We start from the raw sequence: 72,089 nt of genomic DNA, 5'->3' as shown, positions 1-72,089 counted from the left end.
GAAACCACCCGATGAGCAAAAATTAAAAAGAAAAGTAAAACCACCCAAAAAAAAAAAGGGGCATCAAAAGCATATTTAAACCTAAAAATAAAATACATCACGTCTCACACAGTTCTAACCCCATTAGAGCACTCTCATATTCAAACCTAAACTATATATATAGTCCTTGTAGAACTCTGTCTGGGCAGAAAATTTAGTTAGACCCAGAAATTCATTCGTTCAAAATTCTGAGAAGTTAATAGGATCATAGAATTTCTTTGACGGCTAAAAAACAAAGTACTAGTGTGAGTGTCTCGCTGATCAGCTAGGCCACTAACTAAGAAATATCCGGAGTATTATTTAGTCACAAATATTCTTGTTTTAACTTCAAATATCAGTTCGTTTAACAACAACCTTATCCTTTATTAGCTTCCTTGAGATAACAAAAAGCCATCTAATTAAACTAATCCATTGAGTGGATAGAATTGATGGAAATTAAAATTTGGTAGACTTCGTAGTTTTAATCCAATTAAACTAACCATGAATTAATATTCTCTGCATTCGTTTTTTCTCATATTAAAAAGTTAAACAATCAAATAGAGAGATGTCAAGTGTATGGGGAACGGTTTTCCTGAAGATGTATTAATGGACATCTTTGCAAGATTACCAGTCAAGTCACTCTTGCAATTCAAGTGTGTTTGCAAATCCTGGTGTAATCTTATCAAAGATCCTATCTTCGTCACCAAGCATGTTAACCAAGTTGCTCTTAGCAACAATGGTAAGGCATCTCTCAGAATTGTAGGTTGAAATAATGGTGTCATGTGTTTGAATAATTCTACACTAGGTGACACGAATTTTTTATTTAATCCTGCCGCTAGTGAATTCAAGAAGCTCCCAAAACCTGATGATCTGGNAATGAATCAATTGGATTTTTTTTTTTTACATTTGACCCAACCTATTCTAGAAAGAATCTCTTTCATCGGCTGGCAGAATGAATAGACTATAGAGATATGTGATTATATGGAGTGCTTGATTCAATATACAAACTTTAGTTTATTCTTATTCTTAACTTTGCTGTGTTCTTTTTCTTTGAATTGTTTTGCAAAATATTTGGTTTCTTTCTATACTTTCCCTCTGTTCTTCTATATAATTTTCTATTATGGGATAGTGGGAGAAATTAATAAAATCGTTCCAAAGGGAAGCATTGTGAATCCTTTGTACTACGATTGTTTTCTCTAGCACATTTTTTTTTTCTATTTTTGCATCTCATAGATTTGGAAATTTCGTGAATATTCCTAATTCCCTACAATTATCACTTATCCCAAGGTTTAAACTTATGAGTTAGGTTTTAAATCCGGATCAGACCAGCCAGTCAGACCACGGTAACCGGAAACTGCCAATCATTCCGGTTTTTTAAACTACCAAAACCGGAAATTTTAAATTTTCATTGAATTTTTTTTTAAAATAACAATAAATATTAAAATATTTAGTTATTGTCACGTTGCAAAGAAAATTGAAACTAGCATCTCGAGTATCTAAAACTCGAGTTCCAGATAAAAATCAAGTTTTAAGGCTTGATCTGTAAAAAAATCCAAGTAAAAATCGAGTTTTAAAAACTCGAGTTCGGAAAACGCCGCTATAGGGCTTAAAAACGTACTATAGGGCTTAAAAATGGAGTTATTAAAAAATTTAGCAGGAAAACGCCGCTATAAGGCTTTAAAACGTCAGTATAGGGTATAAAACGCCACTATAGGGCTTCTTGAACCTGGTATTGAACACTTATGAAAAATTTTGCAGAAAACGCCGCTATAGGGATTTAAAACGTCACTATAGGACTTAAAAACGCCACTATAGGGGCGATAAAACTAAAATTTTTTTTGCATGGAACTCGAGTTTCTAAAACTCGAGATTTATGTAAATGGATCTCGATTTTTTTAAACTCGAGATGTCTACTTTCCTTATAGTTTCAAGTGTTGCTAACTAACTATATACAAATCATTTTCAAAGCTATTCTGCACATTCCCAATTTTCATTGAACCCTTTCGAACTGCGGTCAAACTGCCCGATTTTCAAAACTGGACTTAGACAAACATATAGAAGGAATTTTTGCATTAACTGGTCTTGGATTTGGTTATGATCCTGAAAGTAATGACTACAAATTGGTCAGATTTTCTTACTCAAAAGAGTTGAAAGATCAAATTTATTCTGAAGTTGATGCGTACTCATTGAGTACTAATTCTTGGAGAAGAAAGGATATGCTTGTGCCTGGAGTTGTTTTTGAGAATTCATTTTCGAAGGCAGTCATTAACGTAGCTCTACATTGGAGGGGTGTAGCAAAGAAAAGGGGATTCTATAGTTTTCTTATCTTATCATTTGGTATAAAAAAATGAGGTGACTCAATACATAAAAGTACCTGAAATTGACTTGGATGGAGATGGAAAAGAATGGTATCCTTTTGATATGAATGGATCACTCGCTATAGTTATTAGCTCAACAAATTATCAAGAGTACAGGAATACATTTAACATATGGGAGTATAGGAATACATTTGACATATGGGCGATGAATGAATATCGGGTTGAGGAGTCTTGGACAAAACAATGAACTGTGGGACCTTTAAGTGTTCATAGTTTGGTGGGATTTGGCAAGAATGAAGAGCTCCTCTTTGCATCTCACTCAATGATGTTACTTTATGATCTACAACGGGTAAAAACTCCTCATGATGATATTTCATGGGCTAATATTACTGGTGATAATTTTGTACACTGCATAGAGGCAGCTAATCACATTGAGAGCCTAGTTACAATTGAAGGAACAAAAGTAAGTGCTTAAAGAGTGTGTAAAAACTCTTGGTTTGTGAAGGATTTCATTTTCTTTGCTCTTCTTATTGTGCAACTAGTCTTTGCAAATTTTTTCTGATAAGTACAACTAGTATTTACATAAAGAAGTTGATGGTTGCTGCTTTAGATCAAGTTACCTTCTGTTCTTCTTATTGTGCAACTAGTCTTTACATAAAGAAGCTGATGGTTGCTGCTTTAGATCAAGTTACCTTCTCGTTCTCTCTGACATTATGTTTTTACATGAATGCTTTATCATTCAAAAGAATGAATCAATTGGATTTTTTTTTTTTACATTTGACCCAACCTATTCTAGAAAGAATCTCTTTCATCGGCTGGCAGAATGAATAGACTATAGAGATATGTGATTATATGGAGTGCTTGATTCAATATACAAACTTTAGTTTATTCTTATTCTTAACTTTGCTGTGTTCTTTTTCTTTGAATTGTTTTGCAAAATATTTGGTTTCTTTCTATACTTTCCCTCTGTTCTTCTATATAATTTTCTATTATGGGATAGTGGGAGAAATTAATAAAATCGTTCCAAAGGGAAGCATTGTGAATCCTTTGTACTACGATTGTTTTCTCTAGCACATTTTTTTTTTCTATTTTTGCATCTCATAGATTTGGAAATTTCGTGAATATTCCTAATTCCCTACAATTATCACTTATCCCAAGGTTTAAACTTATGAGTTAGGTTTTAAAATCCGGATCAGACCAGCCAGTCAGACCACGGTAACCGGGAACTGCCAATCATTCCGGTTTTTTAAACTACCAAAACCGGAAATTTTAAATTTTCATTGAACCTTTCGAACCGCAGTCAAACTGCCCGATTTTCAAAACCGGACTTATGAGAAAGGGTGAATGTTCTTAACAATTACTTAATGCATCTGAAAGTAGCTGGTTTGTCTTGCCCATATCCAGAAAGAAGGCATCCCAGGTGTTTTCTTTTGTTCTTTCTTCCAAAGAAGCCAGTCTTACTCTTTTGAAGAAGTGCAGAATCGTCATTGTGGTGCAAGATGAAGGGTTATTGGAGGTTTCTAACATGAATTAGGATCTGCCTTTCCCAATTGCATGAAGTTTAAATTACACATATTTGACAATGACAATTCATCTTGCACCAAGATCGGATCAAAGGATATATATATATATATATATCATACTTATTCTCAATATCAGTTTAAATTACACATATTTGACACTTTCACTTTATAGTATATACTTTTACCATTGCATATGACTAGTTGACTACTGTGTTAACACCTTTGTTGGCAATACCAATTTTTACCAGTAAGTAAACTGCTGCAGATTGTGGTTCTGGCATTGGGAAAGTCAAAAAATAAAAAAAAAAAAAAAAAAAACCTCTTCTCATATATTTCAATGAAGTAAAGTATTTTATCCCCCTAACCAGTAAAGCTTACAGCCCCCGGCACCTTATTCTCTCTCTTATTTCTAGAAAGGAAAGAAACTTGGATTTGTGTATCTTTTTTATTTTGTGTCCACCTGGTAATCTTCTTAACAGATTCATCTTAGGGTCCTTTCATTTATTCACTCTTAAATCAGCAAAAGTCAATGGAAAATAAAGCTTATCCTAGTTGAGGTAAGCTATGCACCCAGTATTGAAAATGGCTAATTCCTACCTTTTGTGTTCTTCCATGGTTTTTCTTTTATCTGACACAGGATTTTATTACTATATATAACATGGGCATTTCTATATTTCTAGTTTTTAGTGTTTGGATATCAACATCTCTACCCATGCATGCCAGTTGTTATCTTTACATTCACTTCACATTTGTGGAGGTTTCGACCAGAATCTGGAGATCCTGCTTTTGTCTGTCTGTCTTACATGACATCATGCTTATCAGTTTTATATAACTTTAAAAGAGATTATTACCTGATATATATAACCTGTACAAAATTTGGGTCATACGTCCTCAGTCCAGAGACCACAGTATCCCAAAGAGTAGTAAGCTGTGTATTAAATGCACCATCCCCAATGCCCGATTTGGGCAGCCATGAGAAATGGGTAAATTATACCATGTATTCTTGACAACGGCCTTCTAGCTCGCACCGACTTGTATCTAGGGTCTAAGAGCACTCATACCAGTAGTGTTATACTACTATATTACTAAATTTTAGCTCCTTAGACACTAAATTTATGCTCCAACAGTGGAGCTAAATCTATTTTTTTTTAGCTCCACTGCTATAGTGCACATCTATCTATATATGTGCACTATTCATGAGAGCTAAATAAAAAAATAAAAAAACATTATTTTATTCTATGTTGTTGATTAAAAAAACATTATTTCTCTCTCTCTCTCTCTCTCTCTCTCTCTCTCTCTCTCTCTCTCAACTCCGGTATATCTCTTAACCTCACTCTCTCAACTTCGGTCTCTCAAGCTCACGTTTACCGTTGCCAGCCCAACTCATCGTCAATGTTGCCACCACCGAAGCTCAACATCATCGACCAACCAGCCGTCCCAAGCCTTCGATCAGCCTCAGACCCACGCTGCCGACTCGGTGTGCATTGGTATCGAGATTGAGATCAGGGTGTGGTTTCGATGTTTGGGTAGCTAGATTTAGGTTTAGTGGCTTTCGACGTTTGGGTTGCTAGATTTCAAGGGTCACGGTGGAGATGGTGGTGGTGGGTCGTTTTGCTAGTGGTGGGTCGTATTGGCGTGGGTTCGATTTGTGATTTGTGGGTCCGATTTGTGATTTGTGGTTGTGGGTTTGTTTTGTGGTGTGCTATGGGTTGTTTCTGGTGGCTGTGGGTTTGTTGGTGATATTGTGTTGGTGGTGGTTGTGCAGCGTGTTTTTTTTTTTTTTTTTTTTTTTTTTTTTTTTTTTTTTTTTTTTTTTTTTTTTTTGTGATGGGTGATTTTGTTTAGTCTGGGTTGAGGAAAAAGATTGAAGATTTGGGTTGGTGGCTTTTTTTTTTCCCCTCCTACTATGGATTGGTGGTGGTGTTAGTGCTGGTGGTTGTGGCTATGGCTGATGGTAGAGGTGGTTGTGGTTGGTGCTGTTGATGTTTTTTGGTAGTGAGATATATTATTTTATTGTTGTAATTATATTATTTTATTGTTATGATTATATTATTTTATTTGTTGAAAGTTAAAATAGATCCACTGTTGTAGTATGTGAGTAAGTAAAATAAATAAAGTAACTTTTAATAGAGTTAAAAAGCTAAATTTTTAACTCTATTGCTGTAGATGCTCTAATACCACGTACTCGCAGTGGATGCTCTAATACCCACATACTAACTAAAAAAATATGTAATTTTTATCGTCAACATGATTTATGGCTTATCATATTGCTATAAAAGTACTCGGCTTGAGTTCAGGATTTGTTAGAATGATGACGTGGGTAAAGCTAAATTTTTAACTCTATTGCTGTAGATGCTCTAATACCACGTACTCGCAGTGGATGCTATATACCCACATACTAACTAAAAAAATATGTAATTTTTATCGTCAACATGATTTATGGCTTATCATATTGCTATAAAAGTACTCGGCTTGAGTTCAGGATTTGTTAGAATGATGACGTGGGTCATCATTGTAATAAGTCCAGTATAACTGGAGTTGACCCAATCTTCATCCCACCATAAAATAGTGTTTTTTTTTTAGAAGCTAAAATAGTGTTTTAGTACAAAGGTACAACCCATTAGCAACCCGTCTATCGCATGTGGCAGGGTGGGCTTTAGGCATGCTCCCAATAGTGGGCCTTAAACACATCATTCCTACACCTTAGTTCTGCGCTTTGGTCCTTTGGTAAGTATAAGAAAGGGGTGGTCAAGGCCCGCCGCATGCATTTTTTTTTTCTAAATAGAAGATAGAAACATGCATCTAATTTCTAACGCGAAATATATACACCTGCACCATTAGTACGACATTCTTCTTCACCTCCCATTACTTAACCCAATTTACAACATTAGTTTTAACCGTGTTTTGAAATAATTTAATTTCATGACTTCAAGATTCATTTGAAATGATTTAATTTCATAACTTCGAGATTCATATGAAATTGATCTATTTCATAGTTTCTATTAAATATATTAAATTTAAAGATGTATCAAACATGTTATAATGTGCCCTCTGAATTGTTCTTAGATCTAAGAAATGAAATCTTAATTATGAAATACTCTTTCCAATTTTAGTGAGCATAAATAAGTTTTCATTTTCTTCTCAAATATGTTGCCTAAATACTTAACACCAATATATTTTATGCAAATTGTAATTAAATATGACTTTTTCATTAATTCTAAGCGAAGAGCACACAATCTAATATAAGAATCCCAATAATTTCATACTAATATCCTCTCTCTGGGCTTCAGGGTGGTCAAGAGTCAAGACAACCTTGACTTGAAAAAAAAAAAAATATATATATATATATATATCTAAAAAAATGAATTTTAAATTAATATGAGTTGTTGATCACACTAAAAAAAAAAAAAAACTTGAACATCCAAAATGAAAATTTGAGGCCATTAAAAATAAAATTTTACCTCTCCAAAATTTTGGTTCATTGAGATTGAAACAAAAAATTGCAAGAAATTCACAACATTTTTACAATTTTCACAACAAATCCTAAGTGGCAAGTTATTATTAGTAAACAACAAAGTTTCAATGGTATATAAATTAGAACCAATAACAAATCGTCACCTAGGATTTGTTGCGAAAAATTTTGTGGATTTAACATTTCTTAAAAATTGCCCAAACAAACAAATTGGCCTAAAAGCCCAAATCAAATGTTGAATTGTGATATTTTAAATTGTTTTTTCAAAAGGCATATTTTAAAATTGCTATTTTTAAAAATCTATATATATATATAAATATATATTTATATTTTCAAAAAGTTAGTCAATTAGTGCTTGCTTTAGCCTTTAACTGAATTTATTGGATTTATGTGATACATCTTGTACATATGCATATGTAGTAAAAGAATACATCAATACTTTATTGAACATGATTAATGTAACAGTTTAATGCTTAAGTTGAATATATTGAATGAATTTACAGTTTACCCTTTATTCTTTTACTAGCACTGTGGGCAAATTTCTTATAAGGAAATCAATAGTATTGCAAGATTAATCTTCTAAGCAGATTTGTATTGACGTGAATAATCTTCTTTCAAATTCGAGGCCATGAGAAAATGTCTCATCTGTCCATCCTAATTATTAGGATGAAATAAAAAGAGCTTATTTACAAAAAGGTTATTTTCAACCCCTTGGCCATGATTTCCCTAAAAATAAATTAGTAGAGCATTGCATCAATTTAATCTTGATTAGTTTAAAGAATACAAAAATTGGTTAGAACCAATGGTGAAGCTAGATTATTTACGCCGGGGGGGGGGGGGGAATGTGTAAAAGTCAAGATTTGTTTTTTTTTCTTTATATATAAAAGTGGCTATGCCGCTACAGTGCTTCAGCATTGTGCATTCAATGTGTTTGCACTGTGCAAGAACTTTAGAGGGGGGGGAGAATGTGTAAAAGTCAAGATTTGTTTTTTTTTCTTTATATATAAAAGCGGCTATGCCGCTACGGTGCTTCGGCACTGTGCATTCAATGTGTTTGCACTGTGCAAGAACTGTAGTGGTAACAGTGTTTTGGTGAGACACTATTTTTTTTTTTTTTTTTAAGTCTTCCGTTTGTATTTTTTTTTTTCCTTTTATATATATTGTGGTACTGACACAACAAATTTCATAATTATTGAAGTGCCAATTTCTTATACGTCAAAATAAAATAATAAAATATCAAATTGTGACTAACCATAACTGAAAATAAATCTATATATATAAAAGCACGAATGCGCTAAATCACTATAGCTACAATGCTTTGGCTTCGAGAGCCACTTTTTTTTCCCAAGTTTTGAACAATAACTACAGTACCAAGTGGCACTGTAGCTACAGTTTTTTTTCTTTTCAGTAATCAGTTTTTTTTTTCTTTTAAATATTTATGTAAGTTGGTCTATATATTGTTATACTGACACAATAAATTTCACAATATTTTCACAATTATTGCCGTGTCAATTTCTTACAAGTCGAAATAAAATAATAAAATATGAGACTGACCAATCACAACTAAAAATAAATGTTTTAAGAAAATGTTACAACACTTATTGTGGAGTGCTTTTAGTTTATTCAACTGGCATGGTAGCTATAGTGCCTAAAGTTTTTTTTTTTTTTTTTTAGTAATCGGTTTGTGTTTTTCCTTTTTCTTTTAAATATTTATGTAAGCTGGTTTATATATTATTATACTGACACAACAAATTTCACAATATTTTCACAATTATTGACGTGTCAATTTCTTACAAGTCGAAATAAAATAATAAAATATAAGACTATGACCAACCACAACTAAAAATAAATGTTTTGAGAAAATGTTACAACTCTTATTGTTATCACAATGTTTTCATAATTGTTGATGTGGGGGGAAAAGCCCAACCTTACGTAGTGGGCCTAGGGCCCTATTATAGGATTACTGTGTATCCGAAGATAAGGAACCAGCTGAGATGGAGTCCATCTGGAAGAAGGATTCTTGGAAACGAAGGAGGAGTACAATCTGAAGAGGTCGTCAGCGGTCCGAAGAGGTCTTACTCCTCGGATACGAATAGTCTTGATTAATCAAACGTGTGGAAGGTCCGAACGATCTTCCTAGCAACCCCAATGATAAAGATAAGCTCTGAGTATGTCTGGAGACGATAAGAACGAAGAAATATCTAAAGGAAAAGCTGCTACCACCGTATTAAATGCACTGCAGCAACTTTTCTGGCCGCATTTATGTGAAGAAAACTCCTGAACGGTGTAACCTCAGTTACCGCCACTCACAAAAAGCTAAAGAAGATACATGACATGACATGCACTCAAGTAGGTACCCAGATGAAGAATAAGTGGACGATGGGGATAATGGGGAAGGATGCTATATAAAGAAGAAGGGCTCCTAATAAAATGGGGAGGAAGATAGACGATAGAGAAAGAAAGAAAGGTTTTACTGTAACCCTTAGAACTGTAATCATTATTCAATTTATCATAAACCTCTTCGGACTTCAACTTATTTCATCTTTACCTATATCTTTATGCTGGTTTATACTTGGACGTTGTGATCAACCGTTGTGAATTCCACAGTCAACCTAGCTCTATCATCCACATTCTACAAATTTATTGTTTTGGGCTTGGGCCACAAATCCTAACCCTACAATTGGCGCCGTCTGTGGGGAGAGTTTGAGCAGAAGTGGAAGCAACAGTTGATAATGGCTGAACCAGGGCAACAACCAGTAAAATCTGGGGTGTCCCAACACATAGACCTTTTTCTCAATTTGGAGCAGAGACAAGATCGTGAAGGCAGTGTGCATACTACACACCCTGAGCGAAGTCAACCACATGGAGGAAGTCACGTGTCTCATGTAGAGAAAAATAACAACATACAGCTGGAAATTGAGAGGTTAAAGAGGGAATTGCACCATGCAAAGAGAAAACGAATCTCTTCGCATTCTGATGAGGATTGGGGTGACAAGCAAGATGTCACTTACGAGTAGAGATCTCGGACACTAATCAGTGAATCATTTTCCTACGAAGAGGAGCACCGTTGCAAGAGGCAACCTCAAAGCCCATCACGTGGAGGAGTAGGAAACGATGCTATGAGCAAAGCCTTGAATCAAATCTCTAAGTCGCCCTTCACACACATGATCGAAGGAGCGAGACTTCCTCAGCGTTTTAACCAGCCAACCTTTACCATTTATGATGGTAAAACAGACCCTGTGGAGCATGTAAGCCACTTTAATCAAAGGATAGCTGTCTACTCCAAAGATGAAGCTGTAATATGTAAGGTCTTCCCCTCCAGTCTTAGACCAGTTGTAATAAGGTGGTTCAACAGCCTGAAAGCAAATTCCATCAATTCTTACAAAGAGCTCACTCAAGCATTTGGTTCACGTTTTGTCACATACTGAAGAGTGGCCAGGCCCTTGTCTTCTCTGCTATCCTTGAGCATGCAAGAGGGTGAGACCCTGAAGGCGTATTCAGATAGGTATTGGGAGATGTTTAATGATATGGAAGGCAACTTTGATGCAATGGCCCTCGACACGTTCAAGCTCGGCCTCCCTACTGACCACGGTTTAAGGATGTCCTTGTCTAGTAAACCCGTTACTAACATGTGTCAGCTCATAGACCGTATTGAAAAATATAAAAGAGTTGAAGAAGATCGAGAACAAGGGAGGGTAAGGACAAGGTTATCCCCCAGGAAATGAGGGATTTTAGGTCAGACCGTTACAATAACAACAAGCCATGGAGAGATTTCGTTGGGCAGTCAGGATCAGCAAATGCTTAAGCAGTCAATACTGTGTTCAATGAGCCAGTCCACCAAGTTTTGGAAAAGATCAAGAATGAACCATTCTTTAAGTGGCGAGTAAGATGGTGGGGAATCCTGAGAGGCGCAATCACAATCTCTATTGCCAATACCACCAAGACCATGGGCATACCACTGAGGATTGCAGAAGCTTGTGGGATCACTTGGACCAGTTAGTCCGCAAAGGTAAGTTGAGACACCTCTTGCATCACTCCAGCGGCCGAGGAGGTCAGATGAATTCTGAGCCCCAGAGGAACGATTCTTCGAAGCCTCTATTGGGAATTATCAACGTCATCTTCACCGCATCGGGGAGAACAAGGGCCTGGCTGTCCAAGATTATGTCGGTAGCCCGGTTACCAGTAGGGGACTTTGGTCAAGATCCGAAGAGACCTAAACAGGATATCCAACCAGTTATAGGGTTCTCGGATGATGACAAGATTAAAACCATCCAACCCCATGACGACGCTCTGGTAGTCACCCTCAGAATTGGAGAATATGATGTGAAGAGGGTACTGGTGGACCAGGGTAGCGCGGTGGAGATAATGTACCCTAACCTCTACAAGGGGCTGAACCTAAAACCTGATGACTTAACACCATACAGTTCTCCCCTGGTTAGCTTCGAGAGAAGAAGCGTCACCCTGAACGGCTAAATATGATTACCTGTGCAGACTGGCTTGAAAGTAGTGAAGGTGGATTTCATTGTTGTAAATGTGTATTCCCTTATACGACAATTGTAGCCAGACCTTAGCTACATACGCTAGGGGCTGTTTCCTCTACTTTGCATCAAAAAGTTAAATATCCATCCAAAGGGCAAGTTTGTGAAATTCGGGGAGATCAATCTTCGGCCAGACAATGCTTGGTGGCTGCCATCCAGCACAAGCCCAAAATTGAGTCCTCGATCAGGGCAGAGAGCAATTTATAGCAGTTAAAAAGTCGAGTATTGCCCGTCGAAGATCTAGATGAAGGCGTTAGATGTGAGGATTTAATAAAGGTTCTAATTGGAGACAATCCCGAAAGGTTCTTTCAAGTCGAATTTCAGATGCCTCTACCAAAAAAGGAAGAGCTAATAGAGTTCCTTAAGAGAAATCTTGACGTATTCGCCTGGAATGCTTACGAAGCCCCAGGAGTGGATCCGGAATTCATTTGCCACCATCTGAATGTCAACCCACTGATTGTCCCCAAGAAGCAGCCTCCTCGACGCTCATCCAAGGAACATACAGATGCGGTGAAAGAAGAGGTAATGAAGCTCAAACAGGCTGGAGCTATTAAACAAGTTTTTATCCCGAGTGGTTAGCAAATACTGTGGTGGTAAAGGTGGCAACCCACTGATTGTCCCCAAGAAGCAGCCTCCTCGGCGCTCATCCAAGGAACATACAGATGCGGTGATAGAAGAGGTAATGAAGCTCAAACAGGCTGGAGCTATTAAAGAAGTTTTTTATCCCCAGTGGTTAGCAAATACTGTGGTGGTAAAGAAGAAGAGCGGGAAGTGGCGAGTCTGTGTAAATTTCACCGACTTAAATAAGGCTTATCCTAAGGACTCATTCCCTATGCCGAAAACTGATCAACTAGTAGATGCCACTGTCGGCCATCTTCGGATGAGTTTCTTGGATGCTTTCCAAGGCTACCACCAAATACCGTTAGCCCCGAATGACCAGGAGAAGACCGCTTTTGTTACCCCTATTGGTAATTACCATTATAAAATGATGTCATTCAGTTTGAAAAATTTTTTTTTTTTTTTTTTAAATATTTATGTAAGCTGACATATATATTTTTATTTAACTATATAAAAAAAGTCAATGGCTCATAAATAGCACTTTTTTAGTTTATTCAATTAGCGAGGTGCCTTTTTTATTTTTCTTTTTCTTTTTTCTTTCAAATATGCGAGTTGGTTTGAGCTTTGTTTTTATTTTTTTTTTAAGATCTTTATATGTTTACTTTGTACTTACAATGCAAGTTTACATTGTAAATACACAAAAGTGGTTAATATTATACACATTTGCACTAAAAATGGTAAATATTGTACAAAGTTTGTAAATGTGTACAAAATTTGCCAATTTTTTTGCGTCTACAATATAAATTTACATTGTAATTAAGTACAATGTATACATAGAGATATTTTGAAAATGTTGTAATGCATGTGTCAATTCCTTATAAAATAAAATAATAAAATATTATACTGAGATCTAGCAAAACTAAAAATGTCGTGACATTTTGTTGTTATTACAATATATTCACAACTATTGAGGTGTAAGTTATAGGCCAAAATAAAATAATAAAATATTAGACTGAGATCTGTCACTGTCTTATACGATTGAGATTAACTTTTTATGACATAACTATCAAAATTCTTAAAATTAATGTATCTTTTGATTAATGTAAATCTCTATGTATTTTAAAAATCAAATGATTTATATTTTTATTTTGTGATACAAATAAAATATAAAATTGATCCTAATTACTACTTTTTTTTCCATGGCTAGCTCGTGCCTTGCACGTGCTGCCTTGACTAGTTTTCATAGAAATTGCAAAGAAGGGGAGACTTTTTCAAAACCCAGGGGGGCCATGGCCCCCTCCCCCCACTACCAATGATTAGAAAAAATTATAAAAAAATGATGATACATTTTGTTTATAGTGTTACTTCTTTAAGCAAGATGTTGGTGAGTGAATGGGAAATCAAATAGTTTAATGATTACTTGGTTGTATGCATTGAAAAAGATGTAGATGATAGCATTAATAATGTAGCTATTATATAACAATTTCAGAATATGAAAATCTCATAGAACAAAATTTTAAAACTTTATGTATATGCATTTTTTTTTTTTTGATGTCGACATATTCAAATTTTATTTTTATTAAATTTTGCTTAATTTAATCTTCTTAATGATCAACTAATTTCGTGTTAAGTGATAAAGATTCATCACCCAAGATACCATTTACAAAAGCATAAAAACGAAAATCAACATTCAGATATAGGGCACAAACTAGAAAATATGGACGAAGAACATCAAAAATCATTGCCGTAATCATCGTGGTTGTGGTCGTTGGCTTCAGCTTTCATTAAACTCGTTGCAAAGCAAATATAGGGCGCAATATTGAACGAAACTGGATGAGATCGGAGAGGCTTTGAGGTGAGAATCTTAAATTTTCGTCTTCGTCTTCTTCGGCAAAGAGACTGAGACCGAGAGGTTGAGAGAATGAGAGAGGCGCGGCTGACATTCAGTGGCCGGTGGCATGAGACATGAGAGGAGAGTGAGTGAGAGTGGGAGAGAAGAGTTAGTGAGAGTGGGAGGGGCAGCTAGGGGGCTGAGTGAAATGAGAAATGGATAAGTTAGGGTTTATAAGTTTATATATATACTAGGGTATTTTTGGTAATTTACTTTAAGCGAGTCGGGTCGGGTCCAGGTTCGGGCCGGGTTTTTGTAAAAACCCAGACCCGCTTCGGGTTTTTTTTTTTTTAAAACCCATACCCGACCCTATTTTTAATCGGGCCAGGTAAAATCCGACCCATTAGGGTCGGACCGGACCGGGTATCCGCAAGTCGGGCAAAAATTGCCATCCCTAGTTTCTTATACATCAAATATAAAAAAATGCTAAGTCCACAACATTTTAACATTAATTTATACAGTGCCTAATTTTTTTCTTTTAAATATTTATGTAAGCTAGCATATCTATTAACTATATAAAAAGTGCCAAAGGCTCATGAATAGTATTTTTTTGGTTTGTTCAATTAGTGAGGTGCACTTTCTCTTTTCTTTTTTCGTTTCTTTTTTTCCCCTTCAAGTATGCCAGTTAGTTTGAGCTTTGTTTTTGTTTTTGTTTTTTGTTTTTTTTTTTTTTTAAGATCTTTATATGTTTACTTTGTACTTACAATGCAAGTTTACATTGTAAATACACAAAAGTGGTTAATATTATACACATTTGCACTAAAAATGGTAAATATTGTACAAAGTTTGTAAATGTGTACAAAATTTGCCAATTTTTTTGCGTCTACAATATAAATTTACATTGTAATTAAGTACAATGTATACATAGAGATATTTTGAAAATGTTGTAATGCATGTGTCAATTCCTTATGGGTCAAAATAAAATAAAATAAAATAATAAAATATTATACTGAGATCTAGCAGAACTAAAAATGTCGTGACATTTTGTTGTTATTACAATATATTCACAACTATTGAGGTGTAAGTTATAGGTCAAAATAAAATAATAAAATATTAGACTGGGATTTGTCACTGTCTTATACGATTGAGATTAACTTTTTATGACATAACTATCAAAATTCTTAAAATTAATGTCTCTTTTGATTAATGTAAATCTCTATGTATTTTAAAAATCAAATGATTTATATTTTTATTTTGTGATACAAATAAAATATAAAATTGATCCTAATTACTACTTTTTTTTCCATGGCTAGCTCGTGCCTTGCACGTGCTGCCTTGACTAGTTTTCATAGAAATTGCAAAGAAGGGGAGACTTTTTCAAAACCCAGGGGGGCCATGGCCCCCTCCCCCCACTACCAATGATTAGAAAAAATTATAAAAAAATGATGATACATTTTGTTTATAGTGTTACTTCTTTAAGCAAGATGTTGGTGAGTGAATGGGAAATCAAATAGTTTAATGATTACTTGGTTGTATGCATTGAAAAAGATGTAGATGATAGCATTAATAATGTAGCTATTATATAACAATTTCAGAATATGAAAATCTCATAGAACAAAATTTTAAAACTTTATGTATATGCATTTTTTTTTTTTTGATGTCGACATATTCAAATTTTATTTTTATTAAATTTTGCTTAATTTAATCTTCTTAATGATCAACTAAAAAAATTCGGGTGCCGCCACAGCTCTCTCTCTCTCTCTCTCTCTCTCTCAAAATAAACCAGCTGTTGCTTGGTTCAATAGGAAAAATCAAACAATTATAAGTTTCATTGCCTTTTGTAGTGAACGCATGTGAGTTGTTTGCCACTTTTTCTAACATGAAAAACTGATATTGGTATTCATGGCCGAGCACTGGAGGATACTATACTGTAGAGGAGTATTGTAGGTTGCTTTCATGTAGGTTCTTTCCATGCTTTTGTGAAGAAATGGAACAACAAAATCATTCCGCTTTTGCTTGGTCTAAATATTGGTGCTCCAAGCTCCAATTGCAGGCTAAAGTTAAACTGCTTTCTTTTTGGTAAATAGGAGAAATGCATTAAACGTAAATGGTTAAATTGTTCTAGTAACAAATGAGACCAATTACAGGCCAAACTACTTTTGCTAACAAGAAGAAGTCAACCTAATCCTTTGAAAAGCTTTATTCCAATCATCTAAGAATATAATTTCAATGAAGTCATAAAGTAAATGGGACCGGTGCCCAAACAAATGCATAATCATAACAGTGTCAACTACTTTTCTTTTTAAAAGCAAGAAGAGTTTGCTTTTTTTCTCAAAAGCAAGTTTCGGATAGATTAGAAAGAAGATAGATTTGTCTACGTCATCAACTAACATTGCAAATGGCAACTGGTCCTACTATAAGCTATGCTCTGGATCAGAATACCCAAACATTAAATGACTAAACTTATTGGCTATTATTGCTATGTCCTTAATTTGAATTTGAGTTTGTATAATAAACAAATATTTATAAACTTTTTCTTTGAATGAGAGTCCTGGCAAACCAGTGACCATATAAAGTAAGATTCGATAAAGGTGGAACTCGACAATTATTGAAGTTTCAAACTCTCTTTAAAAAAAAAAAAAAAAAAAAATGAAAGACAAAACCTTTTTTTTACCTAGTAAAAGCAATGAAGTCTCTGCAGTGGTTTATGATTTTTACTAAGGCTATGTTTGATTCGGCTGTAAAGAAATTTGGGAAAATGTTTTACACCCTAGATGGTGTTTGGGTAAACATGAAAATTTGTTCAAACTGAAAGTAAATTTAGTTGACCAGAAAATATGGTGACGTGAAGTGTAATATGTTTTACACTTCAAATTACTTTCAAATCATTTTTCACTCTCTTTACATCACATATCTGCTAGCCAAAGGAAAGAGAGAGAGAGAGCTTACCCATGGCTCCACCGTAGCTTCATGCCTCCTATCACCGGACCGTCGTTGTCATCGTTCACCATTGCTCCACCGTGAGCCACCCACGAACTAATCAGACCACCCTGACCTACCCACAAATGAACAGATTGAACCACTGTGCCCACCCACCCATCCACTACCATGACTAGATCAAACCACCTTTGCTTTGACAAGTCATTTAGATCTCGCCATCAATCTCATCGTCATTGCTTCTCTCTCTCTCAAGCTCACCGTCGCTGCTTCTCTCTCTCAATCTCGCCACCACTGCCTCAACCCTCTATTATTTTCTCTCAAATCTCTCTCTCTATATTACAATCTAGTGTTGGGGTTGCAGAATTGAGATTTTCTTTTCTTTTCTTTTCTTTCTTTTTTTTTTTTTTTGTTTCTTTGGGTTTATATATTAAGATTTTTTTATTATAATATTTGTTTGGAAGCTGAAAAAAATGCGAGAAATTGGTAGAAAATGTATTTTCTACAACATTTTCAAGAACACAAACAAACACATGAAAATATTTTCCAAAAGATTTTTTGGAATGCAACCAAACACCTAAAAATATTTTCCTTTCTCAAAAACATTTTCAACTGAAATTATTTTACACTCTGAAAACATTTTACATTGAGCCAAACATAGCCTAAGGTTATCTCCATCTACCTCTAGGCTGCATGCTTCTAGCACAAAAAAAGCTTTTGTTGATTGGAGGAATAGGGTGAATGAGTCAGATTGTGGATAATTTTTGAATGGGGGCCAACTTTGCTTGGAAAGCCAGCCATATGTGAGGGAATCTCTGTCTTTGTTAGTAATTTCTACTAAGGTTATCTCCTAATCTCTCCAGGTTGCTTGTTTATGGCACAAATAAGTGTTCATTGATTGGAGAATCAGGTGAATGATGGACCACTTTACTTGGAAAGTCAGCCAATTGTGAGGATATTTGGCAACTTCACAGATTTGGCTGCTATAAAAATGACTGCAAAATTTAGCTGAAGTTTTAGAATGCATAAAGCCTAAAAAATAATTAGGCTGAAGTATGGCCTTCGCAACAAGTCCAGGCCCACAAAGATTAAAAATGAATTACAGACGTCTACAAAGCACTCATTTCAATTACAGATGAAATGTCTACAAACTACAAAGCACTCATTTGAATTACAAATGAAATTCATTATTTAAACTTGTTCCACCAGAGCATGTTATAACATGATGTTCTACAAATTACTAGTACCTCCGCCATAAAGAGGACTCTAGAGCCAGGGCCTTGACTGCAGCTTTGAGGTCCTTAAGGCTGTAAAGCCACTGTTTTGGTGCATTGGAAGAGGTCATGGACCTGTCCCCATAAAGAGAAGATTATCATTCCCTCCACTAGCCAATTGTTGGTCCGAGGAAAACCATTTCAGTCCACCCCTCCTGATTGTGTCCCTCCATAGGTTTCAACAATGTGGGATCTCACCCTCATATTCATTGTTGATAATTTTACCATCCATTCCTCCAGATGTAAGGACATGATTTTTCCAGAGGTATTCTGCGTTGTGTAGAGCAATGGCAAGGACATTGCATTTGCTGCTACCCCAGTCAAGTAAATTCAAACTCAAATCGTGAAAGTATTGAGAGCATCCAATATCCTCTCAGAACTCTGTCAGAATCAAATTGGAACAATTAGGAGTAGTATACAAACACACATCAGAAGAACGGAGACAAAGGCATCAAAATACAAAACAGATTAAGCCTTTTACTAATTTAGAAGCACACCCATGTTCCAATCAACAATCCAAAATACTAAAACCCATGTCTTAAAATAAATCCTCAATTCTTTCATTCAAACACATGTATCAATCAATCATCCATTCAATAAATTTGAGAAATGTTATGCAAATATACCTGAGGAATGTGTTTCCGGGGTTTGTCAGGTTTGGTGTGTGGAATAGATTATGATGATGATAAAAGCCATTCCCGTGGGATTGGGAAGGCCAAGATTCGAGTCCGAGTCCGGTTCATGTTGAAAGCCACGGAAAGTTTTTCTTGGAAGCAGCGAAGGGAACCAATGGATCCTGCAGAGAGAGAGAGCCAAAAATAATAATAAAAAAAAAAACAAAAAATGATTATAGATAGCAGAAACAGAAGATGAAAAAACAAGAGAGAGAAATAGAGTACTGTGTTGATCATTGCGAGAGCTTTGTTGTTTGCAGAGAATGAATGGGACAGATTTCAAATTTGATCGACATTTGAGAGAGAAGCGAACCATGTCTTGGTGTATGAGTATTGCGTAGCCGTAGAGTAGGACTATGGGTGTTTTTTGTTTTTTTGTTTTTGTTTTTGTTTATCAGAATGACTAGGAGTAGGCCTTTAAATTTATGACAAATTACATATTTTTAACTCTTTAAGTCTTTAACCTACTTCTCAAAAAAAAAAAAAAAAAAAAAAATTTTAAGTCTTTAACCTACTTCTAAAAAAAAAAAAAAAAAAAAAAAAAGTCTTTAACCTATCACCTCGATTATATTTCCCTCCAAAATATATCTGTTTTGGGTGTTCAATATGATGGAAATACTAGCATGTGCACGACAAGTTACTTCTGAACCCACTATGGGAGTTGAATTCTAACATCTAAAATTAAAACATGGAAATACCTTATGAAGAAAATTATATTCAAATTTCCCTCCCCCAAGAGCCTTGTGTTTGAAAGAAAATAATTTACTATTTGAGCAAATTAGGACCTACTATTTAATATTTATTACATGTATATGTGAAATAAAAGAACATATCACCATGTCATCCCCAACTGTGATGGGGCTATAAATAGTAAATTAATTATGAACACAAGGCTACGCAAATAGTAAATTATATTTTTATGAACATATGCTTAATTGTGTTAGTAACTTAGAACACGTTTGGTACACTGTAATGATTATTACATGAAAATAAGAATAAGTATTACAAGGAATACATCAAGTTGAAATGTAATAAGTATTACTATTCATTAGTTTGGTGGCCATTTAAGAATATGCATCCACAATTTAGAAAGTATAAAAAGAAGGAGTAATTAAATTATTTTTAAGTCAAAATTCCTAAAATACACTTATTTTAAGGGTGTTCAAAATAGAGTTAATAATTAACAAGAAGGAAAATTTATTTTCTTTCCTTTTGAAAATGTGGCAACTAATGGCTTTTTAGGAAATTTCTTTAAAAAGTTATTACATAAGGTGAAGGAATAGATATTCAATACTTTTGATAAGAAATAGTTATTCCTCATTTTGAAGAATAGTTATTCATAAGAAATAACTATTCATTGTAATAAAAATATAACCAAACAACCGAATAGTTATGCCATAAGAATATCTATTACATTACAGTGTCTATTACAGTCTACCAAACGTGCCCTTAGTGGTTTCTAATTGGGAATGATATGAATTGTAGAGAAATTGACTTAATTCAAGATAGTCACTCTCCATAGAGAAATATTAAGAGAGAGAGAGAGAGAGAGAGAGAGAGGAAATGCACTAAGCAATGAGTTGATTTATTCTTCAATGATAGAAATGTGATTACAAGTAGGTATTTATAGAATCATAAAACTTTATATTAGCCCTCATGGCCTTGTCCTAATGGTTATATTATTCCTCATATGTATTAATAATTCCAACATGTATTAAATGTAATTAACATGTTTTGAATCGTAACTAATTAACTAACTAACGAAATGCATTCTATACCCAAATGTGGGTTCCTAACAAATTGACACCACCTCTCCTAGTATTTCCAACGAAAACATACATGGTTCAAATCCCCCCCAACCTCACTTATCAATGTAAAAAAAATATAAAATAAATGAGTTAAACAGGGCAAAAAAAAAATGGTAAATTGCAAATTACACCCCTAAAGTTTGGGGATGTTTGGATTTTACACCATGATATTTCAAAATTTAAATTTTACCCTTGAAGTTTGGAAGTGTTTGAATTTTACACCCCCAAATTCTGAAATTTTAGAATGTAAAATCTAAACACCCTAAAATCCAAATTCTCCTAAAATTTAGGAGTGTAATTATGTTGAAACTTTCTTTAAAAAAAAATAGTTCAAAGTTTAAACTATATCCTCTATCCTACAAATACATCTTAATTTCTTTTATTTATGAAGAAAATCATTATTCAAATCTTCATTTTTATTATTGTAATTATCAAATTATTATTAAAAAGGAGAAAAGCTAACTGATTTATTCAAAGTATTGTTTTAGAAAATAGTTTTAAAAACTTTTTATCGAAGAAGAGAAAAATAACTGATTTTAAAAAAAATATATATATTTTTTATATTGCTCATAAAAATGGTATAAGATTTTTCTTAAATTGACAAACTAACAAATGCTCTAAGGAGTAAGGAGTGATGGCCAAGTTCTACAATTATTTTAAGTGCAAAAATGCATAGATTATCTAAATCTACTGAGTATCTATAATAATTGTAGGGGATACAAAGTACAAACTACTAGTTCTACATATATAGAACAGAAGGGGAAAGGTAATCCATGCAATCATTCATTCAATCAGAGTAATATTTGACTCAATCCTTCATCAATCTCCAATCATCAACCTTAATTTTATTTTCTTCCCAACAGCAAAAAAAAAGAAAAAAGAAAAACCATTTCACTAGGTAAATAAAATTCCATCATCAATTCAATTGAATTCACCATATTCCCCTATTTTCTTCGACCCCCACCCAAAAAACAAACCCAGAGTCCCAGGAAAAGAAAGTTTATGCTGTGATTAGTTGTAGGGCCCGACAAATCATCAGTCACCAGATCAAAACTACACACATCCCAACCAACTCCAAATCCATTTTCACTCATCCACAGCCGTCAATCTTTTTCTCTCTCTCTCTCTCTCCTCAAAATTTTCTCTGTTCCAAAATTATGGCTCTCTCTCTCTCTTTCTCTCTCTTCAACTCTATCACGAAAACCAAGAAAAAAATTAAGGAAGGCGAATAATAAAAGAGAGAAATCCAGTCAGTCCACGGGGAAAGAAACCAAAAAACAACAAAGGAAAAGAGAAAAATCTAGGGTTCCTAAAAAAATCCAAATCTCTCTCTCTCTCTTTCCTCGTTGATTTTTCTTTCCCTCCAAACAACATTTCCTTCTCCTTCTCAAAATTTTTTCCCTCTTTTTTTTTTTTCTTGGTTTTTTCCTAGAAACCGAGGGAAAATATTTACCCATTTTCCCCGGGTTTTTCGTTGCTAGGCCTCTTCCGGATCCGAATTTTCTGTGAGGAAGAAGATTTTATTTTCCCGGGAAAAAAAAAAAAAAATTCGCCTCCATTTTCATGGTTTTTTTAATATATTGTTTTTTTTTTTTTAGGTTTAGGAGTATTGCGTATTATTTTGTTGTTTGGATGAAAAATAGACGCTGGTAGTTGAGGTGAAGGATAGAGAGGGAAATTGGTGTTGGAAGATCTATATTCAAGAGGGAGGATTTGGGTGATCAAAGATAATATTTTTCTTTTGGATTTTGTTGGGTTTCTTTTCATTTGGGATTTAGCCGAGGATTGAATGCGAAGTGGTTTATGGATTCCGAAGCAATTCCATCTTCGAGCGATTTGGGTAAATGCTGTAATTGCGGATGTAGTTGTTCATTGATCAGTAGTTCTTCGGGGTCTTGGCTTCGGTCCGTAAAAAGAAAGTATGATGAGTTTGAGGATGCAAACCGATTCGTTATACCTGGGCTCAATTTACCCTCAATTGCTCGGGTCCAAATTGAGAATGAATGTGTTGCACTGCGTGAGATGGTTGGTAGCCAACAGCAATCCATACAGGATTTGTATACTGAATTGGAAGAGGAGAGGAATGCGTCTTCGTCAGCTGCAAATGAGGCCATGTCAATGATATTGAGGTTGCAAAGGGAGAAGGCAGAGATTCAAATGGAGGCCCGACAATTCAAGCGTTTTGCAGAGGAGAAGATGGCACATGACCAACAAGAGCTTTTGGCATTTGAAGATTTGTTGTATAAGAGAGAGCAAGCTATTCAGTCGCTTACTTGTGAAGTACAGGCATATAGGCATCGGATGATGAGTTATGGGCTCACGGAGGCTGAGGCGGATGGTGAGAGAGGTGGGCTTAGCCATGACCCAAGTATGGTGGAGTTTGATGCCCAATTTGAACTCCCCATTTATGACTACCCACCTTTGAAATGCAATCCAAATGAACCCCGTGGCCCTTTGGAGGATGATTATGATGTTGAAGATGTTGAGAAATATGCATTTGGTGAGACCCCACGTGCTAGAGATCATTTGAAGAATTTGGATAGTAGGATATCTCAGATGGAGAGTCCCAGCACCAGTAGGCTGGATGGAGATGTCTCAGGTTCCAAGAACATTTTAGAAAAGGTTGTAGTTGGTCACTCTCCTAGGCGAACACGACATTTTAGGAGGTTTTCCAATGATTCAAGTCCATCATTCAGGGGTTTGGCAAGAGAAACTGGTAGAGATTTCCCCACAGACTCTCCAATGACCGTTAAAAGTTACAAGAGGACGGAGTATGCCTCACAGACAGAGGACTATGCCAATTTTAGAAAGTTGGATAATGCATCTGAAGTTGAAGATGACATGAGTGACAGAGTTTATACCATTGATTCTGTCCATAATGGTGCACCAAATAGTGGTTTTACCGATCCAAAAGCCGGAGTTGGGATTGGTGAAGATTATGCAACCACTCCGAGGTCACTGAATCAAGTTGATTATGCGGATCCAGATATTAAGAAGCTCTACATGAGGCTTCATGCACTTGAGGCAGACAGGGAATCAATGAGGCAGGCAATTATATCGATGCGTACTGATAAAGCTCAAATGGTGTTATTGAAAGAAATAGCTCAACATTTGTGTCAGGAAATGTCACCAGAAAGAAGAATGACTGTTAAGAAGCCATCTCTTCTTAAAAGCTTTTCATTCATGTCAGTTTTTAAGGTAATTCTGATGTTTTTTTAGTGTTTAGCTGTTTATCAATGGGAATATACATTTTCTACAACTAGTATTTGTAGAATTTCTGTCAATTTTTTTAGTAATATATTTTTGTTTGGTGTTACCATTATTCTGTCACTATATGGATCTGAACAAGCCCTTCTTCCATTCATAACCTGGAGATCTTTCTATTTTTTATTTGAATCTGAAACTCATCATAATGGGTTTGCTGTTTAGTAGTTGAAAAGCATAATAAACAAACACATCGAATGATGTTGTAGCTATTATTTTTTTCCCATTAACTTAGCATTCTACAGCATGACTTTTTTTAGCTTTAGCACTTATGTTTTGTATTATTTTTCATGTTTTATGTTCAGTGGATCACATCATTCTTTTTCTGGAGAAAGAAAACCCGACGAAGCAAGTAAGTAGATTCTAGTACTTATTGGCTGGCTTTTTTCTTGAATAGATCACATTGTTCCTTTTTCTTTATCTTTTTTTTTTTTTTTTCCCTTTTTTCTTTTTCCCCTTTTATTAATATTCAATTAGCTACAAACTGCCTCCATACGTTATTTAATAGCCCTTAAGATTAATTCAGAGAAAAAAAAAGTCCTAACTTCAATTTTTTTATAAAAATTCCTGGAACCTTCAACACCATTGACCTCAAAAATGTAATACTCAACATAGATCCATTAGCAATGAGACCCACACCACATATGTCTTCAGAGATTTTTCATCTTTCTTTTACCAAAGTTACTTGCATAAATATTCTTTTATTGAATCTTAGAATAACATGAAAAGATAAATAAATAAAATATATATATATATATATATTAAGGGAGAAAACAATTTGTTTAATAAAACAGTGGCTTGTCTATTTTAGAATGCTTAAAAATTTGATGATTATCTCGGGAACCACATGCATTACTTAACCTGGAGAATGTTGTCCCCTTGGTGGCAGAATTTGTAGTGTGGATCCAGAGGTAACAAGGTGTTAATTGTTTGTCACATTTCAAATGTAATTGCAGGTACATGAGTGGGTTATCAGCCAGCAATGTGGGCTTGCTAATGCTTCTAGACAAGGGCCCTCATGTGAGGTCGTGGAGATGTCTTTCAAGCACGCAAGTTACATAACTTCACAAATTTACCATATCCATTTGGAGTCTATCCTCATATTTGTGAACAGCAAGTGGATTTTGGTCACACTACCACATTTAGATTTTGCATTCTTTTTCTGGATTTCTGGTTGCTGCAAAATTCTTTGAATTGTGAGGTTTTTTTACTTTCATATTATTGGGATTGAATGTATTTGGCTGGTTGAAACATGAATGCAGTATAGGCATGTTTGTTCTTATAGTTGGAGTTAAGCTCGAGGTCCTCTTCTGTATATTAAATCTTCCTGTATGACTTCCCAATCAAAATATGCAGTGCATTCTTTTTGCATTCAAGCACAAAACCCCCAATTCAGGCTTGTTCCATTACAAGGGTTGCCCTTGTCTTAATTCTGGATTTTGTTTTCCCATATTTCTTTATCCTGAAACTGACCTCAGTGTGAACCGTTTGCTGCTTCTCTCTGCCTGGTAAAGGTTGTGAACAGCTCCACAGTTTGTTGATTTTGCCATCAAAATAGCGTGTGGATTGGTTTTTGTCAACCCAGTAGGGGAAAAGAAAAGCTGAGCCTGCCAACTATTTTCTGCTGAGTGAGAGACTGCCAACTTGGTCTAATTAATATCAGTCATATTATTAAGGGGTCTTGAGGGCGTATGTTTATTCAACTATGAATTGTAATATATGTAAAGACAAAATGTTCCTATCAAAAAAAGGGTTAGAAAATATACCGTCATGAGTTCATTGGTTGGTGCATAGAAAATCAAGGTGGGTGTGTGATTTTCTTGTAATTTGTGTAAATTTTTTTATTTTATTTTCAAAGGAAAGTATTAAATGTATCTTAGAGCAACTACATCAACTTTTCTAAAAGAATCAATCTATTTTACACCAAAAAAATTTACTTTTTTTTTTATTTTACACCATCATTTTTACAAAACACCTATATCAATTCATCTATTATATATTATATTTTATATAAATAATATTTTTATGAGTTGAAGAGAGAGAGAGAGTCAGGGGAAGAAAGCATGTGAGAGGAGAGAAATAATACTAAAATAATATATAGAAGAGCTACAGTAACCGTGCATATATCGTGTACATATGCACGGTTATTGTAGCACTTTATGCACAACTTTACACCCACTGATGTGGTTTTTTTTTTTTTTGGTCAAAATGTGTAAAATAAGCTACTTTTTGTATTTTGCAAGACTTTACAACAGCTAATATGGTTGTTCTTAAGTGTGCGTTTAGGTTATGATGAAATATTAAAATTATTTTACTATTTAACTTATTTTTGCTATTATTTATGGGCCTTATTGCACTTTTTGGCATTATTTATGAACCTTACTATATTATTTTAACTAACTTTTACTTTTATCTACAATACGTTCAACAATAATTTTTTATTTTTAGCAAAATAAGTGATATCTAAACACATTCTACTTCTATAGAGGTAAAAGTGGATATATTTTACTGTGCACATTCGGTAAACTTTTGGTGGTTGTGATTTAATCCTTTTACTAAGGTTTTGCAGACTGCGTCTTTTGACCTTAACTTATCAGCTACAAGAGTGACAAAGGTAGAGGAATGGATGTAGAATCCAAATACTCAGATTCCTTCATGGTAGACCGTAGTTTGTTCTTTGTGCTCGTGACAAAGTGACTTCCGCTGACTTTTTAACTATCGATTGTTGGCATCGATCATGAGCCCATATTATCAATATTAGCCACTTGAGAAATACTGTTTTTTTACAATAATTTTACAATAATTTTACAAAAAATTCTAAGTATCAAGTTATTACCGGTTCTACTCTAAACCCAACTGAAATTACCTTTTTGCGCATGTCACCGGATCTAATTTGAACTCAATATTGAAATTATTTTTTTACTCGCCGATAATAACCTGCCATTTAAAATTAAACTTTGCTGCAAAGTTGTAATCAAACATTTCTCTTTGTAGTATTGTCAGTTTTCTTCCTAGCAATGGCAACAATTTGGATGAATAAAATAGCCCAGGATGTGCACTTCTATTTCTTGTATGATTTGTTGCGCTTTCCCTCACCAGCCAAAACTACGGAGTGAGGAAACTTCGTGTTGAAGTACTAATGTACAAACAATCTGAACAAGCAAGCACGAAATTTCCAAAATGCTAACACGTCTCTTTGGTTGAATGCATGCCTTTTGATCTACTTTGTCCTCTGTCAAAGAAGATGAAGACAGCTTTACCAAATCTATTTCAAAACCTTTCTCATGAGTATTGACTGAAATGGATTGCCTTTGTCCGAAACCAAATTTCACCAGCCAACCATTTTGTATTATTATTTGGCCTCAAGCACTCTTGAGCTGTAGAAGGCATGAGGCTGGGTGAAACTAACTGTCCTTTTCAATATTAAAACAGAAGACAATGGCTACAGGCCAGCCAGCAGCAAGAAATGGGCTATCAAACAAAGTAGAGCAGTTTTGGCTTTTGAGAACTTTCTACAGAAAATAATACTTGTCAACAGATAAGATGATAAATCACAGAAGTTCTCTTAAGCATATCTAAGAACCATAAGTTTGAACTTTGAATGAGAGAACCTTAAGAAAAGATTTATTTTCCAATAAGCCCAAATTCAAATGTTAGTTCCCTACTCTACTAATAATAGGATAGAGAGAAAGTTATAGATTCAAGATTCACTGGTGCATGTATAATTTTATCACTAAAAAAAATATTCATCTAGGAAATTAAAAACAAAAGAAAAAAAAAATACATGATTCATTTCATGATTACTGATTAACTATCTATTTAAACTTTCCAGCTCCGTCTATCATTTAAACTGTTTTCTAGTTTTTTGTAACATTGCATGTTCCTATATATGAGGAAAGAGAAATAAACAAATTTCATAATGTCGCCACAATTGCCTTTATAGATTACTTTGTGACCTATTTTCTGTGTTAAAGCGTTTTCATTAGTCGGTCTAAAATTTTTCATTTATTTTAGCATAAAAACCTAATTTTTTCTATTTTAAACAATCATTTTGCAAAAATACTTACATCAACACTCTATTTTCTTTAAATAATCATTTTTTATTCATTTTTAAAATTATTTTAGCCTACCTACGCATCAGAACACACACACACACTCTTACCCGCAACACCCCCGCCCCCGCGGCGAGCCTTGGCTCAAATCTGAAAACTCCCTCCACTCAAGTCTCTATGGACGAGCATTCAAATATGTTGTCACCAAAGGTCAATTTACAGTTTACTGTTTAACATTATGTTTTTTTTTTTTTTTCTTTAATTTTACTTCTTGTTATTTATTTAAAGCTTATATGGTGAATTTTAAGCGTTGGAATGGGTTGGGAACACAATGAGAGTCAACAAGAAGAATTAGGTAGTGCCTAGGAAAACCGGTGCTGGTTCCAAATGATGGCTAGTTTGCATTTGCCTAAGAAAACCAATGTTGTTTCCGAATGGGTTTTCCCTTGGGTTTGGGATGGGTTTCAGTTTATTTTGGTTTAATTTCCATTTATTTTAGTTCAATTTTGTGTTTGGAATATAATGATGTTGTAATGGGTCGTGATGGTGAAGTTTTATAATTAAATTTGAATTCTACCTCAAGTTTATTTTGATTTGATTTTCATTTACCTTCTGAAGTTCTTAAAGTTCTTTGTTGATTAGAATAAAGTTTTTTTTTTTTTTTTTTTTATTTACACATCGCAAGTCTGTAGAACACAGGATTTATTAGCCTCTCTTCCTTGAAATTATAGGTACACCGTACAAGTTCGGATGTTAGAATTGAATAAGCATTCAATAATTGTATTGAACCGATCACATCATTGTTAAGATGAAGGCCAAATTGGCCCAATACCATTAAATTTTGAACTATTTTGCACGAAGACACTGTTTCGGAAATAATCAGCAAAATACCATCTTTTTAAGTACTCGAGTTTACCAAACTCGAGTACTACATTTTCCACTTCCACCGTGGCACAATGACATGGCAATTTTAAATATTTTGCTTCGTACTCGAGCTTGGTGAGCTCGAGTACTTCAGTAATACAGTACTCGAGCTCATCAAGCTCGAGTACTATTCTGCCTGAACAAATTTTTTTAAAAAAACCCTGGGCCATCTCAGCGTTAGTGCCTAGGAAAACCGGTGCTGGTTCCAAATGATGGCTATTTTGCATTTGCCTAAGAAAACCAATGTTGTTTCCGAATGGGTTTTCCCTTGGGTTTGGGATGGGTTTCAGTTTATTTTGGTTTAATTTCCATTTATTTTAGTTCAATTTTGTGTTTGGAATATAATGATGTTGTAATGGGTCGTGATGGTGAAGTTTTATAATTAAATTTGAATTCTACCTCAAGTTTATTTTGATTTGATTTTCATTTACCTTCTGAAGTTCTTAAAGTTCTTTGTTGATTAGAATTAAGTTTTTTTTTTTTTTTTTTAATTTACACATCGCAAGTCTGGAGAACACAGGATTTATTAGCCTCTTCCTTGAAATTATACGTACACCGTACAAGTTCGGATATTAGAATTGAATAAGCATTCAATAATTGTATTGAACTGATCACATCATTGTTGAGATGAACCTCTAAAAGTTCATTACGGCCCACTCGCTTCATAAATATTAAGACTTGTATTGGTGGGGTGCGCCAGGCCCTTGCAGCAGTGCAACGCATGGGCGACGCTTAAGAGCCCCAATAGCAAGCTACTGTGGTGGGCTCTCCCCCTCAAGAAATAAATTTAATATCGTGTGGGCCGATGACCCACATATCAGATATTAAACTGATAAGAACAGATACTACACTTGATCTTAGCCAAAAGGCCGAGAAAGGTATGAATTTTACAGTGGCCTGACATGGTCTTTTATTTCCCTGTTTGACTTCCCTCTCCTGTTTCTTATACGATGTGGGTCTAATCGATTAAAGTTTTGTCTTTTAATTAAGACCAAGAACCTGATAAATAAATAAATAAAAATTAAGACCAAGAACGGCAGGGATGCAAACGAAAAGCAAAGGCTGTTTTCAATGTGGGAAAATAGATATGGATGGCTTGAAGTAAAAGGCATTACAGCCAATTATAGCTAAGCACAATACTGTCCACTTACCCCCATGTAAGAGCATTCATATAAGAGCTAAATTGCTATTTTAACACTAAAAACACTCAAAAACTCACTACATCAAAGTTGCTAAATCTAAAAAAAATGTACCATCTAGCTACAGTAAACTATCATGTGCCATCTATAGCAGTTTATGTAGCAACAAAGTTATTTAAAAAAAAAAAAAAAAACTTAGGTACAGTACCTTAGGTGTTATTCCTTAAGTTCCACTCTTAAGATTTAGTCATATGACTACTTAATTAAAAAATACACTTTCATCCCATGAGAAAAAATTCACATTATAGAATTTTAAGAGAGAAATCTAAAAAACAGTACCTAAATACTATACCTAAGTCTTGCCCATAAAAAAAATATTAAAAATTTATTCGACTATCTCTTTCTTCTATTATTTTACATTTTCTCTTTCTTCATATATATCTCTCTCTCTCTCTTTCTCTCCTCCCTTCTCTCTCTCTCTCTTATTATTATTATTTTTTTTTTTTTGGTGATGAAAACTGAGTTTTTAATTAGGAAATTAGCTAAACCAAAAAGCTTATCGGTTGCTGGTTGAAATTCCTAGCCTTGAACCACAAAGGCTAAGCGAAAATTGAATAAAATTTTCATTTAGTAAAGTTCAAATTTCGTGAAAATAATGCACACCCAGACTGACTACAAAAGGTTAAAATGATAGAATTTCAGTTTCTCCAGCTTAAGGCTTGATAGAATTTCAATATGATTATGTAACATGTACAGCATTTAATTGAGGCACTAGATCACAAAACCTTCTCTTATTATTATTATTTTTTTTTTTTTGGTGATGAAAACTGAGTTTTTAATTAGGAAATTAGCTAAACCAAAAAGCTTATCGGTTGCTGGTTGAAATTCCTAGCCTTGAACCACAAAGGCTAAGCGAAAATTGAATAAAATTTTCATTTAGTAAAGTTCAAATTTCGTGAAAATAATGCACACCCAGACTGACTACAAAAGGTTAAAATGATAGAATTTCAGTTTCTCCAGCTTAAGGCTTGATAGAATTTCAATATGATTATGTAACATGTACAGCATTTAATTGAGGCACTAGATCACAAAACCTTATTTTAAATATTTTCATAAACTTAGAAGAGTATATGCTTATGCTTCCCATAAGCAAATGTAGCTTGTATTATAAAGGATAAAAACCCTTTTAGAGCTAAAGCATGTGTGGCATCCAACATAAATTTTTGGTTCGGGAAGGAGATGCTCTAAATGTTATCACATTGGTCCATTGAGCACCTGATTAAGGAAGCTAGAAGTATCTTCACATATTTTTTAGGTTGGAATGTAAATCATACTTTAGAGAATCCAATTTTGTTGCGCATAATCATGGCCACGCCAAAAAATTTAAAACCTTTATAATAGTATGAAGAAGTCTCACACCTTATCATTTAAGAGCTAGCCCCCTGTAAGAAAAGCTTAGCCCCTCCTCCAATATGTTGGCCATAAAAATTTGCCATCCCAAATCCCTACTTTTCATCTTTTGACTTTTCCTTTCCTCATCTAAGTATGTCAACAATATCACTCAATTTTTTTTTCTTAAGTGAGACCATATCTCTTGTAGTAGGGAGGCCAAAAATAACTGGTAATTTGGGCCTAGATTCTCAATTTATTTGTTATCTAGTGATGGTCTTGCCCACAATGGGAGATCCCAAAAATAGTTGGTTGTTGCGATAGATCGGGCCTTTAAGTTAATCCTTGCTGGTTCTCTAAAAGTTGAGTTAAGGATATTATCCTCTTGCTGAGCTCACACTTCTATGTCTTGAGCTGGGTTTCAATCCCCTGGTGTTTTAGTCTCTCCTTTCTCTTGTGTTTCACACCCCAATTTTTTCAACCCCTTTCACCTTGACCTCCTTTTCCTTTATACTCCCTCGTTGGTGGAGTCCTCATGAATCTCTCCAATGTGTGGGACCTACCAAATCAGGGGTTCAAGTGGCTATTTAGGTCTGTGACATTGTTCCCGCTTGTCAAATTGGTTATCAGCAATAGGACCCATCCTTCTGACGTTGAGGGATTGTTTGGTAACTTGTGCCTGAAGTCAAGTTAAGTGTTCGAGTACATGTTAATCTTTAGATGGGACCATGGGTTCGAGCGTCGGGCCTTTTCATAGCTTTCTCATCCTTAGGCCAAAGCATATTCTCTAGAATGGGCCTCTATACATCTTCAGCCTAACTCTGGGATGGGCCAAAGACCTATCCCACTGCATCTCATATCTATTTAAGGACCTATGTTGCACTAGTATGAGAATTATCATTAGAAAGTAGAGAGACTAGTAGGGTACAATATTAGATTATTAGTAGGAACTAGTGTCAGGCAACAAATTTAAGACAAGTTTTGAGCTAATGAGCATCTTAGTCCACACTCTCCTATCCATGTATGGGTCTTGGAGTTTTAGTATAGTCCCTTGTTAAGTTTGTTAATAGAGTAGCCCAACTATTATCTTCTTATGCTAGGTAGGCAATGAGGATATTATTGTGAGTGTTTGGATTGCAAGTTTTTACGCGGCGCGTTTCAGTTTTCACGTTTTCTCTTATTTTTTCTTTTTTTTTTTTTTTTTGGCCGGCATTTTTGACTTTGGGGGGACAAAATTTACTGTTCACATACTGTTCATGCACTGTTCATGCACTGTTCACGCAATATTTAATATTAAAAGTGGGTCCCACAACACTATTTACACATTTAAAAATTATTTTGCTACAGTGTTTTCAGCAACAATCAGTTTTCAGCAACTTTCAGCAACAATAAGTGCTATCCAAACGGACCCATTGTATGGATAGAAGAAATTCCTTTGTTTTCTGCAGCTTTAGATGCTAATGTACTTGTTATTTTGTCTTAAAAAAAAATTATACCTTGTTATTATAAAATAAAAATAAAATAAAATAAAAAATAAAAAAAATAAAAAAACTCATTGAATTGAATTTAATTGCCCTTAAAAATGATAACATTTTTTGTATTTTATTGGTCATGGAAAACTGGTGTTTAAATTTAATTGAGGAATCCAATGTACTACACTTAAGAGCATTCTCATCAAGGATTGTAAAAATTTAGCATTTAACACCCCAAAAACCTACTTTATCAATTATACCACTCCATTTTAAGATTCATCAAACATCAAAACTTCTATATTTTTTACAATTTCATTTAAATAATATAAACTACTTATTAAAATAACAATAAAACAACTACACAGATAACTAGAGCAACCACCTCCTCCATCGCCCCACTTGCTATCACCACCATTGTAGCAACCACAACCCACCATAGCCGCCACCACCACAAGCCACAGCACCACCGTGGCAACCACAACCACCTGCAGGAAGAAAAGAAAAAGAAAAAACTCAAAGTATAACCATAACCATCCACCAAAATCACAACCAACCACCACAAAAACAATCAGCCACTGCAAAAACAAAATCTCAGCCAAGCACTCACCGGTATCTGTTCTAACCCATTGCAGGAAGAAAAAAAAAAAAGCAAAACCACAACCATCTAGCAAAAACAACCAGCCTTCAAAACAAAATTGTAACCCAAAGATTCAACCCACGCACTCACCGATCTCACCACCGTGCCTCCAAATCAAACCCACAAATCACCGCCACCATGACCCACCATCGAAACCCACTGAAAAAAAATTGGAAGGGAAGTAGCTTCATTGGTTCTAATCCAAGTAGAGAGATAGCTTCAAGCGGGGAGCCACAGGGAGATCGATTTCAGAGAGCGAGAGAAGAAAGAAGAAGGAAAAAAAAAAAAAAAAAAAAGAAGGAAGAGAGGAACGGCAGGTTTGAACAGAGAAGAAGGAAAAATAAAAGAGATAGAAATAAAATACTTTTTTAAAGAGAAGAAGAGAGAGAAAGTTTTAAAATAATATTTTTTATTTTACAATACAGCTACAGTGCACTCTCAAAATGAGAGCGCACTGTAGCAGTATTGCAAAATTTTTAAGATACACCATCTTTGATGGAGTAAGCTTTTGGCTTATAAATGCTAAAAAAAGCATCTTATAGCATATACAATGCTTGATAAGAATGCACTAAGTATTATACTTAAGTTTTGCACTTTTCCAAAACTATTACAATAACCCCTTTCAGTTTATAGCCACCCAAAAGACTTTCCTCATCACCCATTGCTCTCTCTTCAATTTCTCTTCATTAATTCTTCCTTATGATACTCTCACGTAATCACATTTTAATTGGCTTCTCTCCCTTCCTTAAGAAAGAGTTTTCTTATTTGAAGCTAAGAAAATATTGAGAGGTACAAAATTCTTCTTCTTTTTTTTATTGATATTTTAGTTTGATTCCTATTTATTTATCTTATGATTTATGATCTTCTTCTCTAGTTCAATTTCAATTTATTTGAGAGGCATGAAATTGATTTTGAATTTATTTTTGACCATAATAGTCTAATTTGGTTGAATTTAAATGCTATTTATTTTATGGTTGCTTATAGTGACTTTGTCATATTTAATTTCTATCAATATTATTTTTTTGTAAATATAGTCTACTTTTTGTTAGATTTAATATTTTTTTTTCTAAAACTAATGCAGGAAAACATGTATGTACGTATATATGTCATATTTTGAATTTTTCTTAAATTGCAAATCAATATGATAGTGTAATCTCGGCGCCAACCAAAAATTTCTAGTTACACCCCGCATAATGTTGCTGAATGGGCTCTCTTTTTTTGTAATATTTTGCAATTGATCCACGTCTTAGTCATTCCAAACTTTTGCCTTTTTTTTTTTTAAGTAATAATTCCAGACTTTTGCTATTGTCCTCGGGATAGAGATGGAGATAAATCTCCTACTTTGTTGTCCTGTTCCTCTATCTAGCTTTTCTTTTTCTTTTTGTGTCCTTTAATGAAAAATTTACTTAGGAAAGAATTAAAAAAGAATAGATATGGATATCCACCAAAAAAAAAAAAAAAAAAAGAAGAATAGATATGAGTATACAATTTGACCAATAGAGACATGAGGTGAACTTTGTCATCTTGGCAAGGTGGCCACCTGGTTCAATGCCCGTTTGGTAAAGCATTAAAACTACTTTTTTTTTTTAATTTCTTCTTCTTCTTCTTCTTCTTCTTCTTCTTTTGTATAAATTTTACAAATAATTCCAATTTTCAAAACACTGAAAAATAGGGGTATCAAATCAAACAGGCAAAATACATAAGTATATAACCCACCAATCCTCGTTTGTTCTACAAACGACAAATCGTTCGGCTCCACTGGTTTTTAGGCCTATATCTCTCTCGGGCTTTTTGACTGGTCTTGTTGGCTAGCCCATACGAAAGCCCCGCCTGGCCCAGCCCAAAAAACACAACGAAACGGGTTTCACTTTTGCGTCGAAACTCGAAATCGTTTCTCAAAACACCAAGAGAAACGCCTGTTTCTGTTTTCACCCACCAAATGCTACACGCCTAAACCCTTGGCATTTGTACACCAGAACCCACAGCGCCACTCAAAAACCTCGGACAATGCTTAGCTGCAAGAGCTTATTATCTCAAACCATAAACAAGAAGAGAAAAAAGAACAAAAGCAAAAACAAGAACAAGAACTCAAGCACACGTTTTTCCAAAAAACACAACTTGGTTTCCAAAAAACAAAACTATGAGGAAGAAGAAGAAGATTGTGAAGAAGGTTTCAACTTCAAGACCTCAGCTGCTCCTTCACACACTCATGGGGTTCAACCACTGGGCAATCTGTATATCAACCCGGGTTCGATCAACTCCAGAAACACTGGATTAGGTAACCTCCAAACCCTCACTGATGAGCTTGTTCTTGACATTTTAGGACTCTTGGGTGGGACCCACTTGGGGGTCTTGGCCACTGTTAGCAAATCTTTCTATGTTTTCACTAACCATGAACCTCTTTGGAGGAACCTTGTATTGGAAAATATGAATGCTGGGTTTTTATATAATGGGTCTTGGAAATCTACTTATGTTGCGGCTTGTTACCCTTCATTTGATGTTTCAAGTGTTGATGTTTCGGGTTTGAGAGTGAGAGATTTTTATTCTGATTATTTATTTCAGAGTTGGCTCTGTGCTAATCTGGAAATGAAACCTGAATGGCTTCAAAGGGATAATATTATACGAAGGAAGGGAATTTCGGTGGAGGATTTCGTGTTGAACTTTGAGGAACCGAATAAACCAGTGTTGTTGGAAGGGTGTTTGGATAATTGGGTTGCATTGCAAAATTGGGATAGAGATTATTTGCTTCAATTGTGTGGTGATGTTCAGTTTGCAGTTGGGCCGGTGGATATGAAGCTTCAGGAGTACTTTAGGTACGCGGATCAGGTGATGGAGGAAAGGCCATTGTATTTGTTTGACCCAAAATTTGCAGAAAAAGTACCAAAATTGGGTTCGGAATATGAAGTTCCAGTGTACTTTAGGGAGGACTTGTTTGGTGTTTTGGGCAATGAGAGGCCAGATTATAGGTGGATTATAATGGGACCAGCTGGGTCTGGTTCATCATTCCATATCGATCCTAATTCGACATCTGCTTGGAATGCAGTGATCAGGGGGTCCAAGAAGTGGATCTTGTTTCCTCCTGATGTGGTTCCCCCAGGAGTGCATCCAAGCCCGGATGGTGCAGAGGTGGCATGTCCTGTATCAATTATTGAGTGGTTCATGAACTTCTATGGTGCAACAAAAAATTGGGAAAAGAAACCTATTGAGTGCATCTGCAAGGCTGGGGAGGTGATCTTTGTGCCTAATGGATGGTGGCATTTGGTGATCAACCTTGAGGAATCCATTGCCATTACACAGAATTTTGTTAGCAGGTATGATCCTTACAATGTTTATTTGTTTCATGGCTTAAAACATCCATTGCCTGCATGTTGAGATTGCCTTTATTAACCGGCAACTGTGTTGAACAATGTTTTTAAGTCATTAGGAACTGACCTTTTCTTTTATTAAAATAATAATATTAAAAAAAAAAAATTAACAACTGGCCTTTGCTACGTCCTCTTCTTAATGATTTACTTGCCAATGAGTCAATTACCTTTAGGCCAACTCATACGTCCCTCCCAAGTGGAGGGACATGTCCAGGGGTCAAATCTGCTCAACCGATTTACCTAGAAAAAAGTCTTAATAATTTACTTGCCAAAGTTGATGGCACAAAACGTTTCTTATGCCTGTTTGTTCAATAACTACAGCAAACTATAGTCAATTTGCCCCTTAAATAATTGAGCCAATTTCTTAAGCAATTGTTTGTAATTCTGTTGTTGTAAATATGGGTCTCTTAAGAGACAAAAAGTAGGAGTGCTTTGCAAGTCAAGGAAACGAAGGTGATTTGCTTGTTCCCATCAAGAGTCTGAAACTTTGCTCATTATAAGTGGTCATGTTTCAAATGAACATTTTGTTTTTGATGATTTAAATTCAGGGACTTCTTTTGGACGATTGCTTCTGGTATTGGGTCTATGCAAAACTTAGATCATGGTGTAAACAACTCAAAAGGAACTACTCTTAAGATGAATGTTGTTGATAATATTTTTTGTTGAAATTTGAAGTACCTAATGGGGCAACATATTCAGTGGGTGTTTAAGGAAGTAAGTTGATGGAGAAGAAGCTCAAGGACCATTTAGGCTGGGAGCAAGGCCATTATATTTCCTCAAACATACTTTGGTGAAGTTAATATTTGATTGTAATGTGGTTGTGGTTGGGTTCTGACTTAAATGACACTTTCTCCTCCCACAAAAATGGGTGGATGGTGAGGTTTAGGTTTAAAACTCATCGGATGCATGTGTAACTTTCCAATTAAAAAAATGAAGAAAAATGATTGTATCATTGCAATGTTCTCATGTACCTCAAGGAGCACTTAGCTCACTGTTTTGAGCAATGAGATGTGAGATTATAGTTTAGATGCAACTGAGCCATCCGAAATGTATTCATCTAATGTTATGATACCCATATCAAGCCTAGGTGTCCGGTAAAAGTGGAATAGATGACAAAATCATAGAATATTATGAGATCCTTATGACCAACCTTTTTAAGTAACAAAGCCTTTTATCTTGAAATTCATTTCTCAAGTTGATGGGATAGGTACTTATCAAAAAAAAATTTGATGTGATAGGCCTATGAGCTCTAGCTCAAATGGCATCTCCTTCTATTGTAAGAGTAAGGTGGGGGATGAGGTCCTGGGTTCAAAACCCACAGGATGCATGGGTAATTTTAAAAAAATGATGGTACAGTCATGGTCATATGAGTGGACAGTATGCCTTTGTTACTTAACCACCCCTTGGATAAGGGGCCAAGTAAGGGTGGCAACAGGTAGGAAGTGGAGTGGAATTTAGCTTGGAGTGCAGACCATAATCAGGGGTCAGTAAATGTTTTTGTTTCCCCTAGTACCTTTTGTTTTTGGTGGATAAGACAAATTTGCAAAGCCAACAGTCCTATTCGCATCATCTTGTGGTCTGAGTTAACCCTTGTGTGGTTGCCCAGGTGGCATATTCACATTAGTCATGGATGAAAATATAGCAATGAAGAAATGAAAGCGATCATGAAATGTATGCATTACTGCTTTCGTTTTACATCAGCTAGGCTTTTGGCTTTTATCAGTGCCTTAGGGATACTGCCCTTTCTCCCTAATTTTGTTTCATCTGTAGATAGAAATTCTTCTCTCCAGTTAGAGCAGTAATTCAACAACCATGCCTTTACTAAAAAAAAGGCTATACTCAATGAACAAAGCTCCCACTTTTATGGGGTTCGGGAGAGATCATAGTAGGCTGCCTTACGCCCTTACACCAATTTAACAACCATGCCTGTACTACATATTAAACCTGGGCTTTTTCACCACCTAAAAATTTAATTGAAATGCATTGAAGAACTGGAGTAACTTATAGTCTTATACCAGTGATCTAATGACATTACTCTTCTAATTATTCAAAATAGGCAGTATAATTTTCCTATTAACTATATTAAAATTATTCATGGATCTATGGTTTATATGTGGCAGGAGAAATTTGTTGAATGTTTTGGATTTTCTTAAGCACCCGAACGCAAACGCACTAGTATCTGGAACAAGAGATCGGGTGAATTTGCATGATAAGTTTAAGAATGCTATAGAAACTTCTTTCCCTGGGACTGTAGACCAGTTGGTTCAAAAAGCAGAGGAGAAAAAGGCACAGCAGAAACAGTCCTTCTGGGATTCAGTTACAGATTCCAAGGTGGGTGCTTTCAAGTTTTCTTTCTAGGCAGACACATATGAAGGCCACAAAACCAGACTAATACTCTGGAATGATAGCTGATTTTTGGAGTGAAACAGTTTTTGTTTCTGCTTCAAGCTTTCTGAGAGGTGTACCATTTAAACAATTTTGACATTGATTTTTTTATAGACATCAATTTACATCAGTATTATTTTTTTTACAGTAGTAATGCACTTTGCTTCACAATTTGTTTATGTTTTAATGCAAGTGATAAACATATTAAGAGGTAACTCCACCATGGAATTCTACAAATCCTATTCATCTGTTGTGAAACAAGTGGATTGGATTCTGCTACATCAACATTTTAATAAACATTGATTGGTTCTATTTTGATGACATGAAAAAATTCAATTCACTTATTTTTCAATGAATGGATAAGCATAGCATTTTAAGAATTCCACAACAAAGACATCCTAGAAGTTTTAAAGGATCTTAATCCCTAGGAAAATAAATTCATTTCATACTATTGAGCCTAGAAGTTTTATTAAAGGATTTTAATCCCTAGGGAAAAAAAAAATTCATTTCTTAAATCAGTAATGAAAGAATTATAAATATCTGTTTTATGAGGAATGACTGATTTATAAATTGCAGTTAAAAGCAGTGTTCCCAGTCTCCCAGAAGCTAATGCATAATGGAAAACATTGATTGCCCTTGTGGTTCAAAGGCCAGGCGACAGCATGGGAGTAATAAAACTGCCCGGCTTGATATGGTTGGGCATCTAAGGCAATAAATTTGAATGAATGGGGTCTTTTAGACTTAATATCAATTAAATTTAGTACTAACAAAATCAAGGTTAATTTGATGAATTGAACAAATATTTTGATGAATCAATACTAACCAAATTAAATAAATTTCATATAATGGATGATATGTTGATTTGATGAGTTAATACTAAGCAAATTAAATAAATTTTATATAGAGAATCAAATATAATGGTTCGAATATAAAATTTAACAAAAAAGAAGAAGAAATTTTATTATTCTTTTAGAAAAGGAGATTTATTTTATCTTGGATAAAGTAATACATCGTTATCAATTTTGGTTTTGGTGTTAATATTGACAATTTACCATATAGAATATTGTTTTACAAATTAAAATCAATGTCTCAAAACTTTTTTTTTTCCTCAAACAATTTATGATTTTCAATTGGTTTGAGTTTCTATTGGTTTAATATATTGGAAACATTTTTGGAGGTAAGAAAAATAGAGTACAACTTTTTTTAATTTTTTTAAACCACTTTATTATCATATAATTCCATAAAATGCTAAAAGTAGTACAAATTTTACTACATAAACATACAAATTGATGTAGTAATTAATGTAACTAGTAAGTTGCCCGTGCGATGCACGGATAATGTTGTGATGTTTTATTTATTTATTTTTTTTGGAAAATATTATACATATATTATAGCATATTTATTATAAAACTTTGTTAGTAGTGAGTTCATCATAAAAGTAACAATTATAAATTGCACACATATATCTATTATAATTATTTTGTTCAAGTAATGAGCGATAATTAAAACAACTTTGGAGTAATATTATATACTAAAAGTTGATAAAAGCATATTAATTTATTCTATATTATTGATTTTTATTATGTGATGTAATAAAAAGCTTCATTACAAAATCTTTTTTTTTCCTTTTGTGTGTGTGTGTGTTTCTTCAATGCTTTGTTATTGCAGCATGGTGACGCTTGTTATCTTCATCAGTTTCTCCATTTTCAACATTTGAAGTTTAGTCCATCCATAGTTGTTCAGTTTTTGAGCTTTCATCATTTTTTTCCTTTTGTTGCATCATTTGTGTTAATCACTAATGAATTGGAACTGAGAGATTCTTGATTGGATCTTACAAAGTTTGGACTTTATCGCTAAGATTTTTTGTATGTATTTGCATTTATATTAAATTTTAATGATGTGACAGTTTTTTGTAATTTTTTTTATTTTTTATTTTTGTTATTTTTGGAATAGTGCAGCAAAAAAAATTAATATAGCATATTAGATTGTGTATATATATTTTTTCTTCCATACCTTTTTGTCATTTGAAAGTGTATAAAAAATCTTAGCAACTATGTAATTTTCAAAATCATCCTTTAGATTGAATTCATTCAAATGAAGTAGGAAAATCCATATTTTTTCCTTTTTTTTTTTTTTCAAATCACGTGGGATTCCTTCTCCAATATCAATAGTTTTACAATAATTTAAATAAATTGTACCTCTGTTTATTTTTTAGCAAGATTTCTTGTAGATTTATTTAGAATTTTCTCGGCATTTTGATCAAATATCACAAAATTTGTTTTGTCAATTGCATCAAAAACTTCAATTTGAATCCTGTATCTGAAGTAGTTTGCAATTATGTATATAAATATATATAGTAGTTACAATGAAATAAATATATTATAAATATTTGGAAATTATGTAGTTAATGTGGGTGCCTCTAACTTTGGAATAGAAAGATTTGTTTTTGTTTCACATTTTGCACACCAAAATGATCCTGCTTGTGGTTTGACATTTCTTTTACAAAGTACGCACAAAATGTAATACCAACCCATTGTTGTATCAATGTTACTTATTGTTGCAATACCCTAGCAATTCACATCTTGCAATGAACTTTGAAATTAATATGTATTATTTTTTTAATATAAATAATATGATGTATTATTTTTTTTACGTAAATGATGAGTATAATTTGAAGTGATTAACAAACCTGTTTCGTAAAATCTTATTCAATGCATTTTATCTTTACTATTGTCTTTATATTATTTATAGATAAATCCTCTTATGAAAATTGATTTGCATGTATTTTTGGTATTTCTTGTATAGGATCATGTTTTTTACCATTCCTATCATTGAATTTTTTTAAAGAAAATATTAAGTTAATGGCATTTTGTGAGATAGTATATGCTATTTATTAAACATTTTGTTATTATAAATTTTAAAAATATGCACTTGTCAATTATTTCACCAACCTGAGGGATCTCAAGATTTATATATATTTTTGTTGCATTGGTCGATGATAGAGAATTTTTCTGTATAAATTGCATAGAACATTATTGATAGACAAAGGTATATTGAATTGAAATTGGGGAAAAATGGAGACATGATTTCATGAGAATGAGAATTTCTAGAAGTATCATCTATACATAGAGGAGGAAGAAGAGAGTTTGTAAGAAGGAAAGAGTTTTTGCTTTGATTTGCATGTGGGAATGGTCAAACTTTGGTTATAACATATAAGGTAATAACTGGGCTTGAGTTTTTCATAATGTTTGGTCTACTTTTAAAAGGTAATCCATTTTGTAGTGAATATTTTTTGGTCTAATTGGTCTAATTTTTAATAACAGCTCATATTTGATATAATAGTAAAAAGAAGTTACCATGATCTGTTGAGTAACAGTAAAAAATACTTAATAAAAAAAAAAAAAGGTAAAAAATGTTAAATTTATATGATAATAAAAATAAGTTACTATGATCTATTGGATCTGTTGAGTAACAGTAAAAAATACTTAATAAAAAAAGGGTAAAAAATGTTAAATTTATATGATAATAAAAATAAGTTACTATGATCTATTGGATAATAGTAAAAAAAAAAAAAAAAAAAGATGTAAAAAAGTCTAAATGCAATATTAATAAAAATAAGTTACTATGATCTATTGGATAATAGTAAAAAAAAAAAAAAAAAAAGATGTAAAAAAGTCTAAATGCAATATTAGAGTGTCACGTGGCAGGACCTCATGCACTCTCACATGAAGTCTCTACTTATATACATATATATATATATAGGTAATAAACTGGGCTTGAGTTTTTTATAAGGTTTGACCTACTTTTAAAAAGTAATTCATTTTGTAGTGAATAGCTTTTGGTCTAATTGTCAAGAACAACTCATATTTGATATAATAGTAAAAATGTAAAAAATATTTAATAAAAAAAAGTAAAAAAATGTTAAATTTATATGATAGTAAAAATAAGTTACTATGATCTATTAAGTAACAGTAAAAAAAATTTAATAAAAAGAGATACAAAAAAATAAATAAATACAATATTAGAGTGCCACGTGGCAGGACCTCATGCACTCTCACATGAGGTCTCTGCTTTTATATATATATTGATTAGTGAGCTTCAATCACATTCTTTTTTTGAGAAAGAAAACAACTATCTTTATTTTGAAAAAAAAAATGCTAGATCAGTCTTAACAAAAGAAAAACTGATGGTGGAATATCCTCCATCCAAACACTCACAATTTGTAAAATTAGCCTCTAACTTGGCCAAACAATGAACTACTTTGTTACCCCCCTCTTAACATGAGAGTAGGATAATTCGGAAAAATTACATTCAAAAACACACGCATCCTCAACAAGCAAACCATACAGTACTGCCAGACCTGTTTCTTTACTGTCTAAAGCATCAGTAATTATTTTCGAATTCCCCTCCACCACAATTCTGTCCAAGCCAATTTTTGCAGCAAATTCCAGGGCTAGAATAGCAGCCAGAGCTTCAATATCTACGGCTTGGTATGCTTGGTTTAGCCCTAGCTTCAATCACCTAATAAATGAATATTTGAAATTTTTTTTTTCTCATAATTGACGACACATCAGTTTGTAAGCTCATATAGTAAAATTTGTAATATCGCTAACGCCACTTTACAATTTATAACGAGGTGTGACCTTTTTATAAAAGGGTTTAACCATTAACAAATGAACACCTCAGGCCTTAGACAGCATCTTATGCGTCCGTTCTATAAAGCCCTGGCACTCTGAAGTATATGGGGCCATATTCTATAAAACGGATATATAAGATAATTTTTTTGAGTCTAGGACTTGAGCCGCCATTAAGACACACTAGCCAATCCATGAAGTTCGAATGTTCCGAACTCCAACATAAACTTAACCGAAATCCTGAGATCCAAACCGAACTGTTAACTAGGCGTGGGTACAAGTTATAACACAAAGTTTTTACCTCTGCTGAGCCATGAACTTACCTGCCTGGTGCTTGTAACATTGTAAGCTGAGGGCCATTAAAACTTTTAAAAGTTACAACATAAGCTATTTGCTCACTCCATGTAGAATTTAAAATTGTGATAAATTTTTAATTTTTAATTAATTTAAGAATTTTAAGTTAAACATTAGATATTGCATTCTCTTCGCTAAACGATATCAAAAAAAAAGTTTGTGTACATTTCTATCTTCTTCTTCTTTATTTTTTGAGAAACAAATGTATGTTTCTATGTCATTTAGCTATATTGGACTTTTTTTTCTTCTTTTTTTTCTCTTTTTTAGTGACGTGTATATCCAAAAAAAAAAAGTAACAATATGTGAAAAGAACTTTGATAAATTCTATTTTAGTTTTATATAAAAATAAATGGGAAGAGACTTCTGTCAAGTGGCCAATTCTACTGGACACGATAGGATATGGACACATGTCCAAAATTAAAATCAACGTGTCTAGTAGAACTAGTCACTAAACATAAGCCTAACCCATATATATATATATATATATACACACTACTAATATTTCATAAGTGCAAAACCGTGTAAATCCAAAAAAAAATCCACCAATCCATTGGGTTACCATGTATATAAAAATGAAGTAGCAAGAACCACAAGAATAATTTGTTTGTTAATATAGTATATGATGATAATATAAATATAGATATAGATTTTCACTAAAAAATTGTTTCACTCTAGAAAGGCTGGGCAGTGATATGTTGTTTGACTTTCCACTAGTAAATAGTAAGTACTCTATCTTTAATAGAAGTTTACCATTAACGAATGGACAGTAAATTCAAACTTAAAGTATTGCATTTTCTTCTTTAAAAAAATTAATAATAATAATAATAAAGCATTATATTTTACACTAAGTAATTTGATTTTTAACTTACTGTGATAAATACATATATTTTTTAAAATTATATAAAAAAAAATCATAGGAAAAAATATGGACCATCCAACCAAAAATCACAAGTCGCAATTATGCCCACGTCTATTTGTAATGCAAGGTAGAGCCTAGAAATGGCTTGTCACGCTCTCCCTTCTTTCGTTTTTATGTTATGTGGGCATAATTACTAGCTCCAAACGTGTACTTCACAATTTTGCATTTTCAACTCCATTGGCATTTGGGGTGTTTGTAACTGAAACATGTTAAAAGTGTTTTAGACAATGAATGGTAGCAGTAGCAGCTTAATATTGAAGACACTGAAGCTAAAGAATCCCAAGCTATTGTTACTTGAATCCTGCTCCACCCTTTCCCACCTGAAGATCATACATGGTCATATGATAAGAACCCATATCATCTTTGATGTCTTCGCAGCCAGCCGTTTGATTGCCTTTTGCATTGACAGCACACTCAAAACAAGTAGTTTGCTAGACTATGCCACAAGGCTCTTTTCCCAAATTGAAAACCCCAACCTCTTTATCTACAATGCATTAATAAGGGGTTATTCAGCTAGTGAAATCCCACACAAGTGCTTTCATTTTTATACCCAATTGCAGCGCCTAGACCTATTGCCTGATAATATAACATTCCCATTTTTGGTTAAGTCATGTACTCAATTGGGGTCTGTAGCTATGGGCACTCAAGCCCATGGTCACATCATCAAGCATGGTTTTCAATTAGATGTTTATATACAAAATTCCCTTGTTCATATGTATGCTACATTTGGGGATATTAAGGCAGCAAGCCACATTTTTCGTAGAATAAATCGTTTAGATGTTGTCTCTTGGACTTCCATGATTGCAGGTTGTAACAAATGCGGGGACGTCCATTCTGCACGTCAATTGTTTGATAGAATGCCAGAGAAAAACTTGGTTACATGGAGCATAATGATAAGTGGGTATGCTCGGAATAATCATTTTGAGAAAGCTGTTGAATTGTTTCAAGTTCTGCAGTCAGAAGGGGTACGGGCAAATGAGACGGTCATGGTCAGTGTGATATCTTCATGTGCTCATCTGGGGGCTCTTGAACTTGGGGAAAAAGTTCATGATTATGTTGTGAGAAATAACATTACTATGAATTTAATCCTTGGAACTGCCCTTGTGGACTTGTATGCAAGATGTGGGAGTATTGAGAAAGCTATTCGGGTTTTTGAGGAACTACCAGAAAGGGACGCGTTGAGTTGGACAGCCCTGATTGCTGGATTAGCTATGCATGGTTATGCCAAGAGGGCACTTGAATACTTCTCAGAAATGGTGAAGACAGGGCTAACCCCTAGAGACATAACATTCACTGCAGTGTTGTCAGCTTGCAGCCATGGCGGAATGGTAGAAAGAGGTTTCGAAATATTTGAGAACATGAAAAGAGATTACGGGCTTGAGCCTAGATTGGAACACTATGGATGTATGGTTGACCTTCTAGGTCGAGCAGGGAAGCTAGCAGAGGCTGAGAAGTTTGTCCATGAAATGCCAATGAAGCCTAATGCTCCAATATGGGGAGCATTGCTTGGAGCTTGCCGTATTCACAAAAATGCGGAAATTGGGGAAAGGGTGGGCAAGATTTTGATCCAGTTGCAGCCAGAACACAGTGGCTATTATGTGCTACTATCAAACATATATGCACGAGCAAACAAGTGGGAAAATGTTGTAACCATGAGAAAAATCATGAAGGAGAAAGGAGTTAAGAAACCCCCGGGCTACAGCCTGATTGAGATGGATGGGAAAATCCATAACTTCACCATGGGAGACAAAACACATCCAGAAATAAAGAAGATTGAAGAAATGTGGGATGAGATTCTGAGGAAGATAAGGTTGGCAGGGTACACTGGGAATACTGCCGATGCATTGTTTGACATAGATGAAGAGGAAAAAGAAAGTGCTCTTAACAGGCATAGTGAAAAGCTTGCCATTGCATTTGGAATCATGAAGACTAAAGCTCAGTCACCAATTCGGATAGTCAAAAACTTGAGGGTATGTGAGGACTGCCACACAGCTGCAAAGCTGATCTCAAAGGTATTTGAGAGAGAGTTAATTGTGAGAGACCGAAACAGGTTCCATCATTTTAAAGGAGGTGCCTGTTCTTGTATTGATTTCTGGTAGAAGCCTGCAGTTGACAATCCCTTGTTTTAAAACAAACCTACAAGCTGTACTGCTGTTCTTAGCAAATAGGAGAGAATTCGAGCTTAATTATTGAACCTAACAAATTTGACCTGAATCACCCAATCTTCAAAGAAAACCTTGTAAGTGATCATAAAGCTAAGCCCAAGTTTGTTGAAGCACACGATACAACTCAATCTCCAGCAGAGCACTGCAACTGAACTAGTTTTGTAATCAGTTAGCAGCAGTGAAGTTAGTTTATTAGTTGTTAGCCATTTGTAATCAATTCAACTGTTTTACAGTTTGATTCGGAGAAGCTGGTGCTCATTATACATTCAATCACACGGTGGAATTCACTTGGATTGTATAGGATCTGTACTAGTATAAATAAAGATGTAAGGTATCAGAACTGAGTGTTATGAAATACAACTTTCATTTCCTCTCTTCATTTTGTTCTGTCTCAAATTTCTTTCTTTTTTGGTTTTCATAGCTTGCGTACCCTTTCTTTCATTTTGATAAAAACTCACAAATCCTTTCTAATACAACCATTTTCATCAGCATCAATAACCCCGAGGGCAGTGACCATTCAATCGATAGAAATGAGATCATAATGAATACTACATTGCATTGGATGGTCCCATCAAGCTGTGATGTGTGCCAACTGCCAAGTACCATCTATTCACATGCATAGTTACAACTTACAAGAATAAAGAATGAAGTAAATAAGAAAGGTTTCATTAATTTTCACAAAAAGAAAGCGGTTAGCCACCTTAACATTTTTGTTGCAATTGAAATTCATTTGGTGAACTACACAATGGGAGATAACTCTGTATCCCTTACATTTAAGAGGATGAATTGATCAATAATCCCTACAGGTTAATCTAAGAGGCTTTTTGACTAAAGATCAACATGCCTTGGAAATGGTTGAGCCAAGTTCAAGTTCTTTTACAACCCCTTGGGTGACATACCCACAAATTTATCCCGATTATCACATGATATGTATTACAAACTACATGTACGGCGTGCACAAAAATGAGGTGTCCTCAAGCACCTGAAATCCAGGTAAATGGCATAAACTAAACACTCCCCAAAATAGGCATTGCATGGTTTTGACACTGTTATTGGATGTATCCCCTCCCCCCGGCAGCTCTCTTTATCAGCACCCACATCCTTACTAAGATTTTCAGATAGTGATGGATGGCCAAGGTCTTTTTTTTCTTGTTTATTTCTAGAGGGGATTGGGTTTGTGGTAGAGATCGAATACATAACAGAAAAGGAATTTAACTATTGGTTATATTTATTCAGACATGGCCTTCAAACTTCAAAGTTCAGATTACCTACTAAAAATTATTTTTCCCATTAGGATGACAAACCTGAGTCACTCCAATAAGTTGTCAGCATTTGTCCCAACTGCAATGCATTTTTGTTTAAGACTCAAAAGTACCAACAGCAATGAAAAATCGTACTTAAGTTGCAGGCATTTTTACAAGGAACAAGAAAATAAACTTAAGATAATATCATTCTCTTGACTAATCTTTTGGGGGGGGGGGGGGGGGGAAGAGCCACCACTACCACCTTGGAACTTTATAAATTAACCTTGCTAGACTGAACTGTTGTGAACTGGGATAATTAAAAGATATATTATTCAATTCAGGTAACTAACCTCCTAAACTTAGAGGGAGAACAGATTTTTTGGTTAATTTTCTGCTTGCCTCTTATTTCTCATACTGGCATTTAAATACATATTGGACTGATTCAAATGACACAAGATAACTTAATCATCTAATCCTATCCACAAGAGTCCTATCATTAGATGGTCCCATCCTAATCCACAACTTAAATTCAAATTACTAATACTTGAGAGTCATTATCATTATCTCAGCATCACTATTTGCTACAGCTGCATCTTTTTGGTTCCACGTGTACATGGGACATAACATGAACACAGCCAATTTGTGAGGCAAATTTCACTTAGCCAAAATGGGAAAATAATTTAAAAGAATGAGATAATAAAAGACTTTTATAGAAGCATTAGCCAAGAAATATTACTCATAAGATTATACAAAATCAAAATGAAAAAAAAAGGGAACAATCTGGGTTTGAGGATCAAATCAATCAGCAACAATTTGTGAAAACATGATTGCTGTATCTTTGGATCATGAAAGCAGAATGTCATATAGGACAAAGAGAAGCTGTATAAGAACCATTGTCATATTTCAACCCTTTTAATAAACCTGAGCACAAGGAAGGAGTAACAATGGCTTCTGGAATACCAAAAGCAAAGCTACTTTCTTGCAAGCCTTCGCCTGCTGCAGCTTGAGAATCAGATTTCTCACAAGTTGCTCCGAGGGCTACATTCAAGCCAACCGAGGTAGGCTCTGTTATAAAACTGAAAAACCACCCAAAACTAGTAAGTACTAAATAACAGTAATCATCATCCAGTAATTTCAAAACATATGAAAATTGCTATTAATGCACATGAACCTCTATTTAATTTGTAAAATAAACTTCAGGAGGTAGCACAGTCTATCAGTGTGTGTGGCAGTTGCAAAACAATGAAGAGTCAGATTCAGGACAAATTAGGTGCACCTGTGTTGCAGTAGTCTAGGAAGACATTTTTGGGGGAAAAATACTCCAGTTCAAAATCAAGTGATACTCATAAATACATTAATTCATGCAACAACCAGGTGAAACCTAATGGCTTAGCATGAATTGTGAGGTGGCACCGACACAATGAGGTAAGGAGAGCAGCGGTCAGAGTACTGTGTGTGTGTCTGTGTGTGAGAGAGAGAGAGAGAGAGAGAGAGGCAAGAGTTTTGAGAATGGTATAGGATATGTATAAAAATTAAATTAAATTAAATTATATATATATATATATATTTTGGGGAGGCAAAATCCATTCCCACATGCATTTTGACATCTCTATGAATTCACCTCCCAAAAAAGTAAAGAAAAAAACCTACTCCTATCATTTTTTGCATCGATACCTTCCTACACTTCAGCAAATCAACTGAACTATCCATCATCATAACAAAGTAATTGAACCACTTAAATACTTGATATGCTCTCAACCTACCTTGTCCAATTTTGCTAATTTAAGAGTGGCAGCACTTTCGCTGTTCCAACTACAATTGAAGACTGGAACTGCTAGTTTTAGCTTAAAATGTGACAGTGAACCAGTGGTAATGTCACTCTCTTTTAATTGGATAAGTAGCCTATTTAGCAGTTACTAATGTAGCAATGTTACGGTAATGATTACATCTTATGCTTGCTCAATTAACATATGAGAAGAATAATACTTAAATGAGCAATTTACAACAAAAAGAAAGTCGCCTTGCTCTTTTTCAGCCATAATCTCTTTTAAAAAGGCAGATAATGGCCCAAGCATTTTAGCTTTAAAAACACAAACAAGTTTTGCCCTTGGTACCAATAATTTTATTTGTCCAGATTAGCCTCCAAAGATAGACAATTATCAGATTAGCTGGGCCCTATAGAGCCAATCCCCCAAAACCAAAGCAATTTTATAAGAAATGATAGCTCAAGAACAACTCAAGAATGTCAATCATGTGAGAGCTAGTATCACTTTAAAAAAGATAATTTTTTATGATACCTTGCCTCAAAGCTTCTGCCTTCAGAGCCCATAACTGCGCATACACTGCATATAATCCATGGCGGAAGATAAGCATCCTTAATTTCAATGGTATAGCAGAGACCAGCAGATGAACCTTGAATGGACTCGCCATCTTTAGTGGAACCTTTGGGAGGTGCAGCAATATGATCTGCCCTTTTCAACTCCATGCATCTAACCTGGAAAAAAAAAAAAGAGAAAAAAGAAAGAGAGATTTAATGTGTTTCACAGCAATAAGCAATAGCAACAAATATTTATTGACTCAAAATAACAAGTGCTGATACAGTCTAGACAATTACAAGTAATGGATAATTCAAGTCAAACAAAAAACCTTCTCCCCTGAAGTACCATAGAAGGTAAAACCACTTAGCAACAAGTTATTAGCAATATATAATAAAGGCAGCAATGCAGATGTTTGACAACAATATTTGCAAGAGCAATGATCTTTTCAAGCATTATGCTCCAGCCAAAAAAAGACACTCAATGAAATAAAACTCTGATTTATGGCAACTACCAGATATGCTGACTCATGAGTCTAGCAAAGAGAATAACCCAAGATTTGGTGGTTTGAGCATGTTTTGTACTCTAATAAGACCTATGATATGTGAAACTCTCTTGTTTGAGGAACCCTAGTATACATATTTACACACACCTCTGGAGCAGAAAGAGCGGCATTCTGAAATGGCACAGGTGAACATAATAAAGGAACATCCATAGCAGTCAAGGAGGTCAAGAAAGATCTGGTGACAACCACAAGAAAAAAAAGAGTGAGATCTGCAACAGGATAACCGATAATGGAGAGTAGAAGTGAGAGTTCAATTCATTTACACTGATATCTGAAAACTCAGGTTACTAACAAACTTGTCTTTTAGAAACTTAATTAAGTGAAGAGAGGCAAGAGTTTTGAGAATGGTATAGGATATGTATAAAAATTAAATTAAATTAAATTTTATATATATATATATATATCTTTTGGGGAGGCAAAATCCATTCCCACATGCATTTTGACATCTCTATGAATTCACCTCCCAAAAAAGAAAAGAAAAAAACCTACTCCTATCATTTTTTGCATCGATACCTTCCCACACTTCAGCAAATCAACTGAAATATCCATCATCATAACAAAGTAATTGAACCACTTATATACTTGATATGCTCTCAACCTACCTTGTCCAATTTTACTAATTTAGGAGTGGCAGCACTTTCGCTGTTCCAACTACAATTGAAGACTGGAACTGCTAGTTTTAGCTTAAAATGTGACAGTGAACCAGTGGTAATGTCACTCTCTTTTAATTGGATAAGTGGCCTATTTAGCAGTTACTAATGTAGCAATGTTACGGTAATGATTACATCTTATGCTTGCTCAATTAACATATGAGAAGAATAATACTTAAATGAGCAATTTACAACAAAAAGAAAGTCGCCTTGCTCTTTTTCAGCCATAATTTCTTTTAAAAAGGCAGATAATGGCCCAAGCATTTTGGCTTTAAAAACACAAACAAGTTTTGCCCTTGGTACCAATAATTTTATTTGTCGAGATTAGCCTCCAAAGATAGACAATTATCAGATTAGCTGGGCCCTATAGAGCCAATCCCCCAAAACCAAAGCAATTTTATAAGAAATGATAGCTCAAGAACAACTCAAGAATGTCGATCATGTGAGAGCTAGTATCACTTTAAAAATGATAATTTTTTATGATACCTTGCCTCAAAGCTTCTGCCTTCAGAGCCCATAACTGCGCATACACTGCATATAATCCATGGCGGAAGATATGCATCCTTAATTTCAATGGTATAGCAGAGACCAGCAGATGAACCTTGAATGCACTCGCCATCTTTAGTGGAACCTTTGGGAGGTGCAGCAATATGATCTGCCCTTTTCAACTCCATGCATCTAACCTGGAAAAAAAAAAAAGAGAAAAAAGAAAGAGAGATTTAATGTGTTTCACAGCAATGAGCAATAGCAACAAATATTTATTGACTCAAAATAACAAGTGCTGATACATCTAGACAATTACAAGTAATGGATAATTCAAGTCAAACAAAAAACCTTCTCCCCTGAAGTACCATAGAAGGTAAAACCACTTAGCAACAAGTTATTAGCAATATATAATAAAGGCAGCAATGCAGATGTTTGACAACAATATTTGCAAGAGCAATGATCTTTTCAAGCATTATGCTCCAACCAAAAAAAGACTCTTAATGAAATAAAACTCTGATTTATGGCAACTACCAGATATGCTGACTCATGAGTCTAGCAAAGAGAATAACCCAAGATTTGGTGGGTTGAGCATGTTTTGAACTCTAATAAGACCTATGATATGTGAAACTCTCTTGTTTGAGGAACCCTAGTATACATATTTACACACACCTCTGGAGCAGAAAGAGCGGCATTCTGAAATGGCACAGGTGAACATAATAAAGGAACATCCATAGCAGTCAAGGAGGTCAAGAAAGATCTGGTGACAACCACAAGAAAAAAAAGAGTGAGATCTGCAACAGGATAACCGATAATGGAGAGTAGAAGTGAGAGTTCAATTCATTTACACTGATATCTGAAAACTCAAGTTACTAACAAAGTTGTCTTTTAGAAACTTAATTAACTAAGTACGTACCTATAATTTAACAAAAAATCATACAAACCATGTACATTCTTATTGCCACTGAAAACCAGCAAAGACTGTGAGCTATTATCGATGTCAGACAAGGAACTCAGGCGCCGAGTCTGCATTCAGAAAGCCCAATAAGTTAAAATGCACAAAAAGCAACATCAAAAGTAGTTGGGCAAGACCCTAATACACAACTACTCATACAGAATACTTCCCCAATGATAAGACAGGCCAAATTCTTCCAAACAAACGACAAGTTCAGAGGGGTTGGCATGCATGAGCACCATGCTCCAACCAAATCTTTGCCAAAAGGTTGCCCTTTTGGTTTTCTTTACAAGCCAAAAACTGTCATACATCAAATGGTCAATAAAGTCCAACAGTGACCATTGCAAAACTAGGATAGGTTTCTTAGCAGAAAAATGAAGTGACTAGTCTCAACTACCAGTGTCCAACATGTTGCAGGGAAAGTTATCTAATGGTCCACCCCAAGCATGAATGCAGGAAAGCCAAATGAGGAAAGGACAGAATTAAAAGGCATCAATATAAACCTGGCCCAAATTATGCTTCTCGATCTCTGAGAGCTCAACCAGATCTTCAGTAGTTACTTGCTCTACTTTGGAGTGGCAAAGAGGCATAGAGAAACAAACATCCTAAAAAACATTAATTGTAGTCAAAATAAGATGTCAGACATCATTGGACATATAGGACTTTACAGAAGGAATACTATGCATGTGACAACATGTAGAACTCAACAAAAACATTCTTTGACGATAACAGTTCAGCAGTACATAATTTACACTAACTGTAGAGGTCTACAAATTCCTGGAACAAAATGATTATCATGACAGGCACAAGTGTGCAATCATATTCTGTCACAGGAAGCCTATTAAGAGTGAATATCAGGTTACAATGCTGAAAAATCCATATTAAATATAATTCTGTCAGTGTGGGTTGTTAACTCAGTGTTATTAAAATGAACCAAATATACCTTAATCAATCCAAGAAAAATTTGAAGTAGCAACAAGACATACTGAGATAAATATTAGTGTACTGTCACTGTCAGCATTAGCCTTTCAGTGCAGGCATCAGCACCATTTCTACCTCTTGATACCGTAAATTAGATTATGGTCAACCTGTGACTATCATCTTCTCATATTATCTGATATACAGGCTTGAAGACACTAAATTAGTCTTGATTTTCTGACAAGTTTAGACTCCAACAGCACAATTAAGAAACATAAAAACAGAATTCAGTTTCGGGTTTTATTGAATTAATCATATTACTAGATAGAAATCAGATCTTTGCTTATATCGTAAAGGATTCAATCCCATTCATAGAGCCAAAAATATGATAAAACAAAACAAAAGGTCCAATCCTCTGGCTGTCCAGAACATATTAATAAATTTTATGGCTTTATAAGAGGAATTAAAGCACTATTAACAACCAAATTGAACAAAACCTCATCAGTAATTTCAATATACACTCCAGTTAACCTGAAAATCACAACCCAACAAGAGCTTTCTTTGAGTAACCACAACATGAGGTAAAGTTGAGTTATAAGATCCTTGTTCAACTATACAGGTTGAACTTGGGCAAGGCTTCTACCCAACTCCCAATTCAGTCCCAAATAGCATCTCAATGCACAATCCAATTCCGGTGGCTATGATGCTACCTAACTTAGGGAATAACAGCAAACCACTGCCCAAAGCTATATAACACTAGAGCTAGTCATAAGCAAATCACCAGAACCAGAAATCTCCAGTGTTTCTTCATGCGTTCAGCCCATCATAAGCCAAATAACAAGGTGGTTATAATACAATGGCACCACCACTATTTTCTTTCTCCAAGCAAGAAAGTTTTTCAATTCAGAGATCTGAGAAAATGTGAAGGCCAACAAATCCTTGAGTTTTCCACTTTAACCACTACTTAAGTTAATCTTAAATGCAAACAAGGCAACATAACCAAACAAAGCTTGATTTGTTCCAAGTACAATGGGGAAAATAGAGTCAAAGATTATCAAATTAACATTTTGATTATAAAAATTAAAATTATCACTTTCACATAAGAAATGCCTAACATGTTCTATCAAAAGCAAAACTATTTTTTAGCCACGAACTAACAGTCTATATATAAAATAGAACACACTTATAATGATCAAAGTAACAAAATAAAAAAGACTAAATATTTGTATGGTAAAAAACAAGTGCAAGCTCTGGACAAAAAGATTAAAAAGTAAAGGGTAAGTCAAACAAAAAACCTTCTCCCCTGAAGTACCATAGAAGGTAAAACCACTTAGCAACAAGTTATTAGCAATATATAATAAAGGCAGCAATGCAGATGTTTGACAACAATATTTGCAAGAGCAATGATCTTTTCAAGCATTATGCTCCAACCAAAAAAAGACTCTTAATGAAATAAAACTCTGATTTATGGCAACTACCAGATATGCTGACTCATGAGTCTAGCAAAGAGAATAACCCAAGATTTGGTGGGTTGAGCATGTTTTGAACTCTAATAAGACCTATGATATGTGAAACTCTCTTGTTTGAGGAACCCTAGTATACATATTTACACACACCTCTGGAGCAGAAAGAGCGGCATTCTGAAATGGCACAGGTGAACATAATAAAGGAACATCCATAGCAGTCAAGGAGGTCAAGAAAGATCTGGTGACAACCACAAGAAAAAAAAGAGTGAGATCTGCAACAGGATAACCGATAATGGAGAGTAGAAGTGAGAGTTCAATTCATTTACACTGATATCTGAAAACTCAAGTTACTAACAAAGTTGTCTTTTAGAAACTTAATTAACTAAGTACGTACCTATAATTTAACAAAAAATCATACAAACCATGTACATTCTTATTGCCACTGAAAACCAGCAAAGACTGTGAGCTATTATCGATGTCAGACAAGGAACTCAGGCGCCGAGTCTGCATTCAGAAAGCCCAATAAGTTAAAATGCACAAAAAGCAACATCAAAAGTAGTTGGGCAAGACCCTAATACACAACTACTCATACAGAATACTTCCCCAATGATAAGACAGGCCAAATTCTTCCAAACAAACGACAAGTTCAGAGGGGTTGGCATGCATGAGCACCATGCTCCAACCAAATCTTTGCCAAAAGGTTGCCCTTTTGGTTTTCTTTACAAGCCAAAAACTGTCATACATCAAATGGTCAATAAAGTCCAACAGTGACCATTGCAAAACTAGGATAGGTTTCTTAGCAGAAAAATGAAGTGACTAGTCTCAACTACCAGTGTCCAACATGTTGCAGGGAAAGTTATCTAATGGTCCACCCCAAGCATGAATGCAGGAAAGCCAAATGAGGAAAGGACAGAATTAAAAGGCATCAATATAAACCTGGCCCAAATTATGCTTCTCGATCTCTGAGAGCTCAACCAGATCTTCAGTAGTTACTTGCTCTACTTTGGAGTGGCAAAGAGGCATAGAGAAACAAACATCCTAAAAAACATTAATTGTAGTCAAAATAAGATGTCAGACATCATTGGACATATAGGACTTTACAGAAGGAATACTATGCATGTGACAACATGTAGAACTCAACAAAAACATTCTTTGACGATAACAGTTCAGCAGTACATAATTTACACTAACTGTAGAGGTCTACAAATTCCTGGAACAAAATGATTATCATGACAGGCACAAGTGTGCAATCATATTCTGTCACAGGAAGCCTATTAAGAGTGAATATCAGGTTACAATGCTGAAAAATCCATATTAAATATAATTCTGTCAGTGTGGGTTGTTAACTCAGTGTTATTAAAATGAACCAAATATACCTTAATCAATCCAAGAAAAATTTGAAGTAGCAACAAGACATACTGAGATAAATATTAGTGTACTGTCACTGTCAGCATTAGCCTTTCAGTGCAGGCATCAGCACCATTTCTACCTCTTGATACCGTAAATTAGATTATGGTCAACCTGTGACTATCATCTTCTCATATTATCTGATATACAGGCTTGAAGACACTAAATTAGTCTTGATTTTCTGACAAGTTTAGACTCCAACAGCACAATTAAGAAACATAAAAACAGAATTCAGTTTCGGGTTTTATTGAATTAATCATATTACTAGATAGAAATCAGATCTTTGCTTATATCGTAAAGGATTCAATCCCATTCATAGAGCCAAAAATATGATAAAACAAAACAAAAGGTCCAATCCTCTGGCTGTCCAGAACATATTAATAAATTTTATGGCTTTATAAGAGGAATTAAAGCACTATTAACAACCAAATTGAACAAAACCTCATCAGTAATTTCAATATACACTCCAGTTAACCTGAAAATCACAACCCAACAAGAGCTTTCTTTGAGTAACCACAACATGAGGTAAAGTTGAGTTATAAGATCCTTGTTCAACTATACAGGTTGAACTTGGGCAAGGCTTCTACCCAACTCCCAATTCAGTCCCAAATAGCATCTCAATGCACAATCCAATTCCGGTGGCTATGATGCTACCTAACTTAGGGAATAACAGCAAACCACTGCCCAAAGCTATATAACACTAGAGCTAGTCATAAGCAAATCACCAGAACCAGAAATCTCCAGTGTTTCTTCATGCGTTCAGCCCATCATAAGCCAAATAACAAGGTGGTTATAATACAATGGCACCACCACTATTTTCTTTCTCCAAGCAAGAAAGTTTTTCAATTCAGAGATCTGAGAAAATGTGAAGGCCAACAAATCCTTGAGTTTTCCACTTTAACCACTACTTAAGTTAATCTTAAATGCAAACAAGGCAACATAACCAAACAAAGCTTGATTTGTTCCAAGTACAATGGGGAAAATAGAGTCAAAGATTATCAAATTAACATTTTGATTATAAAAATTAAAATTATCACTTTCACATAAGAAATGCCTAACATGTTCTATCAAAAGCAAAACTATTTTTTAGCCACGAACTAACAGTCTATATATAAAATAGAACACACTTATAATGATCAAAGTAACAAAATAAAAAAGACTAAATATTTGTATGGTAAAAAACAAGTGCAAGCTCTGGACAAAAAGATTAAAAAGTAAAGGGGTACATCTTACATGCTCTCTTAACATTGACCTCAGACCTCTGGTTGACCGGGAGATATAAGCATTGCACGAGCGCTTGTTCCTCCCCAAGCTATCACCACCATTGAACATCACCACAAAATGTGAAGTACACACTAGAAAGTTTTCCACACAAAAAAATATATATATATATCAGCATGTCATTGTAGAATTTCAAACTAAAATGAGAGTTCAATGGTTAAAGAAACAGGAAAGAGCATAAGGCTCCATAAAGTTGTCTAGGCAAGCCTCATAAACGAATAAAAGCCTGTAGATTTTCCTCAACATAGTTATGGTTATGTGCAAATCTAAAACAATTCTCCTGAAACAACTACAAGAACAAAGAATGTAGTGAATCCTAAGAAAATAACAAGGTCCCCTCATCCCTGATTGTCGCAACTCACAAGTATCATTAAGGCATAACATAATAATTTAAATTCTAAAGGTATTGCATGTACCTTATGATGCTAGCATAAAGCATAATTCATTGATTGTAAGCTATGTTTCAAATGTACTCCATGAATAAATACTAAAAAGGTGTTGATAAACAGTACTAGTGTGAAAAAAGGTGATTACCATAAAATAGATTACAAACATTATTCCGAAGCATGTAGTAGAGACTCCGAAAAGAGTCCTCCCATGCAAGCTGTCGTTTTCTTAAGAAATCCATTTCGACTGCATAAATGAGAAAAGCTGTTATAGAGCATCAGGGCAAGGAGGGAAGACTTTTATCGCTATAAGCAAGCAAATTTATTCACCATACCTCCCTCTGCTGCTGATGAAATCAACACTGATATGAGAGAAGATGGTAAGGTAGATTGAGGGTAAACCCATGAATGCATAACTTTAGAACTTAAAACATGTGAAGTTGATGTGAGAACCGAGCTATGACTGTTGTTTTGATCCTCAGAATGACCAAATTGGAATGTGAACTGGGGCATGGTACCAGATATTATTGACCTATGAATCCTTATTATTGGGAAACAAGATAGAGTTAGTCAACCAACTAGAATAACCAGCTATATATAACTCACACTATCAAAATGGACAAACAATAAGCAACCTAAACAAATAATACCCAGAGGATATGGCATGAGCACCCACGTATGTATACAAGTCTACTAAGAAATAGCAGATCTCCCAACCAAAGGGATTTCCAAATCCCATGGAATGGTCTCATGTCCAAGCACTGGCAACAAATAAATTCTTAAGAATGTGACAATCTTTGATATACCAGTACACTCACCGATTCACCGGGGAAGAGGACACCATTCGCACACAAGTTTTCAGAGTAAAATCTAGAGGAGCCTTTCGGCCAGGTAAGTGGCACTCCGAGCAAAAATTGCCAGAATAAGTTGATGTGGGATCCCCAGGTCTTTCAGAAGAATCAAAATGTGAACCAGAAATGGCAGGGGGGTCAAGGGCAGCCAGACCTTTTAATGCTTTATCCTATGAAAATAAGTAGTGACTTAATCTTAACAGATTCTTAGCTTAAATAATCTGAAAAGAAAACTGCAGAGATCATATACCATATCAATCGTTGCCAAGCCAGATGATTTATCACTGACTGATGAAATCTCGTTAACACTACGAAATGTACTTTGACTACACTTTCCAATTGATTGAAAGACTTGCACCGCACCATCTTTGGCATCTTCAGAAGAAGCAACAGAACTTTCTCTACTGCAGGAGATAACAATGTAAAATTCAAAAGAAAATGAGGACTTGTTGATTAACTAAAAAGGAGCAATGAGGGCCCTGATCAGATTATTAATCAGCAATACTCTCTGTTTGATATCTTGTACTCTAACATCCACATGGTGAGGGCCATAATTGCATGAGGTGCACGTTGACTCAATGCAGTGTTTCCCTAGAAAAGTATTTGGTGGGTAAAGGCTCCAAAAAGGGTAACTTTCTTTGTGCGGACAGCAACTCCTAACTGGTGACAATCATATTAAAAGAGGGTACATTGGTGTTGTATGCGTAGAAGTAGAGGTGAGACAGTAGATCATTTGCTGTGGCATTGTGACATTGCTCATGAACTGTGGACTTTTATATCTGTGTTTGGGTTTCATTGAGTAATTTCCAAGAGTGTTGTTGAACTACTTAATAGTTGAACAAATAGGTTTGGTAAACATTCTTCCATAGTTTGGAATTTGAGCCTGTTATGCCTGTCATGGACCCTATGGAGGGAAAGGAATTGGTGCACATTTTGGACCATGGTGAGATACTTTCTACTGTAAAATTCATTGGTTTTCTTTCTTTTAAATTGTAGCTTTCATTCTTTGTCATTCTTTAGGAGTACCTTATGCATATTTCCTCTGTACATGAGGTAGTTTCTCTTCTTCAATAAAATTAATTAAATTGTAAAAAAACTAAAAAGGAGTGGACCAAATAGAAAGTCATACCTTAAAAGTTGGTGACGTCTCTTGGCAGCCAAGGATGAAATTAGAGATATATTCTTAAGGCTGCCAGTTTGCTCAATTGAGTTATTTTCCTGAAAAAAATAAAATAATTTTTATGTAGTATTAACCGCATTCACATTCAGAGATTTAAACTACACTAATAACGTACTCCAGAAAAACTAAAATTAAAGAAAAGTGTTACACCCACAACACTTTCACAACAAATCATAGGTAATAAGTTGTTATTAGTTCTAATTTGAACCCACCACTGAAATTACTTTTTGGCCCACCAGTAATAACCTACCACTTAAGATTTGTTGCAAAAATGTTATGAACTTAGCATTTCTCAAAAGTAAATCATATACACAAGGAAATGTATTCACCTTAGCATTTTCTTTTCCAGAAAGCATTCTAACCCTGGACTTTTTAACAGGAAATACTTCATCCATTCGGGTGTCAATGTATCTTGGATTCTTTGAGATTTCAGGTTTCTTGAGCCCATTATCCACCTCGTCAGTGTCACTGACAGAAACAAGCAAATTTTCAATGAATTATAAACCTCCCCACCACCCCCAAAAAAAAAAAACAAAAAAATAAATAAATAAAAGGGAAGTAAGGAAAAGCATACTTTGCTGTACCAACCAAAGGGCCTGGAGATTCATCTACAAGGTCTATAACATTTGTCTGCTTCAACTGCTCCCCCTATCATGCATTCACCAATGAATGAACCAAAAGTACTTTTGTCTCTATCAAATTTGTTAGTGATTGTTAGCAGGAACAGGCAACTTCTTGGAAGCCAAATTAAAATTAAAAGCAATTGAAATTGTCTCCTGAGAGCACTAAGCTAGAAACATCAATCCCAATTCAAAAGAGAGAGAGAGAGAGATTGCCAAATTTTCTTCAACATAATCACTAAATAGAACAAATTCACTGGCAAATGAACACAAAAGTTCCGCATGAAAATGAAACAGGCATCCTATGCAATGATGAGGGTTACCATAGGTGATGCAGGATCTTTGAAATTCAACACTATACTAGATTTCTTGATGAGTTCTTGAAGGGTTCTTGAATAAGGATTAATGTTTAAGGGCTTTAGGTTAGAAAAGAATGAATCTTGATAGCTATTTGGGTCTGAAACAGGGGATAGAACAGAAAACAAGATAAATAAAACACTAGGCAATCACACCCTCAAAGCTTAAAAATAAGCTGCTAAATTTAATTAGAATCAAAATCACTATGAATATTATTGACTACAATAAAGCCTTTATATGGGCTATTATTAAACCCTTCCCTAGGACTAGGACTCTAAATAGGTTATCCTAGAATGACTAAGAATACTAAATACTAAGAACACACAAAAAATGACTTACTAACCTCTAAACGTATTGGGAAAATGACTCAAAACATAAAAGAAGGCTCATGGGCCTTCGGTACAACCAAGGACAGCCCATTCCAGAAAATCTTGAAATTGCCAAATTGCCCATATTTTAGTAAACTTAATTAAAACTGATCCAACAGCTTTCTAAGCTAAAAATCTCAATACTAAGACTTAATAATCACTAAAGTAACCTATTAAAGGTACCAAGGAAGTCCCACATCAAAACCAGACCACAAATCTTGAATTTTTATATATTTAATATTATTTTTCCTTGAACTCTTCCTGGTCTGCATCAATATGCTAAGCAACAAAAACAAAGTGTTAGTCCCAAAACAATGAGGTTGGTTATAGATCCTCAACAAACTAATCAGGCTCAATTACAAATATTCTTCTCTGTCATTCTATCCTATCCAACATCATACTTTTTTTCACCTCCTTAACTAAAATGTTATTTTCTATTAAGTGTTAGGGGTATGGTCTTTGTATGATTATGTCAATTCTACTCTTCCAGGAAGATGTCCAACTCATGGTGGACACAAGTTATAGAGGCCTATAGATTTTCCATCTCATGGTATAGACTAACTCCAATTATGCTTGCAAATTTCTGTCAAACTAACAATTATTTGGTTTAACAAAAAATTTCAGAATAATGGTTAACGATTAAATTTACTCTTTCGTAACAACTTAAGTTTTTGAACCCTGCCTCCACTCCACCTCCCATTTAAAAGTTAAAAATCCCACACTTTAGGCCCTCACTTATTAAGGGGGAGCTTAGAACCACATGTGAGGGAGAGTGTTAGAATAATGGTTAAACAGTTCAATGATTAAATTCATCCTTTGAACAATTGATAATTTATTAGAAAATGCAATGCCCTGTTCAAAGTCAAATGTCCATGAAATCCCTGTAAACAGTTACACAAAATTTTCCTCCACCAACAATTGTCTCAAATCCAACTGACACATTTCTTTTCCGTTCTTGCATTTTCCCGTCACCCAAACAAAACACAAACCAGGACAAAAACTAAAATAGATATGCCAAATTTGTCAAGCGTTATCAGATACATTTGAAATCTAGATTTATTCAACATATATCTAATCAAATCAAGACCGAATCAAGAAAATAAAATAAAGTAGCCAAATCAATGGATTCTCCAAAACCTATATAAGAAGAATGGAAATCATTCATTTTCTATAAGTTGAGCAACATACTCTGAGTTCTGATGGTGTTTTCCTTCTGAGTCCCGTGCTAGCCTTCATAGCTCCTCCTCCGCCGATTTGCAAAGAACTAGGTGCTTGCGCAGCGACCTTTGCCATTCTATCTATACTGTTCAAAACACCACCACCACCACCACCGCCACCACCGCCACCACTACTCAACCACTCAACTCACCACCTTCTACAAACAATTCAAATCAATGCAAGCGATTCATAACCACCAGATTATCTTTGCCTGTGCGTCGAGAAATAAGCATTAAGAGGAAAGAGCGATGAAAATCTAGGGCTTCGAATCGATTTGTTTGCCCCAAATGTTAGAAATTAGGGCTTAGGGCAAACCCGCAAAGAGAGAGACACAGAGAGAGAGAGAGAGAGAGTTGGGTTGTGTTGTGTTGAGTGGAGTGAAGTGGGGGTGGGAAAAAATGCGGTAAAGTTGAGGAATTTGGGAATTGTTTGAACGAAATTTGATTTCCCTCTCTGTGATTCGACGCCGTTTGTACTTAGCGTTAAATACCGTTTGTGTGTCAGAGAGCATGGTGAAATAGAAAAGAGGGAAGTCCTCTTACTGGTTGGTTTGCTGTCGCGCAACATTGGAAATTTGAAAATTTTCGGAAACTTCTCGAGGGCCTCTTTGAAAAATAATGCTTTTTTTAGGAATAATTTGTAATTTTTTCTATAATTTTTATTTTCAGTTTTTTTTTTTAATTTGATAATTATAATAGATGAGAAATGATTTAAACTCTACGGTCTGATTGGATGGAGAGAAAGAAAGGGAGCAAGATATCAATTGAATTGCAATATTACATACATACTAACATACATATATTTTCTTACAATTTGTTCCAGCAATAAGTTAAAGTTTATCATGCCCAATCAGGCTATTACAATTTGTTCCGACAATAAGTTATAGTTGATCATGCCCAGAATTAATGTAGTTATGATTTTTTTTTCCCTTATAAACTTTATTAACACCTTTGAAGGCACAATTTAATATGCATTTAATGATCAGTTTGATTTTTTTTTCTAAATAATATAATCAAATTGTATTTTTTATTTTCAAGGTAAAAGTTCAAAACTTTATTAATTTATATAATCATAATTTAAGGGTGTACATGAGTTGAGTTGAGTTTTTTTCAACCCAACCCACTATGATAGATTAAAAAAAATCCAACTCAACTCGACCTATTATTAGAGTCCAACCCACGATGATCTCTCACAGATCACAACAGCTCCAACCCCATAACAATGAAGGGTTTTTTAGAGGGGATTTTTTAGAAAATAACTACAAAACCCAAACAATATTATTAGTTAGCCAACGTTTCAAACATATTGCATTTCTAACAATTCGACTTCAGAGGAGTCGATTTTACTGTTCATATCGCCTATTTTTGCGCCACGTAGATAAAGAAATCGAGTCCAGTGGACTCATTTCTTATACATAGAAAACGACTTCAGAGAAGTCGTCTTTTGTGCAAAGAAAACGACTTCAGAGAAGTCGTCTTCTATGCAAAGAAAATGACTTCTCTAAAGTCGTTTTCTTTGCGAAATCCCAGCGACCTGCAAATAGCCTCAATCCAAAGAAATCCCAGCAACCCAGACCTGCAAATAGCCTCAATCCAAACCCAAAAAAAAACGAAACCCAAATAGGAATGACAAATCCAAACCCAAACGAAACCCAAACCCACGAATAACAAATTTGATCTGATCTGATCTCGAAATGGAGTCGTCGTCGATGTTTGTGGAACTGGAAGACTTCGGTCAGACGGACCTGACTCGGCGGATCCGTGAGGTTTTGTTGAACGCCGACTTGGAGGGTACGACGGTGCTGGAGCTCATTCAGAACGCCGACGATGCAGGCGCCACCACCGTCCGACTCTGCCTAGACCGCCATCCCGCCTATGCCCAGTTGTGGATCCCAGTAGCTGTAAGTAATTTGGAGTCTCATCTGAAATACAAGGTTGATTCAGTAGAAAACGACTTCAGAGAAGTCGTTTTCTGTGTATAAGAAATGAGTCCAAAGGACTCGATTTCTTTATCTACGTGACGCAAAAATAGGTGATATGAACAGTAAAATAGACTCCTCTAAAGTCGAATTGTTAGAAATGCAATATGTTTGAAACGTTGGCTAACTAATAATATTGTTTGGGTTTTATAGTTATTTTCTAAAAAATCCCCTTTTTCAGAGGCTGTAAAGCGCAATTAATCTTAGGGGAAAAATTCTTTCACAAAGTATGTAATTATAATTGAAAACGTGAGTTTAACTCACATTTTCAGTTTATAAAAACACTATGAAAGAAACACCGTCCTTAATTAATCTTATATCTTCCTTGCAACGAAAGCTGCCAACGCACACTTAGATCTCGGGAACCACCTGGATTTTGAGTCAATGAAGTTTGCATTGAACTAACATTACTTCACTGCAGATAATCATCCTATTACTTTAAACTTGTATCAGCTAAAGCCTGAGGTTGGGGTAAAACCCCTCCATGATGAACTGAATTGTGCTAAAACCATATCCGCCCGGCAATAATTGCAAAAACAAAGATGTCCTTATCAAATAGAGAAATCAACAACTCAAAAAACTCCCTAAAATCTTGTTGGTTTTGAACTTAAGATCAACTTTCTGGATCCAATTTTCCATGTAGTCCATACACCAAACGCAACAGCACAAGACCAAAGGGAATGCACTACAGGTTCTTCACATTGATGGCATAACAAACACATAGAATCAATATGGACATGACAAACTCTTAAATTCTGCATAGTAGACAAAGTATTGCTAAAAGCTCTCCAAAGAAAAAGGCAAATCTTATGAGGAATCTTAAGAGTCCATTATGTCCATATTGATTTCCACAGCTGATGATTTCTCCTAGACGATGATGGAAGAGCAGAAATCTTTAAACCAAAAAAAAAAAAAAAAAAACAGAAACGCGCTTTCATCAAAACGCTGACGCGAGACGCCGAATCCAAACGGCCTCAAAGTATGTAATTATAATTGAAAACGTGAGTTTAACTCACATATTCAGTTTATAAAAACACTATGAAAGAAAAACCGTCCTTAATTAATCTTATATCTTCCTTGCAACGAAAGCTGCCAACGCACACTTAGATCTCGGGAACCACCTGGATTTTGAGTCAATGAAGTTTGCATTGAACTAACATTACTTCACTGCAGATAATCATCCTATTACTTTAAACTTGTATCAGCTAAAGCCTGAGGTTGGGGTAAAACCCCTCCATGATGAACTGAATTGTGCTAAAACCATATCCGCCCGGCAATAATTGCAAAAACAAAGATGTCCTTATCAAATAGAGAAATCAACAACTCAAAAAACTCCCTAAAATCTTGTTGGTTTTGAACTTAAGATCAACTTTCTGGATCCAATTTTCCATGTAGTCCATACACCAAACGCAACAGCACAAGACCAAAGGGAATGCACTACAGGTTCTTCACATTGATGGCATAACAAACACATAGAATCAATATGGACATGACAAACTCTTAAATTCTGCATAGTAGACAAAGTATTGCTAAAAGCTCTCCAAAGAAAAAGGCAAATCTTATGAGGAATCTTAAGAGTCCATTATGTCCATATTGATTTCCACAGCTGATGATTTCTCCTAGACGATGATGGAAGAGCAGAAATCTTTCCCTTGTGAGTTGTGAGAGAGTTTCAAAAAATAAGCACTACGAACTGAAAAATCTCTAGATTTAGAAGCTCCCCACATAAGCTTATCTGGTCTATTGTACCGAGAATCTGAGATAGAGGAATCTGCTAACTTTTTCTGCATCATACAATTGAAAATTTGACGATTCAATTGGACATTCCATGAACGCAGGTTGTAACATCCCAGCCCCTCAAAAAAAAAAAATGGTCAGATTTTGACCCACCTGAGCTCCACCCATTTACCCCCTTTAATTCCCAACCACACATCTTGTAAAATATCTTTTTTTTTTCTTTGGTAAACTGAATATTATATTAAGACTAAGGAATAATAGGTTCAATACAACACCTACTTAAGTACATTCTAGAGAAATCAAAATCAACAAAAGATTGTATTTCTACACGTGGACAATCATAAACAATAAAATCAATAGATTGCTGTCCTCCCCATCTTGGCGAGCCCATCGGCACATTTGTTAGCTTCTTTATAGCAGTGCTTAAACCTGACTTGGGGAGTCCTCTCGGCCAATTGCCTGCAATCATCAACAATGTGCGAAATAATCGTGTTAGTTTGTGTGGGGTTACACAGGACATCACAAACAGCTTTAGCATCCAATTCAATCTCTACAGCCTGAAAATTTCTCTCTACACACAACAGCAGCCCATCCCGAATAGCCCATAGCTCAGCCATGAAACTAGAGGTGATGCCAATGTGTCTAGAAAAACCAAGAATACATACTCCATCATCATTACAAAAAATACCACCTCGTCCTACCAACCTCGAATTACCCGAGGAAGAGCCATCCATGTTAAGCTTTATCCATCCCCTTGGAGGTTTTTCCTACCAGATTGGCTTGGGAACATAGTGGGTTGGTGCTTTACTATTCACAGCACAGTAGAAGAACTCCCTAGCTCTTTGGAGTATCTCAACATGAAGGTCTTGGGGAAAAGGTTTGTTGTGAAACACAGCTGCATTTCTTTTTAACCAAATGCTCCCAACAGCAAATAAGAATATGGAACTCCAGTATGGTTGGCCCCCTGTTTTACCAGGCTTGGTTTTTGCATTAGCAGCAAGCTAGTTTGACAGATCTCCAGCAAAGAAGGCATTATCATTGCTATTGATGCCCAAATTTCTCCATACCAGTTTAATCACCTCAAAGTCACGAAGAATATGAATTATTGTCTCCGTTTCTTATTTACACATAGGGCAAAGAAGATCCAAGTTAAAGCCCCTCAAGGCTAGGCATGATTTTACTCCAATACTATTATGGCGGCATTTCCAAATAAAGAATTTGATTTTGGGAAGAGTTTGCAATTCCCATTTCCACTCTCCTTCAAAAGGGATATGATCACTGCTAATAGCAATATCATAAGCACTCTTTAACTAAAGAGTAAACATTCGGTCAGGCGCTGGCGTAAAATCAGTGTTTTATGCCAGCCAATAGGAGGCTGCCATGTTATCAATTAAAATATCATTTCTCTTTCTCTCTTATTGTCTCTCTTGTCTTCTCCGTTTCACAAGTCTCTCTTCTCTCTTTTTTTTTCTTTCTTTCTCCCTTGTTCTCTTCCTCTTTCCAGCCCTCTCACCTATAGCTATACCTTTCTTCTCCATCGAAAATCAAATCCAATTAAAAGCTTCAAGGCCATCAACCCCTTCCCTTCTCCTTCTCAGCAAAGCCAAAGATCTCACTACACAAACCCAAACTCAAATTTACTAAACCCATATTCAGTGTTCACCACATCCCAACCGCATAATACCACAGATCCACCACAGAGCCCAGACCATGGCAACAAATCGACCGCAACTCCTCTAATCCGGATTTCCTCGTCTCAAGCCTCTGACCTGTAAGGATCTAGCCTCGCATTGTTGCCGCATTACGTATGAACTCATTCTAGATGTTGTAATCGGCGAGAATACATTCTGATTGCTGAAAGGGAGAAGGATGGCCTTGAAGCTTTTAATCCTAGTAGCAGTAATAGTATGAAGCACAGCCAGTGGTGGACATCTTTCACTTGCTTGTGAAAACTGACTTTTTCTGATTTCCTTCCCTTTGATCTTCTCTTTCTCTTCTGGGTATATCTTTACCTCTCCAAGTAACTCTTCCCCTTGATACAACACTGCTTTATACATTTCTTTTTTCTTTTTCTTTTCTTTTTGGGGGCCCAAATCCAAAAATATAAAAAAGAAATTATATATATATATATATATGTATGTATGTATATAATCAAAATCTCACTCTTTCAAATAGGTTGCTGAGATTGTTGTTGTTGTTGTTGTTGTTGTTCATCAATTTCTTTGTAAAACCCATGATGGTGATTTCATCTCTGAGTCAGAGGGAATGCTTTAGATTTGATCTGATTCATTGGGAATTTTATATAAAACAAAAACCAATACAGTACAATACAATAATCTCTGGCTTTGCTGAGAGGGAGAAGGGAAGGGGCTGATGGCCTTAAAGCTTTTAATTGGATTTGATTTTAGATGGAGAAGAAAGGTATGGGTGAGAGGGCTGGAGAGAGGAAGAGAACAAGTGAGAAAGAAAGAAAGAAAAAAAGAGAGAGACATGTGAAACGGAGAAGACAAGAGAGACAGTAAGAGAGAAAGAGGATGAAATTTTAACTGATGACGTGATAGCCTCCTATCGCCTGACCGAATGTTTACTCTTAAATAAAAAAACACCTAGAGGGTTGTTTGCGCAGGCAAGTTTATCGAGTCTTAAAGTGGTAGTGGCATACGGGATTGCTTGGGTTTCCAGTTTAATAGGCAGAGGGATATCCATAGAGATTTTAGATCAATCCCAACCCCTATCCGAGGCTACATCCCTTACTCTCAGCCTATCCTCCCCTTGTGTAAGCGGCCCCTGGATGATACTTCTCAGAGTTCCAACATTCAACCATCTATCATGCCTAAAGCTTAAATTACTATTTGTGAGAGGCCACAAAATTTAGTCCCTCTAAAAAAAAGATTCGGGTGCTTGTAAGGGCACCTCTCTTTTGGGATAGTGGTATGGAGTTGCCACTTATTTTTTATAAAAAATAAAAAATAAAAAATAAAAAAAGAAAAAGAAAATCTAAATACAAAAAACATATTTAGAATAATTTGAATGTCATTGATTGAATAAAAAAAAATACAATTTTGGTAAATTAACCTTATAAGGCTTTGAGTCCAAGTTGCAATCTATGCAAAAGAATACAAAACTTTGATCCTAGTTACAATCTACCAAAATTAAAAGACAAAACACTAATCTATCTGTCCAAAAATTCTAAGCTCGGGGGCTAGGTTACGGAATGAAAATGTGTTAGGCACTCATTCTGCCCAGACAGAGTCTAGTCTTCTATACTCTAATGACCAATGTACCCTTTTTTGCATGATGTTGAATGATATGTTGAACACACATGACAAAAATTAATATTAAAAAATCTACCTTATGAATATGTCATCTTTTAAAAGAAAATCATATTTGTTTTGAAAATTAAAAAAACTAAGACTTGGTTTGTAAAAAAAAAAAAAAATCAGATCTATTTTTGTAAAAAGAAAAAAAAAGATTTTTTAAAAAAGAATCAAATTTGTTTTTGTGTAAAGTTAGAAAAAGGTGATTTTAAGAAGAAAAATCATAATTTGTTGTTTGTAAAAAGAAAAGAAAAAAAAAAAAGAGAGATTTTGTTAAAAAGAACCAGATCTGTTTTAAAAAGTTTAAAAAAAAATTTTAGGTTTGTAAAAGAAAAATTAGATCTTTTTTAGAAAAAAAAAAAAAAAAAGGACTTTTTGAAAGAGGATTCACATTCATGAGATAAATTTATTATGCATGCATCACATATTAAAAATAAAAATAAAAAAGACTTCAACCTAACTTTCAACCCCTTCCTTTAAATTTCAAAATCTGCAATTTTGTAACAAAGACAACTTTTTATGAAAAAAATTAGATCTGTATTTAATGAAAATACATATTAATTTTTGAGTTTAGAAAATCAAATCTGTATTTCATGAAAATACAGATCAGTTTTTGTGTTTAAAAAATAAAATCTGAAAATTTAGATTAGTTTTTGAGTTAAAAAAAAAAATCAGATCTATATTTAATGAAAAATATATATCAGCTTGGTGTTAAAAGATTAGATCTGTATTTAATGAAAATACAGATCAGTTTTGAGTCTTTTAAAAAAATCAGATTTGAAAATACAGATCAGTTTTTTAATTTTAAAAAATCAGATCTAAAAATACAGATTAGTTTTGAGTTAAAAAAATCAAATCTAAAAAATACAGATCAGTTTGGTCTTTTAAAAAATCAAATTTGAAAATACAGATCAAATTTTGAATTTTAAAATAATCTTTGATAGTCATTAGAAGATTTTGAAACTTAAGAAAAAAGAATTACAATAAACAATCATCTAAGAACGTGTTAAAGAAAATTCTAGCAGAACATGGTAATTATATATCAAGAACAAGACATAATAAAACATGCTAAACATATTCATGCGCCAAACAATAACAAAAATTAATGAAAGAAGAAAAACAGAATATCTCTTGTATGAGTGC

The 72,089-nt window shown here is 34.7% G+C and overlaps 5 protein-coding genes and 1 non-coding gene across 7 annotated transcripts; 4 read left to right on the top strand and 2 right to left on the bottom strand.

Annotated features, from left to right (window-relative positions):
* Nucleotides 1-10,495: 10,495 nt before the first annotated feature.
* LOC136064673 (uncharacterized) lies at nt 10,496-11,056 on the top strand. Its single transcript, XM_065766697.1, has 2 exons — nt 10,496-10,674; nt 10,762-11,056. Exons 1-2 carry the CDS (start codon nt 10,496-10,498, stop codon nt 11,054-11,056), a joined length of 474 nt encoding a protein of 157 aa, XP_065622769.1.
* Nucleotides 11,057-22,522: 11,466 nt separating this feature from the next.
* LOC111991107 (myosin-binding protein 7) lies at nt 22,523-25,599 on the top strand. The gene is made up of 3 exons (XM_065766695.1): nt 22,523-24,149; nt 24,521-24,567; nt 25,172-25,599. The coding sequence occupies exons 1-3, from the start codon at nt 22,755-22,757 to the stop codon at nt 25,275-25,277; spliced, it is 1,548 nt and encodes a 515-aa protein (XP_065622767.1). The 5' UTR covers nt 22,523-22,754; the 3' UTR covers nt 25,278-25,599.
* A 4,278-nt stretch (nt 25,600-29,877) lies between these two features.
* Nucleotides 29,878-30,073, bottom strand: LOC112038847 (U2 spliceosomal RNA). The gene has a single exon (XR_002885893.1). It is a non-coding gene; the product is annotated as a U2 spliceosomal RNA (small nuclear RNA).
* Nucleotides 30,074-35,657: 5,584 nt separating this feature from the next.
* LOC111991092 (arginine-specific demethylase JMJ22) lies at nt 35,658-39,749 on the top strand. 2 transcript variants are annotated; one of them, XM_024022873.2, is made up of 2 exons: nt 35,658-37,139; nt 39,314-39,749. In XM_024022873.2, exons 1-2 carry the CDS (start codon nt 35,836-35,838, stop codon nt 39,549-39,551), a joined length of 1,542 nt encoding a protein of 513 aa, XP_023878641.2. In that variant the 5' UTR covers nt 35,658-35,835; the 3' UTR covers nt 39,552-39,749. The 2 variants fall into 2 exon arrangements, with proteins under 2 accessions (XP_023878641.2, XP_065622773.1); XM_065766701.1 differs by lacking the exon at nt 39,314-39,749 and adding an exon at nt 37,742-39,270 and having other exon boundaries at nt 35,749-37,139.
* Nucleotides 39,750-45,539: 5,790 nt separating this feature from the next.
* Nucleotides 45,540-48,029, top strand: LOC111991110 (pentatricopeptide repeat-containing protein At5g06540). Its single transcript, XM_024022894.2, has one exon. It carries the CDS (start codon nt 45,713-45,715, stop codon nt 47,582-47,584), a length of 1,872 nt encoding a protein of 623 aa, XP_023878662.2. The 5' UTR covers nt 45,540-45,712; the 3' UTR covers nt 47,585-48,029.
* Nucleotides 48,030-49,573: 1,544 nt separating this feature from the next.
* On the bottom strand, nt 49,574-64,427 carry LOC111991103 (uncharacterized). Its single transcript, XM_065766696.1, has 17 exons — nt 63,885-64,427; nt 61,926-61,999; nt 61,681-61,819; nt 61,301-61,389; nt 60,422-60,575; nt 60,139-60,341; nt 59,656-59,861; nt 59,469-59,567; nt 58,887-59,008; nt 57,183-57,284; nt 56,641-56,750; nt 56,355-56,484; nt 54,366-54,467; nt 53,824-53,933; nt 53,580-53,667; nt 52,911-53,107; nt 49,574-49,970 (listed from the first exon to the last, which is right to left on the bottom strand). The coding sequence occupies exons 1-17, from the start codon at nt 63,987-63,989 to the stop codon at nt 49,754-49,756; spliced, it is 2,247 nt and encodes a 748-aa protein (XP_065622768.1). The 5' UTR covers nt 63,990-64,427; the 3' UTR covers nt 49,574-49,753.
* Between the last annotated feature and the right edge of the window lie 7,662 nt (nt 64,428-72,089).

Source organism: Quercus suber, unplaced genomic scaffold, assembly GCF_002906115.3.
Source record: "Quercus suber isolate HL8 unplaced genomic scaffold, Cork oak 2.0 scaffold_732, whole genome shotgun sequence".
Classification (NCBI taxonomy): domain Eukaryota; kingdom Viridiplantae; phylum Streptophyta; class Magnoliopsida; order Fagales; family Fagaceae; genus Quercus; species Quercus suber.
The sequence above is the reverse complement of the archived record's forward strand: the minus strand, read 5'-3'. Positions and strand labels throughout refer to the sequence as shown.

Bases quoted from the DNA above. Each gene is read 5' to 3' on its own strand.
- LOC136064673 (XM_065766697.1), top strand. From the start codon at position 10,496: ATGATCGAAGGAGCGAGACTTCCTCAGCGTTTTAACCAGCCAACCTTT. The intron at 10,675-10,761 runs GTGGTTCAACAG...CACATACTGAAG, and splicing joins CTTAGACCAGTTGTAATAAG to AGTGGCCAGGCCCTTGTCTT.
- LOC111991107 (XM_065766695.1), top strand. From the start codon at position 22,755: ATGGATTCCGAAGCAATTCCATCTTCGAGCGATTTGGGTAAATGCTGT. The intron at 24,150-24,520 runs GTAATTCTGATG...TTTTATGTTCAG, and splicing joins CATTCATGTCAGTTTTTAAG to TGGATCACATCATTCTTTTT. The intron at 24,568-25,171 runs GTAAGTAGATTC...ATGTAATTGCAG, and splicing joins AAGAAAACCCGACGAAGCAA to GTACATGAGTGGGTTATCAG.
- LOC111991092 (XM_024022873.2), top strand. From the start codon at position 35,836: ATGCTTAGCTGCAAGAGCTTATTATCTCAAACCATAAACAAGAAGAGA. The intron at 37,140-39,313 runs GTATGATCCTTA...TATATGTGGCAG, and splicing joins ACACAGAATTTTGTTAGCAG to GAGAAATTTGTTGAATGTTT.
- LOC111991110 (XM_024022894.2), top strand. From the start codon at position 45,713: ATGAATGGTAGCAGTAGCAGCTTAATATTGAAGACACTGAAGCTAAAG.
- LOC111991103 (XM_065766696.1), bottom strand. From the start codon at position 63,989: ATGGCAAAGGTCGCTGCGCAAGCACCTAGTTCTTTGCAAATCGGCGGA. The intron at 61,390-61,680 runs GTGAATACATTT...TATTTTTTTCAG, and splicing joins CTGGAAAAGAAAATGCTAAG to GAAAATAACTCAATTGAGCA. The intron at 53,934-54,365 runs GTTTATATTGAT...TTCTGAATGCAG, and splicing joins AGAAGCATAATTTGGGCCAG to ACTCGGCGCCTGAGTTCCTT.